The sequence below is a fragment of the Hylobates moloch genome, unplaced genomic scaffold (genome assembly GCF_009828535.3).
Source record: "Hylobates moloch isolate HMO894 unplaced genomic scaffold, HMol_V3 SCAFFOLD_13, whole genome shotgun sequence".
Classification (NCBI taxonomy): Eukaryota; Metazoa; Chordata; class Mammalia; order Primates; family Hylobatidae; genus Hylobates; species Hylobates moloch.
In genome coordinates, this window is record NW_026652288.1 from 62724165 (window position 1) to 62793706 (window position 69542).

At 34.8% G+C, this 69542-nt stretch overlaps 1 long non-coding RNA gene across 1 annotated transcript; it reads right to left on the reverse strand.

The window, feature by feature from the left end:
- Positions 1 to 44320: 44320 nt before the first annotated feature.
- On the reverse strand, positions 44321 to 60582 carry LOC131381004 (uncharacterized). The gene is made up of 4 exons (XR_009209395.1): positions 60541 to 60582; positions 50087 to 50122; positions 48857 to 48910; positions 44321 to 44459 (listed from the first exon to the last, which is right to left on the reverse strand). It is a non-coding gene; the product is annotated as an uncharacterized LOC131381004 (long non-coding RNA).
- Positions 60583 to 69542: the final 8960 nt, after the last annotated feature.

A 69542-nucleotide genomic window follows, 5' to 3' on the forward strand; every position in this document is an offset into this window, starting at 1 on the left:
ATAAGGACCTCATTCTTAACTTTATTTCTAACAACCATATTGATTCTTCTGTATTGTTATGCATGATAAAGTGACATTTTTTCCATGATCTAGAATAGACAAGTCTTAAGAAGTCTGGGTTCTGTATTTGTACACTGCAAATTAGTACAGTCACTATGGAGAACAGTACGGAGGTTCCTCAAAAAAACTAAAAATAGATTTACCACATGACCCAGCTACCTCTCTGCAGGGTATATATCCTAAAGAAAGAAAATCAGTATGTCAAAGAGATATATGCACTCCCACGCTTATTGCAGCAGTATTCACAATAGCTGAGTTGTAAAATAAACCTAAGTGTTCACAGACACATACACATACACACAGAGATTCTGGGATATTATTTAGCCACCAAAAGAAGGAAATCCTGTCATTTGCAGCAATATGGATAGAACTAGAAGTTATTATGTTAAGTGAAATAAGCCAGGCACATAGAGACAAATATCACATGTTCTCACTCATATGTGAGAGCTAAAAAAGTTGATCCCATGGATGTAAAAGTTAGAATGATGGCTACCAGAGGCTGGGAAAGATAAGGAGGAGGAGATGAAGAGTGGTTGGTTAATGGGTACAAAAATACAGTTAGAAAGATGAAATAAATTCTAGTGTTTGGTAGCACAGTGAGGTGACTGTAATAAACAATAACTTATTGCATATTTCCAAATAGCTAGAAGAGGAGATTTAGATATTTCTAACACAAAGAAATAATAAATGTTTGAGATGATGGATATGCTAATTACCCTGATTATGTTATTACCATTGTACAAATGTATCAAAATATCACATGTACCCCATAAACATGTCCAATTATTAGGTATCAATAAAAAAAGTCTGGGTTCTGGATCCAGTGCCTGAGTCCAAATTTTGTCTCCACCACTTTGTAGATGAGTCTCAGTTGATTTAACTCTATGTTGGGAACAATAATAGCAGTCATTCAATCGGGTTGTTGTAGAGTAATTGAGATAACAAATGCCTACAATATAGCACTTAGTATATTTGAGCTATTAGCACTACTCCAACTCCTATTACTCCTATGCTTTAGTTTTTGCTGTTATAAAGGATATTATTTATTTTTATATGCTGGTATTTAGATACTTTTGATTTTTATGATAAAAATCATAACATGCGTGAAGAATGATGGCTTCCTTTTTCTTTTTAAATTCCTATTCAGGTTATTTTTTTTCTTGGCTTATTGTGTTGGCTAAGACTTTTGATGTTGCATTTAAGTACATGACTACATCTTTATTTAAACAAGTCAGAGTTTCAGAGAACATTGTTGACAGTTTCTCCTTTGCCAGTGGTTAATTATCATAAAAGTTGTAATGTGCTCTTTTTGCTTATTTTAGATATTTTGCCAAAAAAGGGACTCATATATTAAGTTTTTTCTCCTCCTTCCTTCAATGTTATCCTTCTGTCACATTTACCTCTTCAATACCTACCTACTTTTTGAAGCCAGTTTAAATGCAACCTTTTCCATGAAACTTATGGCTTCTTTTAGCTGGAAGTAAAATCTGCAGTCTTTATCCTTTTACACTTCATCAGAATTTCTCTTATTTTTACTCCAAATTACAGTATGCATTTTATACATGTTTTGTCATCCCTACTCAGATCCTAAGACTCTACAGGTAAGGATTGGCATCTGTTTTATTTAGAATTTCCTTTCTTGATCTCAGCTACTAGCAAATTTGTACTCAACAAATAATAAATAAATAAATAAAAGAATAAATCATATCTGGAACTAAATGTCAAAAAGATCTAAAGTTTATTAGGAAGCCAGGTGTGGTGGCCCACGCCTGTAATCCCAGCACTTTGGGAAGCCAAGGCAGGTGGATCACGTGAGTTCAGGAGTTTGAGACTAGCTTAGTCAACATGGTGAAACCTTGTCTCTACTAAAAATATAAAAATTAGCCCAGCGCGATGGCGGGTGCCTGTAATCCCAGCTACTTGGGAGGCTGAGGCATGAGTATCGCTTGAACCAGGGAGGCAGAGGTTGCAGTGAGCCACAATCGTGCCACTGCACTCCAGTCTGGGAGTCTGGGTGACAGAGCGAGACTCCATCTCAAAAAAAAGTCTCTTAGACAAGAAGCATATAAAAGAAACATATTCTTATTACTTTGTGATAGCTTGTTATTATTCCTAAAAATGTGTTTGGCCATGAGTATACATATATATAAAATTAACCTTCTGCAACAAAATTTGACTACCACTGTGATTTTTGAATAATTAACTCTACTAGAACTTGTGGCAGAATAGAAAAACAGTACAAGAGAACTCTCATGAGGATAACCAGGATGCACAAATAAATGGCAAAAATGTCTATTTAACAGAAAACTTAATCATCTATTCAGCTTTATTCTCTCCAGCTTAATCCAGCCCATTTCAGGAGTGTTCTTTGGAGAAATGTTTTTCAAGAAGTAAGCTGACTCAGGTGTTTGTAAGTATGACATTTTGATATTTACTTCTGTTTTTTGGACAGTAACTTTTAAACTAAAGGAGGAAGTCCTTAATGAAAAATATGTTGTAATGGATTTCTATCATCATTCAGTCTTTCAGTTTTTCTTAGTTGCTTTATCCTAAACGAATTTGTCCTTTGGGGATCTCTATGTTTTCAGCATCTAAACCAGTTGTCATAGTACATAGAAAATATCTAGCAGACTGTTTCTTCTTTGAGAAGGAATAGAACCCACAGCTTTGTTCGTGCCTACACAGAGGCTTTATTTAAAAATGTTCAAAGGATGTAAACATAAAATGTTCTGTAAGTAAGTTCTTAATTTATGCCTCCTTTGTTTTTAGAATCTTGATTTCAACTTTATTTTTTAAAATATATCTGCAGAGGTCTGCAGGTTTCTGCAGGCTAGCATCTGCTCCTGGAGGTGAGGCTTCCAGCTTGCACTGACTTTCAGGATTTTCTTTCAGGTAAACACCTGGAGGCAATCATCTGCAGATGCCAGTCTGCAAGCAGATGTATATGGGTAGGACAGCAGCACTATATGCCATTAGAACAGCTGGGAGGAGAGGAAAATGAATGTGTTCTGCTTTCCTTTGTGTCATATAAAACTCCCTAAGAGCATTCTCACCTGGAACCCATTTTCCTTCTCTCCCGGTCTTGGCTTGTTTTGATGGAGAAAGCAACTTACTTCACTCATCCTTCCAGGCTAAGAGGAAGTTTGTCCTTCCTTGACATCAATCACCTTGGTTGAGAATGATGCTCAGCAAAAATTTGCCTAAAATGTTTTCCAGAAAGTGAGCTCCTTGAAGGGATTGCCTCTGACGCTATAATCATTCTACTGTACGGTGCTTAGTACAAGTCTAAGTACCCAGAGACACTCATAAATAATGATGGTTTCCAATTGACATCTCAAATATGGCTGATAACTTAATGTGGGTAATTTTATTTATCATTTAAAAATATATCCTCAGATCTGGTTTACTAATGAGATTCCATTTGGAAAAAATATTATTAAGTTTAATATAACATTTGAGAAACATTAAATTTTCTCGATTTTAACTGTTAAAGTAATATGTTGGCCCAGTGAAAACACCAAATAGTAAAGAACACACACACACACACACACACACACACACAATATGTTCTCTCTCCCATACTTTCCTTTCTTTGGTCTTAGTCCCTAGAGGCAAACTTTAAATTGCTTCTGTTTAAGTCTCTCTCTCGTTTAACTCCATTAACACCAGATGATATGCAGATACTTCAAATTTCTCAATTTATTAGGACAATATCAATTTTTATATGAGAGATGAGAATTAGCTGACACTAATCCTATCTTCGTTCTCTCCCTGATCCAATTTTATCGAATATTTTGTTTTTAATTCTCCTGTTGGATACGTTTTAGACCTAAGATAATATATTGATAGCTCCAGTTATTAATTATTCCATCGACGTTGGTATCTCAAATACCCTGTATGTAAAATAACACCAGTAACCATTCTCTTTTGTTTTTAAGTCCATTATCCCTCCTCAATTTTATCTTTCACATTCTCTTAGTCAAAGCTGTTAACATTTGCTTTTGCTTTTAACGTTTATTAACATTTACATTCTGTTTTGCCAAAGTTGTTCACATTTACTCTCTGTAATTATGAGTTAATATTCTGTGCTTTGACTATAAGCTCATCCTAAAAGTTGAAAGCCCAATAAATAAAACTTCCACCGTCATTATGTAAATAGAATTTACTATAGCTACATTTTGTGCTAAGATTACATATTTGTGCTAATAAGAGAATGCTATTGACGTAGAAAATGAATTATCTTCATTGCTTAATTTTGTTATGTAAAAAAAATTTATTTAGAGATTTTTTGAGGTAAAATTTACTTATAATAAAATATACACACTTGAAATGTACAATGTAGAGTTTGGACAAGTGCATATACCTAGGGAATGCATAACTCTATCAAATCAAGAATATTTTCAACACTCCAGAAAGTTCCCACATACACTTTATCAGCCTGTCCTCTCTCACCTGCCAAGGCAACAACTTTTCTGATCTTCTTAACTGTGGTTTAATTGTGCTTGTTCTAGAACTTTATATAAGTGGGATCATAGAGTAATTACCTAGAGGAATTCCATTCATATATATGGATTTTTTTTTTGTATCCTGATTCTTCCTCTCAGCATGATATCTGTGAGATGTATTCATATTGATTCATGTAGGGGTAGTTTAGTTTATTATTTTTTATGATGGTATTCGTTGTGTGACTATACCACTTTGTTTATATTCTCCTTTTGATGGACACCTAGGTTGTTTGTACTTTTTGCTATTTTGGATAAAACTGCTATGAATATTCTTATAATACTGTTTTGAGACATATATTTTTATATATTTTGGGCAAAACCAAAGAGTAGAATTGCTGGATCTTATGGAAAGCATATGCCTATTACTTTTATTATTTTTTGCTTTATTTAAATTTTTAAAACTAAAGACTACAGCAAAATTGGCTTTTGTTAGTGTACATTTCTGTGGGCATTAATAAAAGTATATGGTCATGTAACCATCATCACAATCAGATATTGTTTCCTCACCACCCCCCCACCCCACCCATGTTTTCTCATGCCAAATTGTCGTCAACCTTTTCCCCAACTCCAGCTCCTGGCAACTTCTTTTCTGGTTTCTATTCCCATTATACTGTCTTTTCCATAATGTCATATAAATACAGTTATATGATATGTATATAACTGTTTGATTTTGACCTCTTTCACAATGTGTAACGCCTTTGAGATTCATCCACATTGTTGTATGTATTAGCAGTTTATTCCTTTTCATTCTTGGGAAGTATTCTTTTACAGAAATATAGCATGGTTTATACATCCATCAGTTGAGGGATATTTGAGTTGTTTCCAGCTTTTGATGATTTTGAATACAGTTATTATTAACATTCATGTATGGGTTTTTATGTAAACATAAATTTTCATTTCACTTTGGTAAATACTTAGGAGTGAGATTGCTAGGTTGTGAGGTAAGCATACACTTAACTTTATAAGAAGTTGCCAAACTCTTTTCCAAAGTGAGTGTACCATTTGTTATTCCCATAGCAATATAGCAGAGTTCCAGTTGCTCCCCAATTGGAGTTTTAATTATTGAGTTAATCATAATACCTAATAGTTAATTGTATGTTCACTGCTTCATTTAGTATGGCAGTAACCCTCAATTCTTCCCTAGCTTCACAGTGTAAGTATTTCTATTTAGCAGAAAATCAGATGCCACTTGGATTTTCAATAATAAAAACCATATATTTAAATTAAACAATGGCTCTGCCATTTACTAGCTGTCTGATCTCGCCTAATGCTTTTGAAACTCAGTGTCATGAGTTTTATAATGAAGATAATAATATCCATTGACTCAACAAATTTTGCTGAGTATATGTCATGTTCCAACCCCTGCTCTGGCACTGTGGATACAACAGTGGATACAACATAGGCCCTGCCTATAGAAACCTAAAGGAAGGTACAGTGTGTTAAGTGCCATGATAAGGACAAGAACCAGTTACTATGGAAGCACACTGAAAGTTCAACTCATAGCATTGTGGGGAGAGTTAAATTAAATATGGCTTATTGAGCAACTGACATGATGCTTAACACATTGGATATACTACCAACTGGCTCTAGACAGTTTTAAAATTCTGCTTTGAAATTCCTTCGGAACCTCTGACATGTATATGAATGATTATTGATGCAGTTTTGTACTTTGAGTCTGGATTCAATTTTTAGAAATGTCAGAAATCATTTGTTGGCCTGATCCGGTGAAATGAGGAAGAGATCTGGAAATAAAATATCTCCAAGTCAATGCAACTGAGTTTTATTAAGTAACCCTCCTTAGACCTCAGATTTTAGGGAACAAACGCACATGAATACATATATTCTGGCATATCTGTCAAAATCAATCTTATTCTTTTAAAGTCACCTCTCATATGTAAATTGTTTGACTTTATAAAGTACAAACTTCTTGCCTTTTTAGATATTACAATTCATTTGGTGGACAATTAGTGGTGGATTATTGAATTTTCATATTCAATAACACCTAGGCTTATTATAAATTATCTATTGAGGATTTCCAACCTGTTGTAATTGTAAACTGTATAGTCCTCTTTTCTAAAGTTACTATTAAAAATATTTATTTGAGTTGACTAACATTTATAACAGAAAATAAAATGTCTACATCTTGAGCCTTTCTTGAGTACTAAAAGAGCATTCCAGAAGGATGTAGTTGCTCTTGAGATATTGACATATTATCAGCTTTTGAAAGAAAAACAACTCTTGAAAGCTACCAATAAGGGATCTAGAAGAACGCCTACCATATAACAAGAAGTTGTTTGATGAATTAATATGCTTTATGCTATAATTGAATGACTGAAATAACTAGTATATAACTATACTTTTATTAAGCAAAACCATCTGAAAGTAAAGCATATTGATAATTACCAAGTAGTATTTAAATGATTGCATATTGATAGTTGATTAATAGATACCATGGTCTTTTGATAAGATTAGTCTTAGATAATTTAGATTCTTTCTTTCTAGGAAGAAAAACAGTATTGGATGTCTTAAGTGCTTTTTAGTCTATCAGTGGTGCTAAATAAACCTTAGTGTGGTCTTTCAAATATCCAGTTTCCATGTGTAGATCAAAGGTACAAAATCTAGGAGGTTATTTGTGATGATGTCTATATGCTTCTCAATAGTGATTCAGATAAGATTCTATTGATCTAACTTTCTTTAAACTTAGTTGAGCCGCACATATGCACATTTTAATGTTTAGTAGTAGATGGTAAGAAAATTATTCTCTGGTGGTTAAACCTAGTTTTACTGCCTTATTCGTAATAAGAGCTCTGCCACCCCTCTGATTAGTCATGACTTTCTTGTTGGCCCCCACTAAAATTTGGAGTTCTTTACATGGCTTCTGATGTTCAAGAAAGTCACACAAAGGTCCCCAATTTTTGGGACTCCTTTTTTTGTTTTATATTCATGCCTTAGTGAAGCACACATGCAGTAGCTAGATCTGTATCTCTTAAAAACTCAATTCAGAAAGTCAGTGACAGACCTCAATTCAGAAAGTCAGAATTTGAATTCATCTGCCAAGAGACTGTTTTGTCCTGTTTGTTGAATAATGTGGTTCCTGAGTCTTTTTTCTCCAGGCAGAGGTCTTCGTCTGGAGTACCAAAATAGTGTCAAAAATTTTATTGCTTTAGTGTCTTTACTTTCTGCATCAGGTGTTTGCCCCCAAAAGATCACAAAGTTAAGCTTGCATCTGCCCTCTTCGTATATTGCTTCAACAGGAGATTTAATGGAAGTGTGGCAGAGGCAGAACTGGCTTTTAGATATGTGATTCAAAAGTCTCTTGCTTATCAACAAACTTATTGATTATGAAAATATTATCTGACATTGTAGCTTGCTTCTTTTTTTCTTATTGATTTAAAAAGTATAATAATGATTTGGCAATAATTTATTGGATATAATACCAAAAGCACAGGCAACGAAAGTAAAACTAGGTAAATTGGGTTACATAAAAATTAAAAACTTTACTTCAAGGGACACAATCAGCAAGTGAAAGGGCAATCTACATAATGGGAGAAAATATTTGCAAATCATAAATCTTGTAAAGGTTTAATATCCAGAATATTTAAAGCACTCAACTCAAAACATGCAAACAAACAAATAAAATAACATGATTAAAAAATGGGCTAAGGGCTTGACTGGACACTTTTCCAAAAAAGATGTGCAAATGGCCAATAAGCATAAGAAAAGATGATCAACATTCCTAATCATTAGGAAAATGCAAATCAAAGTACAATGAGATAACGTCCTTTGCAGTAACATGGGTGGAGCTGGAGGCCATTATCCTAAGCTAACTAATGCAGGAATAGGAAACCAAATACCAAATGGATGATCTCACTTATAAGTGAAAGCTAAACATTGTGTACACATGGACACAAAGAAGGGAACAACAGACACTAGGTACTACTTGAGGGTGGAGATTGAGAGGAGGGTGAAAACTAAAAATCTACCTATAGGGTACTATGCTTATTACCTGGGTGATGCAATAATCTGCACATCAAACCCCCACGACACACAATTTACCTATATAACAAACCTGCACTTGTACCCCTGAACCTCAAACAATGGCTAAAAAAAAAACTACAATGAGATATCAGTTCACACTCATTTGTTACTATAAAGAACAAAAACAAAAGTGAAAGCCAGAAAATAGGAAGTGTTGGTGAGGCTGTGAAGTTACAATATTTGTGCACTATTGGTGGAAACGTAAAATGGTGGTGCTGCTATGAAAAACAGTATGAAGATTAATCAAAATATTAAAAATAGAATTACCATTAAAAATAGAATACCACAATTCACAAAAGCATAATAGTGACATATTTGTTGTTTTAAAAAAGGGCAATTGTAGTGAAGTATATAAAGTATTAAGTTAAACTCTTCTCTGGTCCTACTCTTGAGAGGTATCCAGATTAAACAGTTTGAAAATTGTTTCTCTCATATCAAATGAATGAGGTATAAAAGGTTTCTCTAAAATATGCATAAAGCAAGCCAAATACACTTTATAATCATCTGTTCACAATCAATATATGATATGTAGTGTCATTTTTTCTGGGCAATGCTATATATGTAAAAAAAAAAAAAAGGTGAGGGGTCTTAAATTGGGTAGCGTGATGCCTCCAGGTTTGTTCTTTTTGCTTAGGATTGCCTTGGCTCTTTGGGCCCTTTTTGGTTCCATATAAGTTTTAAAATAGGTTTTTCTAGCTCTGTGAAAAATGTTGTTGGTAATTTGATAGGCATAGCATTGAATCTGTAAATTGTTTTGGGCAGTGTAATGGTTAATATTGAGTGTCAACTTGATTGGATTAAAGGATGCAAAGTATTGTTCCTGAGTGTGTCTGTGAGGGTGTTGCCAAAGGAGATTAACATTTGAGTCAGTGGACTGAGAGAGGCAGACCCACCCTCAATCTGGGTGGGCACCAACTAATCAGCTGCCAGAGAGGCTAGAATGAAGCAGGAAGAAATTGAAAGGATTTTACTTGCTGAGTCTTCAGGCCTCCATCTTTCTCCCATGCTGGATGCTTCCTGCCCTCAAACATCAAACTCCAAGTTCTTCAGCTTTTGGACTCTTGGACTTACACCAGTGATTTGCCAGGGGCTCTTGGGCCTTTGACCACAGACTGAAGTCTGCCCTGATTGCTCTGGCTAGGACTTCCAATACTGTGTTGAATAGAAGTGGTGAGAGAGGACATTCTTGTCTTGTGCTGGTTTTCAAGGGGAATGCTTCCAGCTTTTGCCCATTCAGTATAATGTTGGCTGTGGGTTTTTCATAGATGGCTCTTACTATTTTGAGGTATGATCCTTCAGTACCTAGTGTTCAATACATAGTCTTCAATTCAACACGAAGAACTACCTATCCTAAATATATATGCACCCAACACAGGAGCACCCAGATTCATAATGCAAGTTCTTAGAGACAGAACATTGAGGTAGAAAAGTTTTTAACATGAAGGGGTATTGAGAGTTTTTAACATGAAGGGGTATTGCACTTTATTGCAAGCCTTTTCTGAGTCTATTGAGATAATCATGTAGCATTTGTGTTTAGTTCTGTTTATGTGATGAATTACATTTATTGATTTGTATATGCTGAACCAACCTTGCATCCCAGGGGGAAGCCTACTTGATCGTGGTGGATTAGCTTTATGATGTGCTTCTGGATTCAGTTTGCAAGTATTTTGTTGAGGATTTTTGCATTGATGTTCATCAAAGATATATGGCCTGGAGTTTTCTTTTTTTGTTGTGTCTCTGCCAGGTTTTGGTACCAAGATGATGCTGGCCTCATACAGTGAGTTGGGAAGGAGACCCCCCTTCTCAATTTTTTGGAATAGTTTCAGTAGGAATAGTATCATTTCTTCTTTGTACATCTGGTAGATTTGGCTGTGAATCCATTAGGTCCCAGGCTTCTTTTTGTTGGTAGCTATTTATTAATGATTCGATTTTGGAGCTCATTATTGGTCTATTCAAGGAATCAATTTATTCCCGACTCAGTCTTGGGAGGGTGTATGTGTCCAGGAATATATTCCTTTTCTAGGTTTTCTAGTTTGTGTGCATAGAGGTGTTCATAGTAGTTTCTGATGGTTGTTTTTATCTCTGTGGTGTCAGTAGTAACATTCCCTTCATCATTTCTAATTGCGTTTATTTGGCTCTTCCCTCTTTTCTCTTCTATAAGTCTAGCTAGCGGCCTATCCTTTTTTTATATATAAAACACCAACTTCTGAATTCATGGATCTTTTAAATGGTTTTTCATGTCTTGATTTCCTTCAGTTCAGCTCTAATTTCTGTTATTTCTCATCTTCTGCTAGCTTTGGGGCTGATCTGTTCTTGCTTCTTTAATTCTTTCAGTTGTGAAGTTAGGTTGTTAATTTGAGATCTTCCTAACTTTTTGATGTGGACATTTCATGCTATGAGTTTTCCTCTTAACACTGCCTTAGCTGTGTCCCAGAGACTCTGGTACGTTGTATCTTTGTTCTCATTTTCAAAGAATTTCTTGATTTTTTATTTAATTTTACTATGTACCCAGAAATCACTCAGGAGTGTGTTGTTTAATTGTCATGTAATTGCATGGTTTTCAGCCATTTCTATTGTCTTGACTTCTATTTGTATTGCACTTGGTCCAAAATTGTGCTTGGTATGATTTTGGTTCTTTTACATTTGTTGAGGATTGCTTTATGTCCAATTATGTGGTCAATTTCAGAGTATATGCCATGTGGCAATGATAAGAATATATATTCTGCTGTTTTTTGGTGGAGAGTTTTGTTAAGGTCTATCAGATTCATTTGGCTCAATGTTGAGTTTAGGTCCTGAATATCTTTGTTAATTTTCTACCTCAATGTTCTGTCTAACACTGTCAGTGGAGGGTTGAAGTCTCCCACTATTATTATGTAGGAGCCTATGTCTCTTTGTAGGTCTCTAAGAACTTGCATTATGAATCTGGGTGCTCCTATGTTGGGTGCATATATATTTAGGATAGGTAGTTCTTCTTGTTGAATTGAAGACTTTACCATTATGTAATGCCATCTTTGTCTTTTTTGATTTTTGTTATTATGAAATCTGTTTTGCTTGAAATTAGAATTGCAACTCCTGCTTTTTTCTGTTTCCCATTTGCTTGGTAGATTTTCCTTCATCTCTTTGAGTCTATGAGTGTCATATGTGTGAGATTGGTGTCTTGAAGACAGCATATCATTAGGTCTTGCTTTTTTTTTCAGCTTGCCACTTTGTGCCATTTAGGTGGAGCATTTAGCCTGTTTACGTTCAAGTATTTATATGCATAGATTTGATCCTGTCATTGTGCTGTCAGCTGGCTATTACATTGGCTTGTTTGTGTTGTTGCTTTACAGTGACCCTGATCCATGTGTGTTTTTGTATTAGGTGATGTTGGTCTTTCCTTTCTATATTTAGTGATTCTTTTTTTTTTTTTAATTTTTTTATTATACTTTTAAGTTCTAGGGTACATGTGCACAACATGCAGGTTTGTTACATATGTATGCATGCACCATGTTGGTGTGCTGCACCCATTAACTTGTCATTTACATTAGGTATATCTCCTAATGCTATCCCTCCCCCCTCCCCCCACCCCATGACAGGCCCTGATGTGTGATGTTCCCCTTCCTGTGTCCAAGTGTTCTCATTGTTCAATTTCCACCTATGAGTGAGAACATGCGGTATTTGGTTTTTTGTTCTTGTGATAGTTTGCTGAGAATGATGGTTTCCAGCTTTATCCATGTCCCTACAAAGGACATGAACTCATCCTTTTTTATGGCTGCATAGTATTCCATGGTGTATATGTGCCACATTTTCTTTTTCTTTTTTTTTTTGTGTTAATCTTTTTTTTTTTTTTTTTTATACTTTAGGGTTTTAGGGTACATGTGCACAATGTGCAGGTTTGTTACATATATATCCATGTGCCATGTTGATTTCCTGCACCCATTAACTGGTCATTTAGCATTAGGTGTATCTCCTAATGCTGTCCCTCCCCCTCCCCCCACCCCACAACAGTCCCCAGAGTGTGATGTTCCCCTTCCTGTGTCCATGAGTTCTCATTGTTCAATTCCCACCTATGAGTGAGAACATGCAGTGTTTGGTTTTTTGTCCTTGCGATAGTTTACTGAGAATGATGTTTTCCAGTTTCTCTTGTCAGGCAGGTCTGGTGGTAATGAATTCCCTTAACATTTGCTTATCTGAAAAGGATCTTATTTCTCCTTCACTTAGCTTGGTTTGGCTGGATATGGAATTACGGTTGAAGATTTTTTTCTTTAAAAATGTTGAATATAGGCCCTCAATCTCTTCTGGCTTGTAAGGTTTCAGCTGAGAGGTATGCTGTTAGCCTGATGGGATTCCCTTTGTAGGTTACATGACCTTTCTAGCTGCCGTTAGCCTTCTTGTTTTCATTTCAACCTTGGACAATCTGATGACATGTGTTTTGGGGATGATCGTCTTGTATAGTATCTTGTAGGAGTTCGTTGTATTTCCTGAATTTGACTGTTGGCCTCTCTATCAACCACAGAATACTATTTAATCATAAAAAAAGAATCATACCATGTCATTCTGTCATGTAATTTGTGGGAACATGGATGAAACTGGAGGCTATTATCCTTAGCAAGCTAATGCAGGAACAGAAAACCAAATACTGCATGTTCTCACTTACATGTGGGAGCAAAATGATAGGAACTTTATGAACACAAAAAGGAAACAACAGGGGGTCTACTTGGGATGAGAGGGTGGGAAGAGGGAGAGGAGCAGAAAAGATAACTGTTGGGTTCTGGGCTCAATACCTGGGTGATGAAATAATCTGCACAATGAATCCCCTTGATATGTGTTTACCTGTGTAGCAAATGTTCACATGTACCCACAAACCTAAAATAAAAGTTTAAAAAAAAGAAATCATATTTGTTCATCCCACATCACACAGTGTTGCTAACATTCCTCATTTTCTAATGTGGAATAAACAAGCCATCTAAATAAATATTTATTTATCTAATAAATATTTATTAGAATAAATAATTATTCTAATGTGGAATAAACATGCCATTTGTTTGTAAACAAAAAGGGGGGTTGACTAATACTTCTCAGTATCTACAATGTGTTAAGCAATGTGTCAGTTGCTCTCCCTCTCCAGAATGCTAGGAGTTAATCCTTTTATATGCTTCCATAATAACTGGTTCTTGTCTTCATCATGGCACTTAACATACTGTACCTTCCTGTTGGTTCCTTGAGGCAGGGCCTATGTTGTATCCTCAGTGCCAGAGCAGAGGTTGAAACATGATGTATACTCAGCAATATTTGTTGCGTTGATGGATATTATTATCTTCATTTTAAAACTCATCACACTGAGTTTCAAAAGTGTTAGGCAAGATCAGACAGCTAGTAAATGGCAGAGCTATCATTTAATTAATTAATTTTTATTTATGTATTTATTTATTGAGATGGAGTCTCACTCTGTCACCCAAGCTGGACTGCAGTAGTGCCACTTCAGCTCACTGAAACCTCTGCCTCCCAGGTACAAGCAATTGTCTGCCACAGCCTCCCGTGTAGCTGGACTACAGGTACATGCCACCGCACCTGGCTAATTTTTGTATTTTTAGTAGAGACAGGGTTTCACCATCATGGCCGGGCTGGTCTCCAACTCCTGACTTCAAATGATCTGCCTGTCTTGGCTTCCCAAAATGCTAGGATTACAGGCATGAGCCATTGTGCCTGGCTTATCATTTAAATTGAATATATGGTTTTTGTTATTGAAAATCCAGGTGATGTCTCTGATTTTCTTCTAAATGGAAGATTCTCATACTGAGGAGCTAGGGAAGAACTAAGGGCCGCTGCCATACTAAATGAAGTAGTGAATTTAGAATTAGGTACCCAGCTCAGTGGAATCAGAGACAAAATTAAGTCTGACATGTATGATCATAACAGTTGGCATTTGCAAAAACTTTATGTGGCATTATATATTCATGGATTAGTCTACATAATACTTCATTATCTGAGTCTTCGTTACTGAATTTTAAGTACTTCAGAAACAACACTGAATTAGCAATTAAACCAAGCCACATGAATAAACAGACACAGTAAAGCATTCCAGGAAGTCAAAGTGAACATTCATGTTCTTGGGAATAAGAACTCAGAAATCAGGCTTTTCTTCATACTATAAAGAAAACTATTCTTCTTCTCTAGGGTATCATTTCCCATGAAGCAGTCAGACAATTTAATGGTGCATCCAAGTTAATGGAGTTTTATATTTCAGTTAAATAACCAAATTTTTTAAGTTTATTTCTGTTTTAACAGAAATTAGTTATTCAGAATTTTATTATCCAATGTATTTTTTGAAATGTAAAATTTTCGTTCTCTGGAAATGAAAAAAAGCAGAATAAATGTTTAATATATACATTCTTTAATTAGACTGAAACTTTCCAGGTTAAAAGTAAAATTAATTCGGCTCTGAAAAATATTTACCTCAATATAAAGAAATAGAGAAAAGGTGACGGGGGAAGCATAGAGAGTAGAAAGTGTGTTTTAAATACCGAGTTTTTAAAAAATGTATATACTATATAGTGACCCTTTTTCCCTCTTTTTTCATGGGAGATGTGAATGGGAGGTAAATGTTGGAATAGGTATTTGCTTCAGAAAGAGATGTCTGCAAAAACTGACATATTTCAGTTGAAATGGGATTTTGGAAAGGGAGAAGACTATTCCACAGGTTCTTTTTTCTATAACAAAGAAGCCCCAGGAGGTGATTAAGGCCACCCCTACACCCCTCCTGGACTCCTGCTAGAGCTTTAAGGTAATGACTCAAACAACAATGGTGGGCGAATGGGATTTTCCTCTGTGAATTCTTATGTTTTCAGAGCTTTCCAGAAGCAATATTTTTGGAAGCCTGGAGAAGAAGCCTTGTTGTTTCTTCTGTCTGGTGTGAGAAGGAGCCTAATAACAGAAATTGTGCAGTGCTCTGGCCCCATGAGGAGGCTCTAGTTTTGTTTCCTTCCTCAGACAAGGTGGAATTATTTTTAAATGGTTGAAATGAAAACAGATCAAGTTAGTAGTTCAAAAATCTAAACCATGAATTGTTGCTACCCTCTAAGAGGTGTAAAAATGCTAGGTCTTAGTTAAGCAAGAGGCATCTAGGAAATATTAGAACCTTGTCTGGAGTGTGGCTGGTACAGTGGGTATTTCAGGGCTTGAAGCCAGAAAGAACATCTGTAATGTGGAGGAAACAGGCAGGTTCACTAGCAGTCCCTAGAGGTACACATTGATGGGTGAGGTTTAGCAGTGCTACAGATCACTCAAATGACATGGAAATAAAATATCTATTCCTGATGTTTTTGACTCCAGATTGAGATGAATGAAAAGATGTCACTCTGTCTTTGAGGATGCTGTGTCAATTTGGTCATTAGTGTTACCCATGGAGTGGTAATCATACACAAGAGACAGGTATATGGCATCTAAGAGAAAAAAATGTAGTCAAAACTTCTTTAGAAATACTGAGGGGGATGCCTTCAATTGTAAAATAATTTTAAAAGTTGAAAATACAGTCATTCATTTCTTCTCCATAAAAATTGCCTGTCAAGTTAGGTGGTGAATATGAATGAAACAAGCTAATTTTTTTTTTTTTTGATTCTGGAAATATTTTAATTAGGTTCCACTTTAAAAAAAAAAGTAGTTTCCTTATTACCTCCACAGTGAGTACATTAACTACATTTTCACAAACAGAAAACTTACATACATTCAACTGTTTACAAGACGTCTCCATATAACACATGTGAAATATATGAACATCTTTAATTGTATATATTTATGACTCTTACATCTGGTACCTTTTAAAACAGCTACCACATAGTATGCTTCTTTCCTATAAGTTATTTAATATATGACTATTTAAGGTGAGAAGAGTCTCTTTTGAAGAATTACAATAGTTATATGCTCTTTATAAATGATTAGATTTTTGAAGGGATATTGAAATCATTGTGCTGTGATTTCATCTGTGATGTGAAAAATCAATTTATTATCCTTGGTGCTTTTCCCCCTCACCAATGCACAAATAATTGTCAACCACTTGAAATGACTTAAACTGTAATCCAAATGGGACAATCTGATAAGAATTTCATGCATTGGTAGTTAAATAACTTAAATTGCTAAAGCTTTAGCTTGAAACTTAGGTTTAGAAACAAGCTAATTTATAAGTAACTGATGTAAAACAGTTATAAGGCAATGGGATATAATGATGGCCTAGCCACAAGTTTCAGTTGCACAGGTTTATGTGTTTCTACTTAGGCCAGATTTGTTACCACTTATGTAGAAATTTTTTTTTACTAGATTTCAAAATTGCCTTGGTAAAACATGCATCAAAAATTTATTTTAAAATTTCATAAGAAGAATGCAGATGGGCTGTATTTTATGTATATATATATTATATATATATATGTGTACACACACAATATGAGAAGATATTCAGCCTTTCTACAAAAGCACGAATTAGTAAAAAATATGTTGTTAGTTTAGTTTAGTAAAAATTAACATGATATTTTAAAAATATGGTAATTAGCAAAGGTAAGTGTGTATTCTCCTGAGCTGCTATGATTATATAAATTGGTACAATATTTTTGATACTGTATGTCAAAATTTAACTTTCATACACACTCTGATTCAGCAAATTTAATTGTCAAAATTTATTCTCAGGAAATCACTGGAAATGTGTTCAAAGATGACTTAAATACTGCAATAGCAACATCATAATACCAGTCAACCAAAATATCTGTGAATTAGTCAAATAAATTATGGTATATTCATATAATAGAAAACTCTGATTATCAAAAATATTGTATTTTTATATTTATTGACAAGAAAAGTTTGCTATGAAATGTTTTTGAATGAACTATGTTGATTAAAATATAGCATTTAGATTAAACCCATTAAAAATTACATATGTATGTAATGCAAGATGTTAGGAATTATGTTTCCCAACATGTTGAGTAAATCTTCCTTGGTAGCAGAATTACAAGTAATGTTTAATGTTAATATTTTTTGCCATATTCTTTTTTTGAATTTTGTACAATGAATATGTGTACAAAAACTCTGAAAACCTGTATCTATTTTAATTTTGTAAAACAAACTCTTCTTAAATGTTGTAACAATACATGCTTTGTTTTCATTATTAAAGAAAAGGAAATTTCACCATAATTAAGGTACTGTTGATCATTTGCTATACTCAATCCTTATTTCCATGGGAATGTTGATTAGGCATGCTATTTTATTTGTGTAACTTCTGTAGGGTTTAAAAAAATAAATCTCCCCCATAATTATACAAAAGTCAAACTGAATTGCAAAGATTGCTGCTTTGATATTTGTTCAGGTAACCATTTAAACATAGGTAATATTTTACAGAAGTAAGACTACAACCATGTTTTTTGTTTGTTTTGCTTTAGTTCTGAAAAATTTATTTTACTGTTTTATACTATTTCCTAAAATAACATTGATACATTATTCTTTTAATTGCTGCAATGTCCCCAGTGAACGTCCTATCCAAAGCAAAGTCCTATATTTCATTTTCAAATTTGTTAACTCTTGGGAATTTATTTTTGATAAGCAAAATGGTAAATATTTTAGGTTGTTAATGTGTTAAATTTCTGCTTCTGAAGGAAGCTAGAATGTGCTAATAAAGTTAGAAATAGAGCTGGTTTTCCACCCGTTGGTCTTGATAAAAGTCTGGTTTTAATAACAGAGGTGCTAGTAACAAATTCCAACAATGTATTTACAACTTGCAGCAAATGGAAGTTGTAGTGGATTTCTCTAGTTTTGAGCTCAGAATCTTTCAGCTATCATAGTTCTACAGGCTTCAAGATTAAACACATTATTTTGTAGAAAAAAACTGGAATGCATAAAACAGTAGAAAGAATGATAATTTTAAAAAACATTCTTAAAGAATTTTACATTATGAATAAATGAAACCTACAATGCAACACAACAGTATCACTCAACATGAATGGAATTCACTTCTATAATGCAAATTATGAAAGTATTGTGAATGCCAGGTGTGGTGGCTCACGCCTGTAATCCCAGCAATTTGGAAGGCCGAGGCGGGTGGATCACCTGAGGTCAGGAGTTCGAGACCAGCCTGACCAACATGGTGAAATTCCATCTCTACTAAAAAATATGAAAAAATTAGCCAGGCATAGTGGTGAGCACCTGTAATCCCAGCTACTTGGGAGGCTGAGGCAGGAGAATCATTTGAATCCAGGAGGCAGAGGTTGCAGAGAGCCGAGATCGCGCCATTGCACTCTAGCCTGTGAGACAAGAGTGAAACTCCATCTCTAAATAAATAAATAAATAAATAGATAAATGAAAGTATTGTGAAAATCATGTCTTTTAAAGCAGCAACATGAATGCCACTAGAGGCCATTATCCTAAGCAAATTGACATAGTAACATAAAACCAAATACTGTATGTTCTCACCTGTAAATAGGGGCTAAACATCGGGTACTCATGAACACAAAGAGGGCAATAATAGATACTGGGGACTACTGTGAGGGGAAAGGAGGGAGGGAGGCAAGGGTTGAAAAACTGTTGGGTTCTATTCTCAGTACCTGAGTGACAGGATCATTTGTATCCCAAACCTCAGCATCACACAATATACCCAGGTAACAAACTCACACATTCACCCCCAAATCTAAAAGATGAAAAAGTAATAAAAAATGTCTTGAATTCTGTCCCTAACTTTGCTAGGCAAAATAAGTACCATATAATTTTTCGGGAAAAATAAAAACACTTAGTATTCTGTAAATTTGAATATTATCTTGTTTTATGTCAACTTCTTTGGAGAGAAATTCTACTTCAGCATGAAAATAATCAATTTTAGGTAAATAGTTACTCATGAAGTAATAACAATATTGATTAATTTATGCTTTGGTATTTCTGGGCTGTATAAAAAATTTCTCATGTTTTGTTGACAAAATTTCTCCAAATTCTTTTCACTAAGAGTTTTTACTAATTATTTCTGTTTTGATAATGTACCTTTTTCCATTTATACCATAGTCACTTCCTTCTAAATAGGTTTACCATTTATAGTGTGTCCTTGATGAAAAGATTGACAACGTGCTTTGAATGAAAATAGGACAACATAGAGGCTTTGATACCGGGATTGAAACAACAGGTGTTTATAAATAAGAGATCCTTGAGTTGAAAGAAAGTTAATCGTTGGCTGGTCGTGGTGGCTCACGCCTATAATCCCAGCACTTTGGGAGGCCAAGGAGGGTGGATCACTTGAAGTCAGGAGTTCGAGACCAGCTTGGCCAACATGGCGAAATCCCGTCTCCACTAGTAATACAAAAATCAGCCGGGCATGGTGGCATGCGATGGTAATCCCAACTACGTGGGAGGCAGAGGCAAGAGAATCGCTTGAACCCGGGAGGCAGAGGTTGCAGTGAGCTGAGATCACACCATTGCACTCCAGCCTGGTGACAGAGTGAGACTGCATCTTAAAAATAATAATAAAAATAAAAAAGAAACTTAATTGTAATGTGGTTGGAATGATATAGAAATTTAAGGACTTAAGGACTCTATAAATCAGTGATTCTTCAGATTGGCATTTGTTAGTTAACTAGCAAAAGAAATCAATTATTTGTAAAAACTCAGTTGATTAATTGACATGTAATTTGAATGAGCTGAAATAACACAAGGTTAATTAACCTGAATTAACAGAAGATGAAATTGTTTGGGTCATTCTCTTGTCTGACTAATGGGTAGCTTTTATTTCTTAGTCACTTAGAAAATAAACTATCCAGGATTTTCCTCTTGCTTTTTCTTTTTGTTTAAAAAATAGTGTACCATGGAAACTTATGAGTGATTTCACTTCATATTATATTGGCTTCAATATGCTATTTCTATAGATCAAAGATAAGTGAAGTTACTTATAATAGAAAACAAAATAAATTTCCATTATTATTTAGCAAAAGTTGGATATAATATTAATCACAAAATCTTCATCACAAAGAAATTCCATGCTAAGTATCTATTTTATCTCATACAGTGAGTGGAAGAATAGAGTTCTCTAAAACTTTTATCATGTATCCACTGATTACATCCTTATATGGAATGCTTATGTAAACTTTGATTTCTTTGTAGTTTCTTTGGAATGTAAGGGAAATCTTCATACTTCATTTGGAAAACTGTACATTTTTAACTGAAACATTATTTTACTTGGAGACAGAGACTGTTTTTATGATAGAAATATAATGATAATAACATATTTCAGGACTCTTTAGTGGTGATATATAACCAAGAAACTTACATTATTATGCTTACTGTTTAAAGCTATTAGGTATTCTGTCTGGAGGACTGGGATAATATGCTTTGTGCATTTTTTTTTGCCAGTAATAATTAAATTTTTCAGTATAAATCCAATTACCAGTAAAACTTATGATTTACTTTTGTGGTCTTTTTTTTCCATTGAGTCTTCCTTCTGGTTTTAGAAATGACAAGAGTTGTAGTTATACCAGTTTTATGTCTTTACCTGTGTCTTGCAATCTTCTATTTTATGTTGGTCATTGCATTTGAAAAACTATTTGTGGCAAAAGTTTGTGGTTGATATGTTCTTTTAAAAAGGATTTTCTTTACTTTGTCCTGGCACATGGGAATGCTGGCAATCCATGACCATCTCAATCCAAATTCAGAGCTTCATATATTCTGAGATGCAGAAATGACTTGAAGCCAGGCATCAGTTAGTTGCAAAAGTGGCTCACTTCAGGTGCAAAGTAACTCCTAGAATGCAACTCTTGAGTAGAAGCTTAGTGGGCATTAGTTTATCCGAGTATACTTATGATATGGTTAGGATATTTGTCCCTTCCAAATCTCATGTTGAAATGTAATTCCCAATTTTGTAGGTGGGGCCTTGTGGGAGAAGTTTGGATCATGAGCGTGGGTCGCTCATGAATAGCTTGGTACTGTCCTCATGATGGTGAGTGAGTTCTTGTGAGACCTGGTTGTTTAAAAGTGTGTGACATCTCCCCACTCTCTCTCTGCCTCTGCTCTTGCCATGTGATGTGCCTGCTCCCTCTTCACCTTCCACCATAATCGTTAAGTGTCCTGAGGCCTCACGAGAAGCAGATGCCAGCATCACACTTCCTGCACACCCTGCAGAACCATGAGCTAATTAAAACTCTTTCTTTATAAGTTATCCAGTCTCGGATATTTCTTTACAGCAATACAAAAAAAAGTCCTAATACATCATCCTTCATTAGTTCTGGACTTTAACTTTTGTCTGTAGTCCTGAGTGTTCACAAAAAGAACTGCTCAATTTACTACTTACCTCTTCAGGTTTGGCAAATATAGGGTGAAGAGAATCCAAGGGCCATACTAACATCTCTGAATCTTGGAATGGTGGTTACTTCTTATATTTAAAACTTTAAAAGAAGATATATGAAATAAAAATATTTCATCTGATTTTTTTTTAGTTATCTTCAGTGGAAAAGTATGTCTAAATTACGCTGCCATTAACAGAAATGGAAGTTGCATATGTGTTTTCATTGTAAATATTCCCTCATGTAATTTTTCCTCAAGTGTTCTTGCTTGTGAAATTATTATTGTCAATAATTATTACATTATCTCATATATATACATATATGTATATATGTACATATACAACTTTCTGCCAATTGTCATCTAGCCTTAGTAGGATAAAAATTTTTGAGCTGCTAGCTATGCAGTTTCATTTACATGAATGTGCCTATGTGCATAAACTTCGGTGTTAGACTTGCACTTAACTCTTGTTAAGCATTTATTAGCTTTTGACTTGTGCTTCATAGCATAATAAATTCTCTGAGCTTAGGTTTTCTTATATATAAAATAGAATTGCCTTACAGTTAATGAGATCTTGAATGTTTCATGGATAAAATAATATCTTCACATGATAAGAGTATGGGAAATTTCCTATCTCTATCTCTCATATTTAATCTGTCAAAATTAAAGAGATAGATCTTTAAGAAACGGGTCCTTAATAGGCATATTTTCCCTCCACAACCCCTTGACTTATTATCAATGATCCAATAACTTCCCCCTTTCAAAATTTAGTATTATTATTGTTATTATTTTACTTGCCTGTTTTGTCCAATAGACTGTAAAGTTCTCAAGGACAGAGTCTATTCTTTGCCTGTCTGTATTCCTAGAATCTAGCAGCCTCACACAGTGTAGTACTCAACAACTATTTGTATCAATAAATATTTATATTTGGTTCTTTCAGAGATTCAGCACATACTTTTCAGATTTTACTTCAGCTTGAATGGCAAAAGAAAACTAAATATTTTTCTGTAAATAGTGTATCCAGCTCCTAAAATTGCATTTTGAACTATGTCTTACCTTTATAAGGATACTGAAATATTTTCCTATGCACCCTAAAACGTGTATATAATTATAGTAACATAGGAATTATTAAAACTGATTTCCTCATTTCTTCACTGTTTTCTATTATTGAATAGATGTTTTAACCATAGGTATTTTTACCTTTTTCCTCATTTCAAAGGGAAAGCTTTCAAAGTTTTACCATGTAATACAATGTTTGCTATAGATGTTTTTTGTAAGATAACCCTCGTCAGGTTAAGAAAGCTCATTTCTGTTTCCAGCATGGTGCAAATGTTTATCATCAATGAATTTTAAATTTTATCAGTGCTTTCTCTATTTACAGTAAGTTGATATTATGTTTATTTCCTTTTTTCTGTTGATGTTGCAGTGAATTACATTAATTGATTTTTTGAAATGTTAAGCCTACATTTAGTTTTGAGATAAAATCAAGGTGGTCATAATATATTATGTTCTTTATATATGATTTGTTAACTTTTTCAAACTTTTATATTCTGAGTGAGACTGTGAAACTAGCTTTTAATTTTCCGTCCCCATGCTGTCTTTCATATTTAGTATCAAGTTTATTTTAAAATGACTTGAGAAGTATAACATGTTTATTTTCCGAAAGAATGTATATAAATCTGTCTTCATCTGTTTTAGCTTCTGTAACAAAATACCATAGACTGGGTGGTTTAAGCAACAGAAATTTATTTTCTTGGAATTCTCAAAGCTGGAAATCCTAAATTAGGGTGCCCGTATTGTTGGGTTCTGGTGAAGGCTCTCTTCCAAACTGGCAGATGGGAGCCACTTTCTCTCTGTGTCCTCACACATGCGGAGAGAACAGGGGCGGGGGCGGGGTAGAGAGAGAGTAGGCACAAGCATAAGAGCAAGGCAGTAAGAGAGGGAGCACAGACTCTGGTGAGCAAACTCATCATAATCTTTAGTATATAATACCACCATGAGGACCCTACTTTCATGATCTCATCTAAGCCTAATACTGTACTTCTCAAAGATCCAATCTCCAAATACCATCACACTTGGGGCTAGTGCTTCAACAGAGGAATTTGTAGTAGTGGTGTTGCTGGGGGTGTGTGTGTGTGTGTGCAAAATTCACTCCAAAGCAATATAGAATTTTTCTTGGTAAACATTCATAAAGCTATCTGGGCCTGTAGTTTTCCTTACAGGAGAATTTTTTAACACCTGATTCAATTTTTTAAAGGTTTATTTGTGTTTTCCACTTCTTTTTGAGTCAAATTTTGTTAGAGACATACTCTTCTAGGAATTTATATATAAATTTATTTGTAATATCTCTTTTTGTCTGTTTTATGTCTGCAGCATCTGCAGTGATTTTTCCTGTTCATCCCCCAAATTCTCTTTCCCTCCCTTCCTGTTTCCATCACTTTCTGTCTCCTTGATCAATCTTACCACAGGATTTGTCATTTCAAACACACAACCTTGGCTCTGTTGGTCTTCTCTATTTTACAGTCTTAAACAATTTATTAATCTCTGCATTTGTCTCCATTTTCTTACTCCACATGTCTTTGGCTTTATTTTGTGATTATTTTTCTAACTACTTTAGATAGGTGTTTAGTATACTTACAACATTTCTCTTTTCTAATACATGCATTTCATGCTAATATTATTTTACATGCTTCTTTAAATTTATTATATATATTTTGCTTTATAGCATGTGTTATTATACCATTCAAAATATTTTGTAATTACTTTTATAATATTTCTTTCACCCACGTGATATTTAAAAATATGTAAGTTCTGAAGATATGGGAAATTTTCTAGGTTTGACTTTTTACATTAATTCATTGTAATCAGAGGGCTTAGTTGTGTGGTTCATATTTATTCTAAAAATATTGTGAAACACAAATTATATACAAAAATGTGCACAAAATGTAGCTATATAACAACAAATTAACATAAAAATTTCATGTTACTACCATCTAGAGTAAGCTACAAAATAATGCTTAAACTCCAGAAGCTTCCTTGTGCCCCTTTCCTATTTTCTGTGTGATTTCAATCCCTTGATATTTGTTGACATGCACTTTATGGCACAATATACAGTAAATTTTCTAAGTGTCCCATGTGTGTTTGAAAAAATATTATTCTGCAATTGCAGTGTAATGTCCATACATCAAGTTTGTTAATCATATTTTTAAATCATCTGTACCTTACTTATTTTTTCTATTTATTTTGCCAACGAAGAGAGATATGCTACAACCTTCCACTCTAACTATAAATTTGCCCCTCCTTTTGATACTGTCAATATTTGCCTTTTTTTTGAGGCCTTGTGATTAGATATGTAAAATATTAGAAACACTGTCACATCCTCCTGGGACTTTTTCCTACACCCTTCTTGTCTCTTACCTTCTCTTCTGTGTTTACCATGGTTTTTATCTCAATTTGTAGCACTGTGGATATTTTCTTCAGATTGGTCTTCCAGTTTACTATTTTTTGCTACTTTAATACTATGCCTGGTTTGCTGCCAAATGTGTCCACTGAGAATTTTTAAATTTTATTTTGTATACTTTATTGTATTGAATTTTATAATATTTTGTATTTGATTCGTTTTATTTCATTATATTTTATTGTAATTTTTATTTCTTCAAACTATATTTGATTGTTTTTTAAATTTATGTCACTTTTTCTAGCTTTCCATATGCTCCTGGTATTTTTGAGCTTGTATCTGTTTCTTCACAGTAACATAGCCATTTTGTAATCTGTGATAATGTCAATACATGAAGTAGTCTTTTTTATTCATAATTTTTTCTTTTTCTTTTCTCATGTTTGATTATCTTTGATTTTCATTGCCCTTGAAAAATCATTTTTGGATATTACCCAAAGTTTAAAGTCTAGACATCTCTTTTTGTGAGACAATTTGCTTATACATCTGTGGGTAGTTGCAATCTAAGGCCACCTTAAACTAAATTTGAAGCTTAAAGTTACAAATCTGTATAAAAGCCAGGGATGAGATTTTAGAAAAGCAGATATCTTAACTACTATGACATCGTGCCTCCTTAAAAAATAATTTTGACAAATGAAATAATTAATTGACAGAAATTTCACCCTAACAGGGATGGCCTCATACCCCACCAGGCAAATAATTTCTAAACATATTAATAGAAATATTAATAACAGTAAAGTTCTATGTATTGAACACTTACTCTATGCCAGGCACTGGTAAACACAATATATTCTTTCATCCTTAATATAATCCTGTGTGGTATTTACTATTATTCTCATTTTGCTGTTGAAGAAACAGGCCTTTTGTGGTACAGCATCTTGCCCAAGGTCACAACCAGCTAAGAGTAGAGCTGAAATTCATCCTCAGGTTCCTAACATACCTACAGTATCACACTGTATGACTGATCTATCCCTTTTCTTATGAGGGAAAAAGAGACTTAGTCTATATATTCATAGTATAATATTTTTAGAAACATATGAGCAGAGAGAAAGAAAAAACAAAGATCTATAGTATCATCTTTGGCATTTTTCCAAAAAGTACATTAGCATGTTAGCTTAGAAACAGTTGTTGGCAAAGGAAATACCTAAGCTCTACCTTGTCTTCTGTCTTATTTAGACAGTTAATTCATTTTATCCAGTCCTGAGTAAATTCTCATGGTATATTAAGCTGTTTTTATGAGTGAAGGTAATAAAATACATTAAAATTCTTCTGGATTAAAAAATAGTGAAATACTTTTTCACATTTGATTAATATTGCTTCTGCCTAAAGTATTGCTCATGGCGTTTAAAATGGATACAAGTGCAATTTTTACATTCTTTATGGAAGAAATAAAGAGCAATTGAGAAAGAAAAATATAAACTTTTTTGGTCAATGTGTAAATAGTAAACAGTTAACTCTCAATTTTAATGGAGGAGCATAAGGACAAATAAATAGGACAATAGTAACAAAAATAAAAATCAGGAAATATATGTGACTTGTCAACAGATCCTGGCATTTTGTGAATTGTAGTCTCTTCTTTCTTTTCTGAGGGGCAAGAAGACAGTTGTTTCAAAATCCTGAAAAATTTTATTTATGTTTCTGTATTTAATTGTATTGCTAACACCTAAGTGCATTTTTAAAAATACAAAACAGGTTCAGAATTATGTGTCTCTGTGGTTGGAAACTCAGCACTACTTTGCTCTGCTATGTATAAGATACATTCTTATAATTTTTTTCTTGATAATTTGTGACACCGCATATAATTTTTTCTTGATAATTTGTGACACTGCATTTAGAATTATCTTTCCAGATTGTAAATCTGAGGTCTCTTGCTTAAAATTCTTTTTAAGCACTCTTCTTTGCTTGCGAGGTAAAAGAGAAATGCTGTAGCTAGTGTACAATGTCTTTTGTTTTCTGGCCTCTAGCTAACTCCAGAGTTTGGTATAACTCCTTCAGTTACACCAAATTATTTGTTATTCCTCAAATGGGCCATGCTGTCTTAGGTCTATGTGCTGTACACATGCTGTTTGGTCTGTCTGCAATGCCCTTTCTTTCTGACTTTCAGATACTTTTTTTTCTTTACAACTCCATTCACTTATCACTCTCTCCTTGGAGCTCTTAGGCCCGCCCCATCAGAAAGCTGCTCAATGTTCTCAGTCAGTTAAGCCTTCTGGAGCCTTATCCTGGCTTCTATGTTAGTACTTCTCCATGGTATTGTAATAATTTAGAGGCTTAGTGCTACTCCCCTAGTGAGCCTTAAGCCTAGCTCATATTTTATTGCATAAAAATTGCATGAGTGATGTCTAATTCACAAACTTGTTGTAAAACTATGTAAAATGATGGACATAAAACTCTTTGTAAGCTATCAGATACTATAGAATTGACATTTATATATTTATACATTTTCTACCTAAATGCTCAGCAAATCAGGCCAGACCACTCTAAAGACACTTGGGAGAGAATTAAAAATTACACATTTTTTATGATTAAGTTTGTAAGATGTGTAAAAACTATAAACATAATTAGGAATTTAAAGATCACTCTCTGACATCAGAAAGCCTATCATCTATATTGTGAGACAAGACATAAAAATCTTGGAATAACAAATGATGTAGGATTGCCTATGAGTGAGTGGGCCTTTTGTCCTGCAGTAGTTACTAGCAAGCATACTAAAGTGGGCAGACTCCAAAGCTGGATTTGAACCAGGCCTTAGATAGGGGGGATTTATATATGAAGGGTCATAATCTTTTAATTGAGTGGGTGTGTGCAGAGGCTCAGGAAGAAGTGGCCATGCTCTTTTCCAATAAATTTCATATACTGTGTATATAATTTCCTTTTTGGAATCTTCTCCTTAATGAATTTCTGTAGTATGACCAGATGATAAAATCCTGTTTTATCTTCTAGGTTTAGCTCAAATGCTACTAAAAACACCTAATGGAAGTATTCCTTTTTTTTCCTCTTTTTAAAAAAAAATTCCAAGAGTATCATATTGTTTAGGATCAGGTTCAACTTTTTATGACAGAATTGCTTCTCCTTGCCTCCCCTTCCTAATATTCTAAGATATGTATATAGACTCCACAATCATAAAGGACTTAGGCCCCTTTTACTTTTCTGCTCCTTCCTGGATTTCATTTTAGATTATTTCACTATCCAAGGTGGTTTGCTGGTGCTCTAACCACCTGGTTCAAGTTTCAGACAGCAGGAGATAGGAAGGAAAGAACAAAAGGGATGCGCTTCTATAAAGAGCTTTCCAAGGAATTCAGCCCAACAGCTTTGGCTTTTATTTCCTTAACCAGAGCATCACATGGCGACATCAGCAGCAAGTGAACTTGATAGCAAATAACAAAGCCATACCTAGCTACAAAGATGGTTGAGAACTTTGCAGGCTATCATACAACTGGGGTCTGGTATTAAAAGGAAGAGAAGCATTGATATTGTGTGGGTAACTGTCAGTCTTGATCACAAGTGCATTCTTTGCATGTTTCTTGGGACATTTATCATTATCTTCTTTTCATACTTGTTACTTGTGACAATGTTTTTTCTTCATGCCAGTTTCTAATTTCTTGAGAGAATGGCCAAAGTCTATAAATGTTTAAAGGGTATTAAGTATATAAGCATAGAGAACTAGATGGGATCAGAGGATGTGTGCTGTGGGGTACTGGGAAGTATAAAGATAATATAGATTATAAAAGTAAAGAAGAAGTAAATATACCATTGTTAAAACTTATAAGCATTTACTTCAATTTCTGTGAAAGACGTTACCTGTTTAGAAATTACTTCTCAATTTCCTTTGAAATTTGTATGTTAATACAGTAACAACTAACAGTCTCACTTTTCCCAAAATGGAGTAAGTAGATATAACATTGAATTAACCCAGGCTAATATGGAAAATAATGAAAGTTAGCTGGTAGAACTCTGGTTATCAGGAAGTCTTCACGAAGAAATGGCCCTTCCACATGGGACATTTCCTTCAATAATATAAAATGGAGAGCAACACATTTGACATTTTATACAAAGTCTCTCTTCTTTGATAGAGATCTGTTTGGATTTTTGTTTGCTTCATTAAATGGTTTATGTTTGTCTGGGGTTTGTGTGTGTGTGTGTGTGTGTGTGTGTGTGTGTGTGTGTGTGTAATATCAGAGTCCTCACACTAAAAAAGCTTTTCAAAAGCTTTTTGGTCAGCACTTTATCCATTGTAGACAAAGTAATCTAGTTTCTAAAATCAGTAGTCTCCAAGTTTCAAAATTATGAGACCTAGGAGTAAAATATTTTTGACTTCCTTCAATACGTTTAATTCTTATTTCTAAATTTATTATGTATGTTATAAAACTACATTAATATAGAAATTAAATAAAGGATGATATAAAATATACATTACTGAAATTTTATTATTTTCATCTTACCATACAATGGATCATCTTGCACACCTTTACATGCTGATGTATCATAGAATAAACGTTATTCAGCACTCATGGCCACCTCCCCTGACCTTTGACCTCGTTCCACATCTCCTCAGAGATTTAGGAGGACTACTGAGGTTAAACAGTGGTTTTCAAGCTTCTTGTGCTCAGGAACCCTTTGAACTCTTCAAAATTTTGAGGACTTCAGTCTTTTCATGTACATGAATCATATCAATAGATATTAGAAATCAACACTGAAAAGTTTGAAACGTACATATGTGTTAATCCACTTAAAAATAAAATTAATAAACTACTAAATATTGAAATAAATACCATCTTTAAGAAAGTAACTCTCTTTCTAAGGTTAAAATAATGAATGAGAAGAGTGGCATCATTTTACATTTTTGTAATTTTTTTAATGTCTGTCAAAACTGAAGAACTAGTTAACATATCTGCTTCTGCATTCAATCTTTTGGTACATTTTGTTTAGACTGAAGTATACGAAGAAAATCTTGCCTCACATAGAAATGTTATTGAAACGAGAGGACCTCATGGACCTATTGAAAGGATCTCAGGGATGCTTATGGGTCTACATGTTGAAAATTGTTGAGTTAAGTTAATATGTAGCTACAAAGTGTTAAAAATCAATAAAGAAAACCAATTAGGATTTCCTTTGTTGTAAATGTAAAAAACTTTGAATCAATAAATATGTTATTATTTGTTTAAAAGATTCAATTTCATCAGTTTTTAAAGCATGGTTTGTTATACTGGCACCTGTTTTCTTCTTTTTAAAGTGACGTTCCAGAATGCAAATTTTGCTTATAATGTTCTGAGAAAGCAGAGAGTTCTGTCAGATATTATTCATAAAATATGTTAAACACCCATTGCCTGCTTAATTTTAGAAAATAAAATGTCTTTACTTAAAAGCCGTTTTATATTTAAACGTAATAATGATGTGAAACTGTTTAATCTTTCCTCCTCTCCCTTTCCTAACAGCTACTCGAGAAGAAAGATCCTTCAGAAAAGAAAAAAAAATTGTTATTTCGAGGAAAAGTTTTTTCTGTTATTAAAAATATATGTAAATATATACACACCCAAAACCCATCTTAGGAAAAATAAATGTTCTGTTTAACTGACTGAGTAGGCTCTTTGAGAAATATATGCATGCTTGGGCTTGTTTTCACACTGAATTATAATTCAGTGTAGCTTATGAGTTGAAGGAAGACTAATGTGGTATTAACAGAGTTTGGCAGGGGACATAAAGTCTCAGGAATCTCTTGGAGTACTCCTAGAGTCTTGAGTGCTGATGGTAACTTGCTAATACTTTGGCTGGGCCCACCACTGCTTTGAAGGGATGTGTGCTTTACTCAGATGTGTCAAGTTACGCTTTTTGCAGTAGGGCTGAGGCAGTGTGGGGCTCTTCTTTTCCTTTCCTTTAATTGGTTCCTGTCATTCTTTATGAAGTCACACCAATGTCATACCTAGGTTATATGTTTCCTATTGCTGCTATAAAACCTATGATATGGTTTGGCTCAGTGTCTTCATCCAAATCTCATGTAGAATTGTGATCCCCAGTGTTGGAGGAGGGGCCTGGTGGGAGGTGATTGGATCATGGGGGCAGACATTCCTCCTGCTGTTCTTGTGATCGTGAATGAGTTCTCATGAGATCCTGGTTGTTTAAAAGTGTGTAGACCCCGCTTCTCTCTCCTCTTCCTCCTTCTCTGGCCATGTAAGAGGTGCCTGCTTCCCTGTCACCTTCCACCATGATTTTAAGTCTCCTGAAGCCTCCCAGTCGTGCTTCCTGTATAGCCTGTGGAACTGTGAGTCAATTAAACCTCTATTTTTTATAAATTATCCTGTCTCAGGTAGTTCTTCATAGCAATGTGAGAATAGATTTGTACAATGTACCACAAACTCAGTGACTTAACCAATACTACTTTGTTATATTTCAGTTCTGTTGATCAGAAGTCTGACACAAGACTCACTAGGCTAAAATCAAGGTGCTAGTAGGACTTTGTTTCTTTATGGAGAATCTAAGAGAGAATCAATTTTCTTATATCATCTGGCTTCTAAAGGCCACCTGAATTCCTTTGCTTGTGTCCCCTTCCTCCACCTTCAAATCCAACAATGTAACATCTTAGAGACTTCTATCATCATCTCTCCTTCTGACCTCAGCTGGGAAAGGATTTCTGCTTTTAAGGACTCATGTACAGTTATTGCCACATAACATTACAGCCAATGACAGACCACATATATATGCCAGTGGTCCCATAAGATTATAATACCATACTTTTACTGCACCTTTTCTATGTTGAGATATGTTTAGATACACAAATACTTACCACTGTGTTACAACTGCCTACAGAATTCAGTACAGCAACATGCTGTTCAGATTTGTAACCTAGGAGCAATAGGCTTTACCAAATGGCCTAGTTGTGTAGTGGGCTATGCCATCTAAGTTTGTGTAGGTACATGCTGTGATGTTAGCACAATGATGAAATTGTGTAATGACACATTTCTCAGCATGTACTCCAATTGCTGAGAAACACACGATTGTAATTCCATTGTGCCCACCCAAATAATCCAGGATAATTTCTCTATCTTAATGTCTGTACATTAAGATGTACAGACTTTGTCACATCTGCAAGGTCTCTTTGGCCAGGTAAGATAAAACATCTTTACAGGTTCCAGAGAGTAGTGTGTGGGCTTCTTTTGGAGCCATTATTCTGCCTCACACATCCAACTTAAGAAAATCTCATTGGCTTTATTTTTGTTAATCTTCATTTTAAAATTACCAAACTAAAGTGTCAGGCTAGAAGAGGAAAAGAAATATATGAAAAAATAACATTGACATTATCAACTGTAGTCTGGAAAATGCATGTTTAATACTCTATCATTCCACATATATTAAGGATAAAACAATAGAATTCCATTATTGATTGTAGTTATTATATAATCAATTTTAGTGTAAGAAATACAAACATCCACACTTCACACTCAGCTCATGTGTCATTTGATCCACTGGTTGCCATGGAGATTGTTCACTTTAAGTAAATATTAGATAGCATATAGATCTGCATAAGATGATATGATGTGAATGGGCATGCATTCTGAAGTCTATTTTTTATTTATTAAAGAGATGTTTTTTTATTTCTTTTTAAATCTGTCCTATTACTATTCATATTTTACTTTATTCATATTTACTATTCATGTTTTGCTTTACTGAACTTTTAAAATGTTGCAATGATGTATATATTTTATTTACACATTAAAATATATGTACTAAGAAAGGAAACCTCTATTTCCTGCTTTTGATAAAATGGTTGAAATTAATATAAAGGCAAACAACCTTAGGCAATTTTTAGATAGATTATCTTAAGTGAATTAACATTATTTAGGGCCTGTAATCAAACTGAAACATGTATTTTAAATATTACATGCTTAATTGAATAGGTCCAAGCATTATATGTAGTTTTTCAATCTAAAACATTCAATGTTAATTTGATGGATGTATCAGAACTGTGTATAAATTATAAAACAATCATTGTTATATAGGTACATTATAGTAATTTATTGTCACTGCAGGTATCTCTTGGTCATTGCCATATACCTTGAAGAGTGTACATTAGACCAGGTTAACTAGATCCTCTAAGCAGAGTTTTATTTGTTATTTAAAAATGCAAGTTAAATTAGCTTGAGTAGAAAGATCACTCAAAGATCTCTGTAAAGGGAAAGGAAGAAGCTGGATCTTACAGACAGCTAGACTATAGGACTTGACTGTTGTAGGATTCTATTTTGCTATCTGTTATGGCTTCTTTTCTCTCTCCTTTTTTTTGAGACGGAGTCTCACTCTGTCATCCAGTCTGGAGTGCAGGGGGGCGATCTCAGCTCACTGCAACCTCTGCTTGCTGGGTTCAAGCGATTCTCCTGCTTCAGTTTTCCAAATAGCTGGGGCTACAGGTATGCACCACCATGCCCGGCTAATTTTTGTCTTTAGTAGAGATGGGGTTTCACCATGTTGGCCAGGCCAGTCTGGAACACTTGACCTCAGGTGATCTGCCCGCCTCGACCTCCCAAAGTTCTGGGATCACAGGTGTGAGCCACAGTGCCCTGCCTTCTTTTCTCTTTATGTTAGCTTAGCTCTCTTGTCCTGCAGACTGGCTTCCTCTAAGACAGGATACATAGTTACTGAGCATACCTAAATTTTACCACCCTTGACACCCACCCATCTAAAAGATCTAATCTTCCTGTCTTAGTCCTAATTCATAAATATCCCAGGGAAAGAATCTGATTGGCTCTGCTTAGATCAGGTTCTTTATTAACCAAGAGCATATAAAGGTAGGTTTAGGGAGAAGTGATTGAATTGTTTTGAAATTTTGCTTTTGGAGATCATCTAAAAGGTGATATTCAGTAAGAGGGTGGAAGGTAGATAGAAAGATAGATAGATAGATAGATAGATAGATAGATAGATAGATAGATAGACACTGATAGATAAAAAGACAGTTTTCTCTAAGAAAAGACAACTATAGAAGTGGTGATGATTGAATAAAAGGGAGGAGATGAATAGTTCAGATAATGCAGGACAATTGCAGTGAATAAGACCTTTTCTAAGTCCTAGAAGGCAGGTTAGTAAGGAAAATTTTGTCTAGAGTGCTTTTCCCATATAGGTCTGCATAACTGTAAAGTACAACGTATACTGAAAGTACATAACAAATGAAGGAATAAATTAAAAAGATGCATTAATGTAACCACCACTAACGTACAAAATTGAAATTTTAGGCATCCAAAGCTTCTTTGGTGTTCTTTTCTTGATCATACTCTGCACTAGAAGTAACCGTTATTTTGATTTCTATTGTAATCACCATTCTAAACCTTCTTTCTGAAAGATTCAAGATTTATATGTGAATCTTAATATATTCTAGTTTTTCTCCTGTTTTCAAACTCTGTGTAAATGGAGTCATGATGTAAGTATTCTTTGTGTTTTACATTTTTATCTAGCATTACATAAGATGTGCTGTGAATAAATTTAACTTGTTACTTTTCATTGCTCTATAGTGTCCAATTGCATGAATATACCAAAATTTGTTTATTCATGCTACTGTTAATGGACTTGAATTACTCTGTTTACATACATTTCTTCAGAGTGAACACTAGAACTGGAATAGCTGTGTTACAATATATAGAAAGGGGTTCTTTCACTTGACTTCATAGTGCCACACTATATAAGTAGCTATACTTATAGAAGATAAAAGACTTTAAATCCAAGGTGTTTGTGTCAAATACACTCTTACCAGGTACACATGACAGTTCCTGTTGCTCCACATCTTTGCCAACATTTGATATGCTTGGGCTTTCGATTGTTTTTATCTGGTGGATGTGTAACATGTTTCATTATAATTTTAATTAACATTTCACTGATTTCAGATTAAATTGAGCAGCTTTTCTTTTGTTTATGGGCCAATTGTATAAATTATTTTATGAAATGCAACATTGAAGTATTTTGCCCATCTTTCTATCTCATTTTCTGTTTTCTTCCTTTGGTTTGCAATTATTTATATATTATCCATACAAGTCTTTTGCATTTGCATTTGTTGCAAATGTTTTCTTCACTTTACTCTCTTAAAAATGTTTTTGAAAACAGGATTTATTTATTTTAATAAATTATAATTTATCAAATTTGTTTTTTGTTTATTTTTATTTTGGGTTAGTTAGTGTACACACATGGGTGAGTGTGTTTTTAAAAAATCTTTCCCTATCCTAAGGTCAAGAAGATACCTTTCACTATTTGTATATTGGCATTTGCTATGGTTTGAATGTATGTGTTTGTCCAAAATCCCTATGTTGAAATTTAATCACCACGATGATGATAATAGAAAGTGGGGCCTGTGAGAGATGATTAGGTGGCAAGATTCCTGTCTGCATGAATGGTATTAGTGCTCTTATAAACTAGCTGGGTCCTCTTGCCATTTTATACTATCATCATACAAAGACACAGTGTTTGAGCCCTCTGAAAGATGCAGAAACAAGGCTCCATCTTAGAAGCAGAGAGTTAACCCTTATCAGACAACATATTTGCTGGCACTTTGATCTTGGACTTCTTACCATCCAAAACTATGAGAAATAAATGTCTATTATTTATACATTACCCAGTCTAAAATATTTTGTTATAGCAGCACAGAAGGTTGAAGACAGTTCTATAGCTAGAAAAAGGGAACCATAAAGTTTCCAGGAGATAATTAAAAAGGAATATTTTTATAACCGTGAAGTAGAAGAATAAAAATATCTGCAACCTAAGTTGATTTTTATTTTGTGTATAATGTAATGTTGGAATCAAATTCTTTTTGTTACATATAGATATCAAATTTTCATAATATAACTTATTAAAGACAATTCTTTTTCTACTGCTCTGCATACTGTCTCTGTCACAGGAATTCTGTTCTCTTCTATTGGTATATTTATCTAATTTGTGATGATTGTACACTCATTAAATTGAGAGCTGTTTGAGCAAGTGCTTCCATCTTGTTCTTCTTCTTTGTGTCTCAGTTAAGCTAGAAAAACCTCCATAAATGAAGGAGACATAAAGTCTTTCCTAGGTAAGCAAATGATGACAGAATTTATCACTAATAGACTTGTCCTACAAGAAATGCTTAAAACAGTCTTAAACATGGAAATGAAAGGTCAATATTAGCCAACATAAAAACCCATAAAAGTATAAATCTCACAGGTCTTATAAAACACAAAAGAGAAAGTGAAAGGAATCAAATGGCAACATAACAGAATTCCACCAGACCCAAACAACAAACAGGAAAAGAAAGAAACAAAGAATTTATGAAACAATCAGATAATAATTAACAATAGACAGGAACAAATCCTCACATATCAACATTAACCTTGAACATAAATGCAGTAAATGCTCTACTTAGAAGAAATGGAATGGCAGAATAAATTTAAGAAGTATCGTCCAACTTTATTCTGCTTATAAGAAACTCACCAGACCTGGAAAACACCCACGGACTGAAAATAAAAAGGCAGAAAAAGATATTCCTTGCAAATGGAAATCAAAAGCATGTAAGAGTAGCTATACTTATAGCAGATAAAAGACTTTAAATCAAAAACAGAAAAAAGACAAGGTCATTGTCTAATGATAAAAAAATCAATTCATTAAGAGAACATAGCAATCCTAAATATATTTATACTCCAAACTGGAACACCCAAATACATAAGACAAATATTACTAGACCCAAACAAAGGGATAGACAGCAATAAACGAATACTGGGAGGCTTTAACACCCCACTTACAGCATTAGACATAATATTGAGACATAAAATCAACAAAGAAACATTGGACTTAAATTTAACTTTAGATCAAATGGACCCAACCAGACACAGAACATTCTTTCCAACAACTTCATATTATATATTCTTCTCATCCACACATAGAACATTCTCCAAGACAGACCATATGTTAGGCCATAAAACAAGGCTTAATACGGTTTAAAAAATCAAAATCATACCAAGTATCTTTTCGTACTAGGTATAATCAAACTAGAAATCAGTACCAAGAGGACTTTTGGAAAACATGCAAATACATGGAAATTAGACATCATGCTCTTGGACAATTTTTGGGTCGATGATAACATTAAGACAGAAATTAAAATTTTTTTTTAACGAATGAAAATGCAAACACAACATACTCAAACCTCTGAGATACAGCAAAACCAGTGCTAAAAGGCAATTTTAAAGCATTAAATGGCTACATCAAAAAAGTGGAAAGATTACAAATTAACAACCTAACATCACATCTCAAGAAACTAGAAAAACAAGAACAAACCAAATCCCAAGTTAGTAGAAGAAAATAAATAACAGTGATTAGAGCAGAACTAAATAACATTGAGGCAAAAAATACAAAGAATCACTGAAACAAAATGTTGGTTTTTTGAAAAGATAAACAAAATTGATAAATTGCTAGCTAAACTAACCAAGAAAAGAGGAAAGAAGATCCAAATTTTAAAAATTTAGAAATAAAAAAATACATTACAACTGATACTATAGAACACAAAAGAACATCAGAGACTACTATGAGCATCTCTATACACAACACCTAGGAAACCTAGAGGAAATTGATCAATGTATGGATACATAAAACCTTCCATGATTGAACCAGGAAGAGAAACAAATCCTGAACAGTGCAATAACAAGTAGCGAGATTAAATTACTAATAAAAACTCTCCCAATGATAAAAAAAGCCTAAGACCAGATGCATTCACAGCTAAATTCTACCTGATATACAAAGAAAAACTAATACCAACCTTCCTGTTCTAAAAAATTAACGAACAGGAAATTCTTCCTAACTCCATCTATAAGGGCAATTTTATCTGATACCAGAACCAGACAAGGACACCACAAAAAAGAAAACTACAGACTAATATTTCTAATAAACATAGATGCAAAAATCCTCAACAAAATACTTGCAAACCAAATCAAACAGCACATCAAAAAGAAAATACACCATGCGGGTTTTACACCAGGGATGCAAGGATGGTTCACCATTTTCAAATCAATAAATGTGATACATTACAAAAAACAGAATTAAGGCTAAAACCCATTTGATTATCCTAATAGATGCAGGAAAAGCATTTATTAAAATTCAGCATCCCTCTATTACAAAAACCCTCAACCAACTAAGCATAGAAGGAATATACCTCAAAATAATAAAGGCCATCTATGAAAAACCCACAGCCGACATCATACTGAGTGGGGAAAAGTTGAAAGCTTTCCCTCTAAAAACTGGAAGAAGACAAGGATATTCACTTTCACCACTCCTTTTCAACATAGTACTGGGAGTCCTAGCCAAAGAAATAAGGCAAGAGAAAGAAACAAAGCAAAAAACCATCCAAACTGGAAAAGAGGAAGTCAAATTATCCTCATTTGCTGAGATGTTGTATGTAGAAAATGCTAATGCTTCCACAGATTTGACAAATGAATTCAGCAAAGTTTCCAGAATACAAAATCAACACACAAAAACAAGTAGTCTTTCTGCACATCAATAATGATCAAGCTGAGAACCAAATTAGGAAGGCAATGCCATTAACAATAGCTAAAAAGAAAAAATATCTTCAAATATATTTAGCCAAAATGGTGAAAGATTGCTGTAAGAAAAACTATGAAACACTGATGAAATTGTAGATGACACAAATAGAAACTCATCTAACACTCATAGATCAGAAGAATTAATATTAAAATGACCATATTGCCCAAAGCAATCTACATATTTAATGCAATCCCTATCAAAATACCAATGTCCTTTTTCACAGAATTAGAAAAGAAATTCTGAAATTAATATGGAACCAAGAAAGAGCCTGAACTGCCAAAGTAATCTTAAGCAAAAAGAACAAAGGCAGAGGCGTCACATTATCTGACTTTAAATTATACAACAAGGCTACAATAACCAAAACAGCATGGTGCTGGTGTAAAAATAGACACACAGATCAATAGAACAGAAAAGGGAACCCAGAAATGGAGCCACGTACTTATAGCCGACTAATCTTTTATGATGTCAACAAAAACACACTGGAGAAAGGACACCATTTTCAATAAATAGTTTTGGAAAAATTGGATTGCCATCTGGAGAAGAAGGAAATTAGGCCCCTATCTTCCACCACATACAAAAATCAACTAACATGGATTACTAACTAAAATGTAAGTCCTGAAACTATAAAATACTGAAAGAAAACATAGGGAAAATTCTTCTGGACACTAGTCTAGGCAAATAACTCATGACTAAGCCTCAAAAGCATAAGCAAAAAAAAAAAAAAAATAGACAAATGGGACTTAAGCTAAAAAGTTTCTTCAGAGCAAACAAACAAACAAACAAAACAAAACAAAAATCCCAATCAGCATACTTAACAGACAACATGCAGAATGGGGGAAAATATTTGCAAACTATGCATCCAACAGTAGACTAAACTGCTCAAAGGACATGAATGGATATTTTTCAAAGGAAGACATATGAATGGCCAACAAGCATATGAAAAATGCAAATTAAAAGCACAACAAAATGTCTTGTAACACCAGTCAAAATCGCCATTACTAAAAAGAGAAAAAATAACACATGTTGGAGCAGATTCAGAGAAATTGGGAATGCTTTTCCACTGTTGGTAGGAATGTAAATTAGTACAACCTCTATGGAAAATGATGTTGAGATTTCTTAAAGAACAAAGAATAGAACTACCATTTGATCCAGAACCCCACTACTGGGTATCTACCCCATCCCCCCCCAAAAAATCCTTACATTGAAAAGATACCTGCATCCATATGTTTATCACAGCACTCTTCACAATAGCAAAGATACGGAATCAACCTAAGTATCCATCATCCAATGATTGGATAAAAAAAGTTGTAAATATACACCATGAAATATTATTCAGCCATAAAAATTCAAGTATTTTGCAGCAACATTGGTGGCACTGAAGACCATTATCTTACGTGAAACATCTCAGAAACAGAAATACCGCATGTTCTCACTTATAAGTGGGAGCTAAATAATGTGTACACATGGACACAGAATATGGAATGCTAGACACTGAGACTCAAAAGAGTGGGAATGGGGAATGGAAATAGGGAGGATGATAAGAAAATACTTAATGAGTACCATGTACATTATTTGGGTGATGGATACACTGAAAGCTGACTTTACCACTAGGCAATATATCCAGTAACAAAATTGCACTTGTACCCCTTAAATTTATACAAATAAAATAAAGCATGCGCACAAAAAAAAGTGTGTTGGCTATGCATGGACTTTTGCATTTCCATATACTATTTTATATTTTATTTTATTTTATTTTATTTTATTTTATTTTATTTTATTTTATTTTATTTTATTTTATTATTTATTATTTTGAGACCGAGTCTGGTTCTGTCACCCAGGCTGAAGTGCAGTGGTGGGTTCTCGGCTCACTGCAAGCTCCGCCTCTCGGGTTCAAGTGATTCTCCGCCTCAGCCTCTTGAGTAGCTAGGATTACAGGCGCCTGTCACTAGGCCTGGCTAATTTTTGTGTTTTTAGTAGAGACCGGGTTTCACTATGTTGGCCAGGATGGTCTGGATCTCCTGACCTCAAGTGATCCGCCCGCCTCAGCCTCCAAAAGTGCTGGGATTATAGGCGTGAGCCACCACGCCTGGCCGCATTTCTATATAAATTTTAGAATTAGCTTGTCACATTACACATAACTCCTTGTTATTTAACTGGGCTTGTATTGAATCTGTAAAACCACATGTGAAGAATTAACATAGTTTTCAACATTGAGTTAATAATGTATATAAATGGCCTATCAACAATAGATACATGTCCATTTTCTCTTAAAATTCCATTTTCTGTTTGTCGCTAGCGTATAAAAAGCATTATGTCTATTTATTACTTTTTTGTTTGGCAAATTTCTTAAATCTCTTACCAATTTTAGTAGCCTATGTACAGACTTTATTGGATTTCCTACGTAAAAAATAAGAACTAAAAATAGAACTGTTTCTATAAAAATAAACTATAAAATGAGTCTCCATAAAAAATAAAAATTAGCTGGGCAGGTGCTGTGCTCCTATAATCCTAGCTCCTTGGGAGCCTGAGACAGGAGAATCCTTTGAGCCCAGCAGTTCCAGGCTGCAGCAGGTTATGATTGCACCACTGCATTCAAGCCTGAGCAACAGAAAAAAACCCTGTCTCTGAAAAAATAAAATATAATCATGTTAGCTGAGAATAATGACAATCTTGTTTGTTTCTCTCAATTCTTATGCCAATTATTTATTTGTCTTCTCTTACTGCACTGGTTATGATATAATTAAAATATTGAATAGAAGTGAGAATGGAGAATGTCTTTCTTCTACTTCTAACCTTAAAGAAAATTTGCATTGTTTCATTACTTATTATGATGTTTGCTGTAGGTTTTTTTAGATACTCACCCCCCACTAGTGTTTTGAAGGTCTCTTCTATTTTAGCCTAAAAAAAAATTTTTTTTAAACCACAAACGGTGAATTTTACCAAGGCATTTTCTGTATCTATTAAAATGATTGTACGATTTTATTCTTTACTCTGTTTATGTGATAAATTACATTGAATATCTAATGTTAAATCAGTTGTGCATTCTTGATATAAAACCTATTTGGTCATGATGAATTGTCATTTTTATATAATTGTAGATTCAGATTGTTAATATTTTATTTAGATTTTTTTTGCCAATTACGTATATAAGTGAGATTAGCCTTTACTTTTTCTTTCATGCCCTGTCCTTGTCAAGGTTAGCTGGTCTCATAAAATGAATTGAGGTGTATAAGTGTTTTTCTATTCTCTGGAGAAGTTTTATAGTTTGAATTACTGCCTTGAGTGTATGATATAATTTGTCAATGAAGCTGTATAGATCTGAGTTTTGCTTGGTGGGAAAATCAGTGATCACAGATTTCATATCTTAAATAAATTGGCTTCTTCCCAAATTTTCATAATTACTTAATTTCTGAATAAGTTCATTTCATTGGCATTCTCAAATTTATTGACATTAAGCTACTTGTAATATCTTTCTACAATCATTTTAGTTATTCATAGAAATATTCCTTGGCCTCAGATTTTAGAGTTTTCCTGAAGAGAGAACTATCATTTTTTTTGACTTACTTCTCTAGGTTTTTGGGGTCTTCTATATTTTGGCCTGGTATTTCCTCATTCTTTTATTGATACTTTTAAGGGCATTTCAAAAAATTCTATTCCTCCTTTCTTTCAGTTGTCCCCAGCAAGAAGCTTGGCCTGAGTTATTTCATCCACCTTTACTGAAATTATCTATTCCTGTCCTTCAGGTATCTTCTGAAAAGTCATCAGCCACTCTGTCTGCATTTTCAACCCTTATCAATTTCATGTTCCCCTTCCATCCTTAATTTTTTTAACAGTTATTACTATCACACAAAGAATATATTTTACTTATTATGCTATTTATCGCTTATCTTCTTTGTTCCACACTTCAGACATTTTTTTTTTTCTTTTTCTGAGGCAGATTCTTGTTCTGTCACCCAGATGGGAGTGCAGTGGCACAATCACACAATCACGGCTTCCTGCAGCCTCCCACCTACTTGGATATAGTGACACTCCCAGCTCAGCCTCCCAGACAGTTGGGACTACAGATGTGTGCCGTCACACCTGGCTTATGCTTTATTTTTTATAGAGATGGGGGTTTCATTATGTTGTCCTGGTGGATCTTGAACTCTTGGGCTCAAGTGGTCCTCCCAACTGGACCTCCCAAAGCTCTAGGATTACAGGTGTGCCACTGTGCCAGGCCTACTTTTAAAAAATTTATATCAAATCAATACCCTTCACCCTGAGGATCAGAAAACAGAGGCCCATTTATGGGAAAAATGTTATCCAGATGAAGTTCTTTGTGTATTCTGTATCTTTGCTCTTCCCTCACTCTTCTCTTTTGGGGAAAAATGTACTCTTCAAACTGGACTTCTAGGATTCCAAAATTTAGAGTCTGTGGATGGAGCAGGAAGAGCTTTTTCACAATCAATATTAAATGTGAAATGCCTGGAAACTTGATCTTGTTACTGATCAGGGCTAGTGGTTTGGGTAAGAAGCCTATTGTCTTCGCTAACTTTCAAATATAATAGGTGAACAAGAGCTCCAGATTCTAATTTCAAAAAATTCTCTGACTGTCTATCTCTGAAGTTTTTCTTCTTCTTGTATGGGTGACAAACATTTTTCAAATGTATTTGTACTAGATCTTTCAAATACAATTATAATATCTTGTCAAATATGTACCTTTAGACATACCACTTTAATACAGGACATTCTAAGGCACACATTTGCAACAGTAACTTAAAATTTCACTAGAAATGCATGATCCACATTTATGTTTAGGGGCACTTACGATACACTTATCAAAATAAACCACTCCAGGATAACGATAAAACAAACAGCAAGGCATGTGTGAGGGATAAGTATTTTCTAAGATCTTTTTTTTTTAATGACAGTAATACATTAAATATCAGACACGATTTAATCCAACCCATTCATTTCTTTCTTTTTAAAATAATATTCTCATTTAAAAAACTGCTATGAGTTCATCATTCCTACGATGCAGTAAACCCTTTCACTTTTTTGTTTGTTTGTTTGTTTTGTTTTGTTTTGTTTTGTTTTGTTTTGAGGCAAGGTCTTACTCTGTCACCCAGGCTGGAGTGCAGTGGCACAGTCACAGTTCACTGCATCCTCCACATCCCGGGCTCAAGAGATCCTCCCACCTCACCCTTGTGTAGCTGAGACTACAGGTGTGGCCCACTAGGCCCGGTTTATTTTTTAATTTTTTAGAGATGGGAGTTTTACCACGTTGCCCAGGCTGGTCTCAAACTCCTGGGCTCAAGCCATTCTCCCACCTCAGCCTTCCAAACTGCTGGGAACACAGGCATGAGCCACTGCGCCTGGTCCCCTTTCACCTTTTGAAAGAGCACACTGCACTGGGTCTTCTGAGCAGTAGACTTATTCTAAGCTTTGGTTGTCCTTTAGTTATTACCTCATCTTCCGTGACCTGTCCCACATAGCTCCCAGCTCCTGATGACTCTGCACTCATGGTGTTTCTTGGGTGCTGCTGGCAAGACTGGGGCTCACTTTCACAATGACTTTTTATACCAGCATTACATTCCATCCATTTTGAGATAAGGGAGGTAGACCTAGGCAAATTGCAATTGGTTCAAAGTTATCTTCTGGATGTTTTATGCCTTTTAGGCAAAGAATATTTAATTTTGTTTTATTCTTTCATTGTTTGTTTAACATATGTGATATCCCAGGTGATATATTAGATATTGACAATATAAAGATGAAAAACCTTGTTCCAGCCCAGTGTGTTCCTGTTCCAGTTGAGGACACAGATACAGAATGACACATGCTATGACACATCAAAAGGGGATTTTACTCCAGGGTATGGACTGGGTCAGAGATGGCAGCTGGAGGAGGAGCCATTTCAAGATGGATTTTGAAGGCTGAGAAGGCATTTACAAGGCAAAAGAGGGTAAAGTTCTTCTAGAAAGATGAAATGGCATGTGTAAAGATGAAATGGCAGGAAAGAGTAAGGACTTCAGTGGAGTGGGAAAGGACAGTAGGCAACAGATTTAAAAGAGAGTTTTGGAGGTATATTTGGTAAAACTTGCTGTCATTTGAATGTAAGGGTTGCCAGAAAGATATTGCCAGAGATGACCTTGAGGTTTGAGATTCCAAGTTAATCAAGTCTGGACATATTTAGTTCTGAACACACTGAGCTCTTGTGGTGAGTATTTGAAACGTACCTGAAGGTATTGGCTGGACTGCTTAAATTCCTGTCAGTTTCAGGAATTATGAGTGGGACTAATGGAGATTGGACTGCTTTAGGTGGCTAGGGGACATACCCTGGTACTTGGCGTCATAGACAGAACATCTAAGCATACTCTGGGGGGTCAAGGAGCAACACAGAACACATTTACTGTACTTTAATTTTATGTTTTTAAAAACAATTTTATTTTGCTCTGGGAATGATCATATGAAGGAGAAATCTGAGAGACAGAAAAAAACATAGTATATGTATTCTCCCCTGTTAAGTATAATTTAAATTTGAAAAAATAGAGGGATTTACATTGAAGTTCTTTAGTAAGAAGGAAGAAAAATAGGAGTAATTAAAACAACTCATGGCAGAGATGATATGCACACCTGGATTTTTTCTACCTGTATATTTTTATAAAATGTCAATGGAGTTAAGAAAAAAAACACTGGGGTGATTTGGGGGTAAAAGTAATGGTGATTTCCCTGATTGTTGAAAATTAAAAAATAGTCACTTGCAGATGCGCAGAAGACACCCAAAAAGAGATAGTCCAATTAACTACAGAGACCTTTATGTATTCATACTCTTCACCAGAACTTTATTTGCTTGATATTATTTAAATGAAGTTTTCTCATTTGTTAAAGATTTTATGTCAAATTTAAAAGCAATTGTATATGTTTTAGAAAGGTGTAATGAAGGATTCTGTGTGCTAATAATGTTGTGGTACTTGATTACGAGTGTATTCACTCAGTTTACAAAATTTGCCAAGGTATATAAATAGGTTTCTGAGTGTTTTGGTATGTACTTTATGTCAATAAATCGTTTAATTAAAAAAGTTACCCATTTCAAACATATCTAATGTGCTTATTTTTTATACTTTTTAAAATAACAGATTACGCAATGGAATAATTTGATTAGAAATACTATATAATATTATTCATTTTTATCTGTTGTATTTGCATGTTTTTAGGTAGTCACATAAAAATTGCATTACATTGAGAAAACTTGCTTAAAAATACAGAATGTGCTCTTTGTGTGTGAAATGATTTAAGATTTTCCAAACAGTGTTCAGAGATTCCATTTATGCACTCAAATTGCAAACTAAAACTTAGAAAAATGCTTCCCTGAGGTGAAGTTAACTTGCCCGGGACAGAAGACGTTTTTTAGGATGCCAGTTTGCCCACTGTATGGCCCAAGTGTTTATTCAGCTGAGGCTTGGATGAAAGCCACCACATCAATGTCACAGTCTCTCAGCACATGTGAGGAAAATACATGTGCTACATAGCAAATTAAGTGTCATGCTCTCAGAAGGGCGGAATGGGATTGATTTGCCACTTTTAGCAATGCACTTTTACTGTCAGCTGTGGCTTTCAGAAAAGCATTAGAGATTCTCGTCACAGATGTTTCTTTCATAAAACTGTTGTAGGAGAATGGCATTCTGCAAAAATGGTTTACTACTCTTCTTTCTTCTCTTGGGGAAACAAAGTACGCTCACGATCATAGCCAAATGGACGCAAGGAATGCTCTCCCTTTATGCCACAACAGCATTAAGGATCATGACATTCACAAAGTTCATTTTAGAACTTTGTTGCAAATGTAGTATATTGAGGTATTTATTCAACATATGTGCCATTGACAAGGTTTTATAAGACCTGTTATAGGAGAGAGTAGAACCAGCCTATATTTAAAACTGAAATTTAAAAATATGCATATGAATTTAATGGTTCACAATTGTAATTAATCATTTTAGCATATTATATTCCATGCAAATGAACAAATAATGAGAGGTTAAAAATTCTTTCTAGATCAGCCATTTTTGTTTATGAGATATTGAAGTTTATGAACAACAATGATATTTCTTTGAAAGAATGCTTGATAGAATTATATTATTGTAGTTTTAACATTAAGGGACAAGAATTGCTTATCCACTGAGAATTTTTTTATTTATCACTTCTATTTGGCAAATAAAATCACTTCTATTCACAGATTCACTGAGAATTTGTGAATAAATGTAAGCATTCTGTACCTACGTATTTTCCTGATGAACAAACATACAGTTACTATAGCAACTGCAACATCACATGGGCTCTAAGAGTTAGAAAGTATATTTTACAAAATGCATGTTTTCCAAGTGTCATATTAATTTTTCTACTTTATACTATGTAGGTGTCAGAATACTTTTTTCTGATGCTACGCAGATATCCAATGTTTATTCATTAAAGGTTACTTTTACCCACTGAATGTTCAAATTTGCCTACAGAAGTTTTTCTGTTTTCTGAATACAAGTGCCTACATAAGGGTACATAAAACGTCATCTGCCAACTTAGATTGAAAGTTAAAATATGGCAATTGCCTATTTTTAAAATGAGTTGGCTATTTAAAAAATGTATATGAAAACATATTGGGCCGTGTTGTTTTGAAGAGAAAAAAACCCACAAAACTATGTTAGGGCAGCTCATGCCTGCTGATTGAAACACTTTAGCCCTCTTCCGCTAGGCTGCAAAAAAAGTCTTACATGTTTATTTTCAAAGACTTCCATCCTCTTTGCTTTAATTTTTTTTTAATTAATTGAGTGTAAATGAATGAAAAACAGATGGTGAAATTTTATTTTTGATGCAGATGATTTAAAAAGTTACATCTTTCTATATTGGTTTAAAAATACACACACACAAACACCTAGTAATTTGCTCATTCTAAGGTCTCGCCTAAATCCTGTATGAGGCAAAAGCATGTCATGGAGTTTTCTGTGTAACTATATAATAGTATGTTTCACAGTATCAGTTCTTAAGCATTTTGGAGTCTGCTTCTGCAGGGGTAGAAGGGTTAAGAGTATTTTCCCCCAAATCATTTTCTGCAAACTGCTACTTTTGTGAAATAGGTTGAGCTCTATGGAAGTTTTTGCTAGATAACAGGCTCACTGCACTAGTGTGGAAGTAGCTTCAAAACCCTTTTTCTTTTCATGTCTTTACTTTGTGAATTCTAGATTCACATGGTTTAAGATCGTGGTTTTAAAACTGAAGGTCACTGAGGAGAGGTTGGGAGAAGTGTTTGGTTTGGCTCTTCTCTCTTCCAACCTTTAAAAAATACAGTAATATTTACTCAATGGAGATTCAAACTGGACTTGTTGGAGACACAGAAGGCTTCTTGGGGGAAGGCAATGCCTGCAACTTGAAATGAGGGATTTTTTTTTTTTTTTTTTTTTAACGGAGTCTCGCTCTATTGCCAGGCTGGAGTGCAGTGCAATGGCGCGATCTTGGCTCACTGCAACCTCCACCTCCCGGGTTCAAGTGATTTTCCTGCCTCAGCCTCCCGAGTAGCTGGGACTTCAGGCACGTGCCACCACACCCAGCTAATTTTTGTATTTTTAGTAGACATGGGGTTTCATCAGGTTGGCCAGGATGGTCTCCAACTCTTGACCTCGTGATCTGCCTGCCTCAGCCTCTCAAAGTGCTGGGGTTACAGGCATGAGCCACCACACCTGGCCATGCGGGCTATTTTTTAATGGAAAGTGTCTCAAGAAATTGGAAAAAATTCAAAAAATTCAAAAATAAAAAAGCTTGGGTGGCTATAAAATATTTGTTGAATTTCATTTGTGTGCTTGTTGACACATAACCCTAAACTGTAAGATTTTAGTTTACGAGATTGTTCCCAGTTCTGCACCAACAGTGATTCACAACAGATAACTTGCTTTCCGGAGTAGCAACACCCATATCATAACTACCTTCTTCCCTAGTACCAAAAAGGGACTTGTTTTATTTGGTAGTATCGGTACCTGACCTCTTTGCTTAGAGATTGCTTGATTGTTGTAAGAATCTACTTGCTTCTACCTACCTTAAAGAAAAAACAAATTAACACAATATATTCATGTCTAAATCCTCTTCCTTTATTTTTTGTTAAATAGTTTTGGCTATTTGTAATAAAACTTGGGTATGATTTCCACGTGAAATAGTGATAAAATAGTAAGAAATTTGCACAAGCTCACTCTTCCCTAACACATCATCCCATCAGGTTGATCAAAATTGGGTTGAATTGATCAGGCAGCTTTGAGTATCTGTGATAGATCTTATGTACAATTTCCATTTCAAAAAGCGATAAAATAACAAGAACTTCACACAGCCTTTTCTCCCTCACCATGTGGCATACATAACGTTGATAAAAATTTTACTGAATTAGCCAGACAAGCTGGTTTGGGGCTTCTCAGGTTTTAAAAGGCTAATCTTAATTTTCTCAAAGACTTGGTCACAATTATTTTTTCTTGCTCTCTCTTCTCCCTCTCTCTGAGAGAAAAACTGTGTGTGTGTATATGTCTGTGTCTGTGTCTGTGCATGTATGTTAACAGCAAAGCTAATGAATGGTGTCAAGGTGTGTGCTGGCTGCAAAGGTACCAAACAAAAGGGGGAAATGACCCTGATCGGATGCTGAGCTTACTACTTCACTGCTGGAAGTTACTAAGACCAAGAATGGATGGTGGTGCCATAGCAGCCATATGGTAATCACGTGAAAGACTAAGTGTATGGATCTTCAAGACTAGGGCTGGTCTTGATAGTTTTGTTTTTTTTCTCTAAATGCTTTGCCTGGAGGTTAAGACAATGACTCCAACATAATGGTGGTGCCATGTTATGGTGCATATCTTTGTAATTTAGTTCTTCCTCAAACAGAAGGAGAAAACGCAGAAATGGACTGATAAAAAGGCCATGCTTGCTCTTTTTGATATAAAAATCATTAATTAAATAACTACTTAATAATGAGTGGTTGATTGTAAGAAAATACGAGATGGAGAAATAAGAAACCCAGACACCATTAACTTTTTTTTCTTTTGAATCCCACCCGGGATGGCAAATATACTCAAAGCTAGAGCCAGCTCATGTCACTACTCTTTATGGTGGTTCTCCAGGATTTTCTCTGTGATAGGCGAAAGGACTTGTTAACTCTCAATGATCTCATTAAAAACCTGCCTCATCTTTTGTTTTGCCCTGTACTTACTGTGATGAGGCAGTCATTACTTACCTTTCTTGGTTTGAGGCCAACACTGCTACTCTTAAACTACAAACAAAAAAGAAGACTGTGTTCATGCCACCAGCATCTCTACAGTCAGGACTTTTTCCTTTATTAAAAATTATATCTGCTCCTCTCTACCTTTATTAACTCAACAACTTAAGTCAATTAATATGCAATGAGGATTGGACCTAGACTGACTACCAGGAAGTTTTCATCCCCCTCTCCCAAATTTCAGTGATACCTTTCGTACTATTTCTCCTTCCCCTCTTCACATCCTTCTTCCAACACTTATGTCCTGGATTCTCAAGAGCCCAGTTTTGAAAAAGAAGTTTTGTATATTTAGAAGAGTTGGTTAACTGTTTTAAGAAGTGACTTTCCAGCATATACTTACCTTTTTAAAATGTATACAGATTTTTTCCGTTAACCTGAGCCCACATTAATCACTACTGTACATTTCTGAATTCAATTCATATTGAAAATTTTCCCTTAGAAACAGAGAATTCGAAAATTTTCAAGTGACAAGACGGAAAATTTGCTTTAAAATTCTTTCAAGCTTTTTATGAATTATTTTAAATATTTTCTCACCAATTCTATTTTAAGGTGTTGAGGACATAAACGGTCTTAGTCTGCCAACAGTAGGCTGAAACTTAGTTTGCAAATTAAAAGACTTCTTCCAAATTAAATATTTTAAGTTTGTTTATAATATATGACACAATGAATATATGCTTTTTGTAAAATTGTCAAACAATACACAAATATTAAAGTAAAAATAAGTCATGTTTTACCATCTGTCTCAATCCTAATCTCCTCCCCACAGAAAAGCAATGTGATAACAGATTGGTAAGTGTCCTACAGGCCTTTTCTGTGCATATGTACACAAACACATAGTTCTGTAAAAGATGCATATTTGTCTATGTCTTGGAGATCTTCCCATGTCAGTACATAGATTGATCTCATTCTTTTTAACATGCATACAACATAATAATGTAACTATTTTTAATGTTAAACACTTGTTTTAAAAAAACTATACATTTAAAAATAATATAAAAATGTCATATTTTTGTCCATATATGAAGATTTTTTGTAGGAAACATTCTTAGGAGTTGAAATGCAAGTGCAGTTTTAAAAAATAGCAAGTAATATAGTTTTATAATGATTCTTATATTTATAGTGGGCTCAGAGGCTCTTATTAGAATTTTAATATGCTATATTCAGCCATTGGATTTTAAGAGAGATATAAGGGCATTTAAGAAAGTGGTTTAGGGAAGATGACATCAGTATTAAATAAATACAGAATACGATTTCTTGGGATAAATTGGGAGTAAGGGCAGTGTAGCCACAGAAGAGAAGGCTGTTCAGGGTGCTGCTCAGTTGTTTTTCACTTTTGCAGAGATTCTGTTGTAGCTTTACATTCTAGCAACTGAATTCAGCCGAAACACATATTGTGAAGACCTCATAGTTATACATTTTCTTATACACTAGGATTAAGTATAAATGGAAGTTATACAATCTCTGATCCTGGAAGACTGAAAATTGAGTACACATCTGCATTTCCTACATTTTTTGTTGAAAATCCTTCAAAATTAGTGCTAGGAAGAGAACCTTCAGGTTTTTTTCCATTTATATTACCATTGCCTAATTGGTTAAATAATTGTGCTAATCTTGAACATAAATCTCATTCCTATAGGAATTTACAAATAAAAATATGACTTGTTATTCTCTTCCAAAACCAGGGATAGTAATCCTCTGAACTCCTTTGACTCTGGTTTGTCCCACACACACGACATTTATCACAAATCGCCTTGTCTGGAATGTATTTGGTCACTGTTTCATTTTCCATAAGACATTTTAGGTTTCTTTGTGGCAGGGAGAATGTTTTGTTTATTTTTGTGTCTCGTCCAACATTCAGCACAGTTTCTTATGCATAAACAATGTTCAATAAATATTCCAAAGAATAATGAGTATATAAAAGGCATGTTTACTACTAGGCACAAAGTCGTTCAGAAAACCTCACACTGCTATGAGAAATGTAATTTAAGGAATGGCCTGAATGACAAGGAATCTGAACAGGAAAGGCAATATCTTCCTATGAAAATAATTTTTAGTGTGAGAAGAGAAATTGATATAAAATCACAAAGAACATTGAAAACAATCTCCTGAAATACTATTGATTCTATATACGTAATATATATTTGTTATAGAATGCTATGGTCAAAATTCTATAGTTCTATTAGCCTATACTTTGTAGTGTGAATTTTTGATATTTACCAAATTATTTTTCTATTTTTAGAGACAGAGTCTTGCTCTGTTGCCTGGGCTGGAGTGCAGTGGCATGATCATAGCTCACTGCAACCTCCAACTCCTGGCCTCAAGCAATCTTTCTGCCTCAGCCTCCCAAAGTTCTGGAATTACATGCATCAGCCACCATGCCTGGCTGCCAAAATATTTTCAATAAGTGACAATGTAGGAAAAATTTTTGAGTCACTATTCTCTAAAGAAGGAACATAGCGTACTTTGAAGCTGAATGAAAGCATCAGCACAGGGGGATGATATAACATAGAGACCGCCCCTTACATTATCTAACAGGTGCCACCAAAAGTAAAATAGTAGCATCAGTGTTAGCAGAATACAGTAGGAATGTAGAGACAGGAATAGCATTCAATGAACATTTATTGTAACACATTGTTTCTCCTCTTATGGTATGTTACTACTATCAATTATTGGGCTAATTCAAGACAGCTGTGCTTTGAAAGGGTTTTGAAGATATCGCAGCATTTTGTAGGATACGATTCGAAAGTCTTTTTTTTTTTTTTTTTTTTTTTTGAGATGGAGTCTCGCTCTGTCGCCCAGGCCGGAGTGCAGTAGCGCAATCTCGGCTCACTGCAAGCTCCGCCTCCCGGGTTCCCGCCATTCTCCTGCCTCAGCCTCTCCGAGTAGCTGGGACTACAGGCGCCCGCCATCACGCCTGGCTAATTTTTTTGTATTTTTAGTAGAGACGGGGTTTTACCGTGGTCTCGATCTCCTGACCTCGTGATCCACCCGCCTCGGCCTCCCAAAGTGCTGGGATTACAAGCATGAGCCACCGTGCCCGGCCACTATTCGAAAGTCTTAAAGGTAAAGTGTTCTCTTCTACTTGCCTCCAAAGTGAGGTAAATATTATTTTGACAGACCTCAAGGAAATAATTGATTAAATAAATCTTGTGATGTTTAAAAAATATAATAATGTGATTTAAAAACATTCCAGATAAGGACTACTACTCTTTCAATAGCAGATACAGTCTGATTGTAATTTGCTTGTTCGGTGTGAATTAGTCTAGGTCAACATTTGCTGTTATTCCTCATGTTCTTTGGTAAATTAAACAGGGATAATTTTCAATAGTAAAAATTTATATACCAGGATGCCTGTCAGAGAGGGGGTCAAAGGCAGGAGTGTTGACTGTCAGACAAATCTGTGTAGTCAGTTACTGGGAAAATGTTAAGGGGAATTATGCCTGTAGTGTACCATCTTGGTGCATCTACAAACTTCTCTAGAAATGGATGATGCAGAAAAGGTGGGATTTCGAGGAACCTCACTGGTCTTTTTACTCTGTGACTTTTATAAAATTATGGTCCCAGAAGAGACTGGGGACTGAGATTAGCCAGATTAGTTTTCAAATCTGATTGGTGAATTGTTACAAATTTGTTGGAAATTCTTGATACAAATGACAAAATGAATTGATTAGCTATTAGGCATTAAATTCTGAGAGGAGCGTTCTGTTTTTTATTTCCTCATATATCCACATTGTTAATATTTTTGCTTTTGGTATACCCATGTGAAGATAGAGTAGATCATCAAAATACAGAAACAGTTATTCTTAAACCACAGCTGTAGTAAAGTAAGTCCTACTGAAAGCAACCATTTGTCATTATCTAGGGGCAGGACCATTTTTGAAAATCTGAATGAGTATCCATAATAAAATATTTAATTAAACAAATTTCTTAGAGAGAGAAACCAGATATTATGATTTAAAATGGATAAGAGTAAAGTTATTCTCTGACTAGTGTAGACTTTCTTTTGGTTATTCTAGAAAAATGCAATAAAATTACATTTGATGTACAAATAGTTTTGAGAAGATTTAAAATCAGAAATGAAGAATATAAATGACATTAAACTCAGTTTTTTACTAATCTGGTTTTCAATCCAGAGATAGCAGAGGTGTAAGCCATTCCATGTTAGGTGAAAGTGTTTTCCAGCATGTTATTTTTCTATTTAATATAAGCTATCCAACACATATTTTTGGATATGGGAGAAGTGGAGTACATAGATAATAATTTTATTCTTTGTAATCTTTGTTTCTTTTCAAAGGAAAGGTCCACATTGCATTCAACAAAAGCTTTCTGCTTAGCCAAAATTTGGTCAGATTTTGGTGGACAAGATTTTCCTGGAGTATGAATATTAGCACTCAAATTATAGTAATTTATTAGAATTTGATTCTGTGAGACACATATGACTGTTTCTCAATGCTACACTTATTTCCATCACCTTGTTATTTGCCAATTATGAATCATTTAAGTTTACAAAGCATAAATAGAATTCTGCCTAGAAATAGTTAGATGGCTACATCAAATGGTTCTGTATTTTTAGAACCATTATGACATCACTTTGGAAGACAATTTTCTTGCCTTACTCTGGGTAACTGGACTAATGCTCACTGAAAGAACAAACCACGATATTTACATAATATAACAATATATTCATTATGCAAAGGGAACTAGTAGAAATGTCAATGATAAAATTATCTTCTGCTATTTTTCAGTGACATTCAAAATAATGAACTTTGGCTTTTTCTTACAGTACAAACTTTCCACTCTGCATTAGGAGAATTTCAAATTGTTTAATTCTTTCCCTCCAAATATATAGGTAAATAAATATATCATATCTATTTAAGCTGTCAATGAAATTTGCAGTAATCTCACTTTTTAAGTGAGACCAGGTTTTGGTTGTTTTCTTGTTTTATCCATTCACATTTGACTTGTTCCCATTTTTCCCTATTGTGAATAATGTTACTTTTAATATTAGATTGTGATGATGGTTGTAGAACTCTGTACATTGACTAAGTATCATTGGATTGTACACTTAAAATGGATAAATTTAATGGTATGTAAATAAAAGATCAATGAAACTTTTCAAAAAATGTCTGGTTTTAAGTATAGCTAAATTATACAGCTCTAGCTGAGAACTTAATGAGATGTTAAGAAGACTCTCTTGTCCCCAGAACAGTGTATCTTGCTCATTTACTTTTATCAGTATCTGACATTTCACCACCAGAGACTTATTATTTGGGTTATGAACTTGACCATACTTAAAATGCCACTGGGAGGAATAACATATGAAGGCTGATTGCTTTGCTGTGGGAGGCACAAATTAATGATTTGTCAATGAATTAAAAATATATAGTTGGATGTAGTTCAGGAAATACCTTTGCAGGGTGTTGATTGGAATCAAACATAAACAAGATGGAATAAAGTGCTGCTCGGGGAATTTCTCGGAATGAGAAGATGTAGATTGCCTATCACTGAGGAGGTCTTGAGAAAGCAGAAAGACACAGGAAGCCCTGGGAAGGGTGCATTAAGCTTATGGAGAAAAGATTCAAGAATGATGGTGATAGCTTAATATATAAGTATTTACCAAAGTGCTTATACACAGGTATTACAGTGCTTACATATATAGGTGCTTATTAAAAATATAAAAGGCTCACAATGAAGCACTTGGTGTTGTCGACCTAGTGGTGGATGGTCAGCACCAAAGAGATGCAAACTGCTTAGAGTAGCATTGTGGTGAAAGCTAGCTCCTGGGTAATCTTAGAAAAAGAGGGTACAGAATGTCTCAATGCAAAGAACATCTTGGTTCATTTTAAAGTTTCATGCTGCATGCCTGAATTCCTAAGGCTTTCCTTTGATTGGGGATGGGATTAATACTCCAAAAAAGTAATTATTGTAACTGTGTAATGAATTATGTTCCAAATAATAGTGTTTCTGATCCTATCTGGCAGTGCTTATTGTTTTTTTTTGTTTTGTTTTGTTTTTGTTTTGCCAAAATTTCGACGTAGGCTAGTTTTTTACTGATGAAGTTACCTTCTCGTGGCTACCTGTTTTGTAATAGACTATTTGCTTGCAGCAGAAAGACAGTGATCTCTAAATACTGAGCTGCAAGCCTGAAGGCACTAGGCAACTGTTTCTCATCTTTTATATTCAATATCTCTGGATTTTGGTGAATAATTCTAAAATATGCATGAGAGATTGTGGTGGGTTTTTAAAAAATCACTTTTATACAAGTTTCCTCATTATTATTTCATTGGAGCTAAATGAGGATAGGGCCAGTCAATGAGTTATTCATCTAATGCAAGGAAGTAATTTCACTTGACTCCCTGGATTCCTGCAGAGTTCCAGAGATTTTTACCAAAATATTTTTGCAGATTTCTATTTTTTTAAGTTAAAAATATGGAAGACCTAAATGAAATGGATAGGTCCCTTTCAAGAGTCAAAAATAAAATTCAATTTTATCACTCAGCATGCAACATTTTCCTCTGTGTTTCAAATTATATTGTGAAAGTAGATCTCCATGTCTTTTTAATACAGAAAATTAGTGTTGTACATTGAAAAAGATCATACAGTAGAAGAGTTCAACCTTCTGTTATTATGCTTTAATATTAAAAAAATCAGAGTTCTATTAGTAATACATTTTTCATTTATTTTATAAAGAAAACAACATTTAAGCTAATTTTTCTCATTGACTATGCAGGAAGAATATATGCACATAGAAGAAATTATATAACAGCCTTTTTGGTCTCATGAACCTAAATAATTTTTTGCAAAGAAGGCTTTCCAGACAACTCTTAAAGGCTAAGTGTGGCTTACGAAAATATTTATAGATAGGAACCCTGTTGGAAACAGTGGCATGCCAGGAAGAAGCCTCATAAAGATACCAATTTTCTTTAAAGAAAATTTCCAGTAAAACACAAATCATTGTATTTTATATATAACAAATTAAAATGTTTTTATCTTTTTGCATTTGATGGTAGATAATATTCAATAAATATATTTATGCCAGTTTGTTGGTGCTAGAACATTTAATCAGTTGCTATGTCCATATGTATGTAGAAGGTGCTTTCAAGTCCACATTACCAAAATCTACCAATAGAAAGACTAATAGACAAGTATGATACCTGTAATTATAATTTTTAAAATGAAACTGACTTTCAATAATTTTTAAAGGCCAAAGCAGTTCAGGTGTCCGTTCAGGAAAATGAAAGGCTAAAGTAGCAGGGTTTTTATATAAATAATTTTACTAATAGCTAACATTATTGAACCTTTGTTATATGGTAGGCACTGTGGTAAATATTTTGTATTTATTTTCACAGGAAATCCTAATATCGACTTTGAGATAGATAAAACTTTGAGAGGAGCACCTCATTTTTTTAGAGATGGGGCAATAAACAAAGAATATTCTCCAAAACACACAGTGTGGCAGACACTGAGATTTGTTTTGCCTACCCAATATTTATTTCTGCCACCAGAACCCCTAGTGCAGTGATGTACACAGCTGCATGTGATGGATCATTATTGGTCTAAACTATGGTCACAAAACTTTCTATAATAGATAAGATAGTAAATATTTTAGGTTTTGTGGGCCAGGAGGTCTATCATGCAGTTACTCAATTTTGCTGATTTAGCATGAAAAAAACTCATAGATAAAAAATTTTTTACAAAGATATGTGTGGCTGTGTTCAAATAAAACTTTATTTACAAAAAAACAGAGAACAGGCAGCATTTTGCCCATGGGATGTAATTTGCTAACTCCTGGTCTAAAGCAGTCATGGCCATCCTGTTTCTCGATTTTTCAGCCTCTTATGGCGTGATTTTGAGATACTGCTCAGATGAATGCAACTTAACTAGACATCTGCTGGGAGGGTGTTTGGACCTATGACATTGTCTGTCTCCGTTTTCTCATTTTCTGCTTTAAATGCTTTGCTGGAGAAAAAGCTGTCATTTTGTGACCATGAAGCAACAAAGTGGTGTGGTAAGAACAGAATGGAAGATGGAAGAACAAAAAAACAGGGAACTCAATTTACCCCATGTCTGCAGAGTTGAGCAGCTGGGCCATTACCTGCAACTGCCTATTTCTGGACCTATTATTTTAAGAGAAAAATAAGCTATGTTGCCTAAAGCATTTTGTATTTTTTGTTTGTTTGTTTTTTGAGATGGAGTCTCGCTCTGTTGCTCAGGCTGGAGTGCAGTGGTGTGATCTTGGCTCACTGCAACTTCTGCCTTCTAGGTTTAAGTGATTCTCCTGCCTCAGCCTCCCAAATGACTGAGATTACAGGCACATACCACCATGCCCGGCTAATTTTTTTGTATTTTTAGTAGAGATGGTGTTTCACCATGTTGGCCAGGCTGGTCTTGAACTCCTGACCTCAAGTGATCCACCCGCTTCAGCCTCTCAGAGTGCTGGGGACTACAAGCATAAGCCACTGTGCCTGGCCAACACTTCAGTTTTATTGTTGTAATTTTCCAAATAAGATAATTCTGATATATTTCTCTAGAAATTTAAATATAAATGCATAATATTAAAGGGCTAAATTATTTACTGTAATTTTGAATAATGCCATTTTTGTATTAAAAAATATAATGATCTACATTCAGAGCACATTTGAACCTACAATGTCTAATTTTAGAAATAGTGAATTTATCCTTTAGTATGAATTACTTTTTTATAGACCTCAACATTTTCTGGGAAGTCATTTAAGTCTCCTTTCTCATTTTTCCCTTACTAGTGATTCTCAAACTTCAGAAAGTATGAAAAATATTAAAAGCTTGTTGTACCTTCAAATCCCTAAATCCCATTGCAAAATTTTCTGATAGGGTTGTAAATAAGTTTACATTTCAACTAATTACTCCAGGTGAATATAAAATGGATCGCCTTGAAAAAAACACTGCTCCAGAGTCTAGACTAATTTGACTGGGTAACCAGGGAAAGAGTGGCGGTAACTTTTATGAATTGATGTGTAACAGAAATCATTTCTGTAAGACTGTTCTCTTATTTCCTGCCAACAACCAATTATTTATCTTACAGTACTAGCTAATAAATGAAATTTCTGTTTTGTTGACTGGTAATTTGATTCAGTGGAATGTGTGATTCTGTTTCGTTTTTGACTGAATAGTATTGAGTGACACCCAGTAGATTAGTCAAAGGACAGCCATGGATAGGTGCAAGCATATGGGTATGTGTTCCTGGCTTTGGTCAGGAAGGCTGTATGGGTGGTACCCAGTACTTTGAAAATATAGGTGCACAATAAGTATTTGTTGAACAGGTTGTAACTTTTGGTGATAAAATTGCCTGAAATACAGATTTTACCAACATTTGCTTCTAAATTTCTTATGGTTGTAAGAAGAAAAACATTTAGCATGAAAAGCACTCTATGAGATCCAGGCATACACTGAGGTGCTTATGAGACACAGGAGCCTTCAAAATTTGACTGAAGCCAGAAGTTCTGGGTTCAAATTTTGGCTCTACCACTGAGTGGCCTTGAATAAGTTAATTAACTTCTCTGTATCCCCATTTTTTTAACCTGTAAAATGAGAATGCTTCTCATTTTCTTCATAGGGCTGTTGTGAGGATTAAATGAATTAATATGTTTGAAACAGTTAAAATAATGTATAATATACTCTTATTACATGGCAACTACCACATTTACCAAAAGTTTGAATTTGATTGCCTTAGATGGAAAACGTATTGTCTAGTTTGCTTAGTCTCTACCACTCTTTGTTAGTTGCCTCTGTACCTTTCATACATTTATATTAACTGTCTTGCCACTGATGACTAACATTTGGGAAATTTGCTCATAACTTATTATTATGCTGTAATTAATTTTCAAAATATAATGGAAAAAGTTGATTGACCTGCACACAGAAAGGAAGTTAATGGTGGTAAGGAATAAGATAAAATATCCAAGATTCAGAGTACAAGCAGCCCATGGATTATTAATTAGCTAAGTCCCACCTAAATTGCAACAGAGGAAGTATAAGGCCAAAATGTTAACCATGGTTCCAGTTTCTAGAGTCTTATATATTTCCAGTATAACTTTTCAGCTTCTCTCTCTAGCACACAGCAATTAGTTCAGTCAAACTGGGCACTTTGCTGTTTCTGGCATTGGTATCTTTTCTCATAAATATTCTTCCTACAATGGTCCTTGCTGTCCTCCTCAATGACTCTGTCAGAAGAACTCTTCCTCTTCTACTAAAATCTACAGCCTGAACCTGTAGATGTAAGTGTTCCTTACTGCTTCCTGCTATAAAATCACACAGTACACTGAAAAGAACGTGGGCTTTCAAGACTGAAAGAACAAAGTTAGTATTATCTCATGTTTGTTGGATGACCTATGAAACTTAATTACCTCATGTATAATGGAGAAAATACTACCCACCTCTCAGAGTTGTAGCAAGCTTTGGAGACAATCTGTAGTACTAGAAAGAGGCTCTCTTCCTAGAGACCCTGGTTTTGCTGCAATTCTACAGTCACAGCTCAGGTTGATCAAGGCACTACAAAGGCATGAATCTGCAAAATGAGACACAGGAGCCTTCAAAATTTGACTTATTTCAGTACTTGCTTTAGTCTTACACTACAGTGTTGGTTTGAGGTAGGACACTTATAGATTACATGGGAATCTATAGTTCTCATAAAAAATGAAATTCAGTGAGTTACATTAAATGTATTTTTTAAATGTCCTTCAGAATGACTCCTCTGTGGTCTCCTTCCAAGCAGATGTCTTGGCAGGGCAAGGAGTGTGGCCTGAGCTACAAATGACTTTTAATACATTCCTTTCTATTTCGTCTTTTTCTGTATTGGGTCACCCTCAAATGAAGTTACCAGTAGGCAATGGAGGAAGTGACAAGTCCAAGATATTGTGGTTGCTGAGGGTTTGGCCTTTAATTTCCTGCTCGCCTCACCAGCAAGTGTTATACTTCACATCTGGTCTTAGCTTTATGCATATATCATGAAGAGCAATGCTGGTCACACAATAAATATGTAATAGTTACACCCAATTATGATGTCATCCTTGTCTCCTGAGGAAATGTCTAGCATAATGCCTTGAGTGTAGCAGGGACTTACCATATTTGTTAACCAAATAAAAATCTTGTAAGGGCTTGGTTATAAAGGAAGGGACTGATTATGTGAATGGCAGAAGATACAAATGGAAAGAAGGGAGGGAAACAAGTAGATGGAAAGGCAAATTTCATTAATGTATTATAATTTTGATGCAGAATGTACCTTGACTTTATGTGTTTGGCCTCAAAGAAGCTGAGAACAAAGATATTTTATGTTTTCATTTCTTTTCATTTTTCTTTGCAGCCTGAGTTTTTCACATAGTGTTATATTGTAAACATTTGAAAGGCTGGTATAATGTTTATCATTATACCTTTGTTTGCTTCAAAACATTTCAGTGAGCTTGTATTTTCTTCAACCACTTTTCTACTGTAGATACTATTTTTTCAGGTTTTGTCAATAATAGATAATATCACATTAGTGGAGGTATTTTGAGCTATTTCTTAAGATTAAATACCCAATATTATGCTTACAAATGGTAAAAATTATAATGACTTGTGTGTTTTTTGGATATAAGATAATTGTATTGCTGTAGAGAGTTACTGATGTATAAATACACCATATCAATACTTTGCACTTGTATAACATGCTTCACGTGGCTGTGTGTTCACTGGAAACAATAATAGCACCATGATGAAGGTAGTTCTGGAATCAGCCTATAGGGGTGAAAAAAAATCTCATTTTCTCCACTAATGTTTGACTTTGAGCAATTACTTAACCCCTATTAGTGTCCATTTTCTTATCTCTAAAAGTGGGAATAATAATAGTACCTTTCCTTAGCATTTCTGTGATAAGTAAATCATGAGAAATACAAATTTACTTAATTCAATAGAAATACAAATTTCAAATGGACCAACTTAATACAATAGAAATACCAGACTTGATACAATAGAAGTTTGTTTCCCTCATATGTAACAGTCTAGACTTAGAAGGGTACCTGAAATAGGCTGGTGGCTTTGCCCTATGGAATCATCTAGGAATCCATGTTTCTTCTGTATTATTAACCTGCTATTTCAAGGGATTTTGTCCTAGTCTGCCTGGTCAGAGCTTGCCAGTACCATGGAAAGGGTATAGAAGAATGAAGTAAGAGTGGAAGATTGTCAGCTTTCTTTTTATGGATGGGACTCCAAAGTCAAACACAATATTCATATTCATAGTTGAGAATTTACCTTATTTTGTTAAGCCTAATATGTCATCCATTGTAAGACAAAAACATTATTTTATGTTTATTACAATTAAACTATGACTCTGATTTATTAGTCCTTGTATACTTTATTTTATATTTGTATAAAGAGCTCTTAGATCTACTCATTTTTTTAAATTAAAATATTGAGTTTATTTCACATGTATATTTTTGTCTCCCCACAATATCCGTGTTTGACTGCCACTACTACTATGTCCTGTCTTAACATTCTATACATATTTGAAACCAAGCAAAGGGCAAAGTTCCATCTTTACAAAACTAAACAGGCATTTTGGACAACATATTCTTGGCAATGGAATCTGAAGAACATTTATCAAACACAGCAGGGGAATATAAAGGACAGCCAGATATCAACTGTTAAAGAAATGAAATAAGATGAAAAGTTTTGCCAAACTGTTTAAATTATATTCTTAAAGCGACTTCCTCCACTGCAAGAGATCTTGAATAGCCTACTAGTCAGTCATCCAAAAGCAATTCTTCACATAATTAATGAACTTGACTTCCAATTTGGAAAGAGAACTATCTTTGTCTATACTTGCATGCATTTTTGTTTTCATATCTTTTGTAGATTTGTAAGTCCTTTGGGCGTTTTAGGAGTTTTTTTTTTTTTTTTTTTTTTTTTCTGTTTTTTGAAGGATTCTTGACCTTTTGATCTTGGTGTTGACCGTTTCGAATCTTTTCTATACTGCTTTGATTTTTTTGCACCTTTGGCTGGCACATCTCATGTAGATTTCTTCACTGGAGCTTTTTCTTCAGTTTCCTCATCATCAAAATCATCATCGTTTTCATCAGCAGTAAGTTTTACTTTATCCTGTGGAACCTTGCTACCACCTCCAGGGGCCGATTGCCTTCCAGACATGCCTAAGAGTTTCACATCCTCCTCTTTTTCATCTTCTGACTGTGTGTCTTTCTCCCCAGCTACAAAGTGCTGTCTACTAGTATGCACTGGCTCTGAACCATGCTTCAACTCTAAGAACACAGGTGGTGTTATTTCAAAGCCCCAAAGGAAACCGTTGGCTATACAGACATTTTCAAAGTCACTGGTGCTACTTTAATTGGACTGCCTTCATAATTCATCACCTCTGCCTCAACAATGTGTAATTCATCCTTTGCACGAGCCCCTAAACTCACCATTCTTAAGGATATCTGGCGCTCACTTTCGTCATCATCCACATCAAAGTGATCATCTTTGTTGGCCTTTAGTTCAGAATTGAAAAGATAGTTTAGGGTCTCAAGGGACTCATGTCTATGTCCATTGAATCTTCAATGGGTGGTGGCACACACATAGGTGGGAGAGAAGGCAGACAGAGATAAAAGACTACTGCTCCAGAAAACAGCCGCACAGGATGGAATCACAAGAAGGAACATAGTTTTATTTTATTTTTATTTATTTATTTTTTTTGAGATGGAGTCTCGCTCTGTCATCCAGGCTGGAGTGCAGTGGCGCAATCTCGGCTCACTGCAAGCTCTGCCTCCCGGGTTCACGGCGTTCTCCTGCCTCAGCCTCTCCGAGTAGCTGGGACTGCAGGCGCCCGCCACCACGCGTGGCTAATTTTTTGTATTTTTAGTAGAGACAGGGTTTCACCGTGGTCTCAATCTCCTGACCTCGTGATCCACCCGCCTCGGCCTCCCAAAGTGCTGGGATTACAAGCGTGAGCCACCGCACCTGGCATAGTTTTAAAGATACCATGTATCATTTTGGGCACTTATAAACAGAAAAATAAAAGAGCAATAAATTAATTAAGATATTATTAAAGCTTCTTTACATCTGAATTCAGATTAGTGAATCACTATTTGGTTCAGAATTGTTGATGTCCATGTTAATTCGCACAATATTGTTCTTTGTGCCGTGAAGATCATTTGTGATATGGCCTTTCTTAAAAGTGTGCTCCACTATTATCTCTGATTTTGCTTCAAGCCACTAACACCCATTTTCCCATGTCAACAGTTTCTTATTTGGTAAAACTCATAAATTCATTTTTCCTGAACTGAATTACATGTCATTGAACACTAAGCAGTTTCTTTTCAAATCAGTAGCAAGTTCATACAAATAAATGATTAATACCTCAGTGACAGTCTGTGCAATGTATACATCTTTCACACAATCTATTAGTAGCTTTTAATTTTCTACTTTTATTTTTGTGGAATTTAGCAGTATCTAATGCCCTAATTGCATTGCTTGGAGTGTAGAATCAGCAACCACATATATAAGTTAAATTAAATGATGATGATATTGATAATTATGGCAAGTAGCTTTTTTCAAACTAATAGAAATTTCAGCTGGGCATATATGTGCCCAAAATAAAAACTACGTTTTCCAGCTTCCTTTGCAGTTGAGGGTCAGGTATGGGATTTAATTTTATTTTACTAAGAAGCCAGTAAGTTGCCCTGTTTATGGATTCTGGCAAAAGATATGAGGCTCTTGGGTGTCATGCCCTAAGTTTCATGATGGCAAGACAGAGGAGCCTAGATAGATGCTCATATATAGTGGGTTCACATCACAGTTGAGGAATTTCAAGTATAGCAAATAATAAGCAAGCCTGCTCTTTGTCTCATGCCCAGATATTACCTCATCCTTCAGATTTTCTCACTGTAAGCTCAATCCTAAATAATGGCCAAGTTCAGAGTGCCCAGGGCCTTTAATTCTTGGCATACTCCCAAAGATGCATAGGACCATGCAGGAACTGTGGTAGATCATATGCTAGTACTATGTATTATGAAGCTTATAGACCCGGATGAAAGATTCTCTGGGACAGATATATTTGTAAGAGCAAAATTGATTGGTAATAGAGTATGAGTAAACATTATACTCTATTACTTTTGTCAGTCTTCTTTTCTCAGTCCACAAAATGGATGTGTTGCCCCCTCTCTTGTGAGGCTGATTTGATTGTAGTGGTCTAATGCAGGTAATCCACTTGTTCTGGTGACTGACAAAAAGAAGAGATACCTAGTGAATGGTAGATGTAGCTGCTGCTACATCAAGTAAACTGGCTTACAGGGTAAGAACTTTAGTATGTGTGTAGTACGTGTGCATCTTCTATAGTACTTAATATTGTAGTATAAAAGTTATCTATGTTCTTCAAAACAAAACAAAACAAAACAAAACAACAACAACAACAACAAAAACCTCTGCCTTGAAACAATCCAAAGTGGTTTGGCAAAGGAAATAAAAGAAGTCAGTAAGTTTTTAATTTGTTGGGTACTCTGTTACCTTTTAACTAAAATGAAGTTTTGAAATTAATTTTAGATTTTTACCATTTTATTTAAGCATTGAACAAAGACAATGGGAGTTTAATTGCCGCATGAGAGATTTAAGCTAAAGAGACGGCTAAATAAAGAATATATCTATTATTGATCACTTTAAACCAACACTGGGCTAAATGCCTTATGTAACTCATACAAGTCAGTGAGGGCTGCATTGGAAAATAAATCATATTATTTAGAAATCATTTATTGATTATTGTGAATAAACATATACATAGGTTAACATGGATCATCTTTTTTGAAAGAGAATGATTTGATTTATGTTCCAATTCACTTCTGATTCTATAATTTCTATGTAAGGGCTTTTTAAATTTTTTTGTTGTGATTTTAAAAAAATTATTATTATACTTTAAGTTCTAGGGTACATGTGCACAATGTGCAATTTTGTTACATATGTATACATGTTCCATGTTGGTGTGCTGCACCCATTAACTCGTCATTTATATTAGGTATATCTTCTAATGCTATCCCTCCCCCATCCCCCCACCCCACGACAGACCATGGTGTGTGATGTTCCCTTTCCTGTGTCCAAGAGTTCTCATTGTTCAGTTCCCACCTATGAATGAGAACATGCAGTGTTTGGTTTTCTGTCCTTGTGATAGTTTGCTGAGAATGATGGTTTCCAGCTTCATCCATGTCCCTACAAAGGACATGAACTCATCCTTTTTTATGGCTGCATAGTACTCCATGGTGTATATGTGCCATATTTTCTTAATCCAGTCTATCATTGATGGATATTTGGGTTGGTTCCGAGTCTTTGCTATTGTGAATAGTGCCTCATTAAACATGCATGTGCATGTGTCTTTATAGCAGCATGATTTATATTCCTTTGGGTATATACCCAGTAATGGGATGGCTGGGTCAAATGGTATTTCTAGTTCTAGATCCCTGAGGAATCACCACACTGTCTTCCACAATGGTTGAACTAATTTACACTCCCACCAACAGTGTAAAAGCGTTCCTATTTCTCCGCATTCTCTCCAGCACCTGTTGTTTCCTGACTTTTTAATGATCACCATTCTAACTGGTGTGAGATGGTATCTCACTGTGGTTTTGGTTTGCATTTCTATGATGGCCAGTGATAATGAGCATTGTTTTATGTGTCTGTTGGCTGCATAAATGTCTCTTTTCAGAAGTATCTGTTCATAGCCTTTGCCCACTTGTTGATGGGGTTGATTTTTTCTTGCAAATTTGTTTAAGTTCTTTGTAGATTCTGGATATTTGCCCTTTGTCAGATGGGTAGATTGTAAAAATTTTCTCCCATTCTGTAGGTTGTCTGTTCATTCTGATGGTAGTTTCTTTTGCTGTGCAGAAGATCTTTAGTTTAATTAGATCCCATTTGTCAATTTTGGCTTATGTTGCCATTGCTTTTGGTGTTTTAGTCATGAAGTCCTTGTCCATGCCTATGTCCTAAATGGTATTGCCTAGGTTTTCTTCTAGGGTTTTTATGGTTTTTGGTCTAACATTTAAGTCTTTATTCCATCTTGAATTAATTTTTGTATAAGGTGTAAGGAAGGGATCCAGTTTCAGCTTTCTACATATGGCTAGCCAGTTTTCCCAGCACCATTTATTAAATAGGGAATCCTTTCCCCATTTCTTGTTTTTGTCAGGTTTGTCAAAGATCAGATGGTTGTTGATGTGTGGTATTATTTCCAAGGGCTTTATTCTGTTCCATTGGTCTACATTTCTGTTTTGGTACCAGTACCATGCTGTTTTGGTTACTGTAGCCTTGTAGTATAGTTTGAATCAGGTAGCGTGATGCCTCCAACTTTGTTCTTTTGGCTTAGGGTTGTCTTGGCAATGCAGCCTCTTTTTGGTTCCATATGAACTTTAAGGTAGTTTTTTCCAATTCTGTGAAGAAAGTAATTGGTAGCTTGATGGGAATGGCATTGAATCTATAAATTACCCTGGGCAGTATGGCCATTTTCACAATATTGATTCTTCCTATCCATGAGCATGGAATGTTCTTCCATTTGTTTGTGTCCTCTTTTATTTCACTGAGCAGTGGTTTGTAGTTCTCCTGGAAGAGTTCCTTCACATTCCTTGTAAGTTGGATTCCTAGGTATTTTATTCTCTTTGGAGCAATTGTGAATGGGAGTTCACTCATGATTTGGCTCTCTGTTTGTCTGTTATTGGTGTATAGGAATGCTTGTGATTTTTGCACATTGGTTTTGTATGCTCAGACTTTGCTGAAGTTGCTTATCAGCTTAAGGAGATTTGAGGTTGAAATGATGGGGTTTTCTAAATATACAATCATGTCATCTGCAAACAGGGACAATTTGACTTCCTCTTTTCCTAATTGAATACCTTTTATTTCTTTCTCTTGCCTGATTGCCCTGGCCAGAGCTTCCAACACTATGTTGAATAAGAGTGGTGAGAGAGGGCATCCCTGTCTTGTGCCAGTTTTCAAAGGGAATGCTTCCAGTTTTTGCCCATTCAGTATGATATTGGCTGTGGGTTTGTCATAAATAGCTCTTATTATTTTGAGATATGTCCCATCAATACTTAATTTATTGAGAGGTTTTAGCATGAAGGGCTGTTGAATTTTGTCAAAGGACTTTTCTGCATCTATTGAGATAATCAGGTGGTTTTTGAATTTGGTCTGTTTATATGATGGATTACGTTTATTGATTTGCCTATGTTGAACCAGCCTTGCATCCCAGGGATGAAGCCTACTTGATCGTGGTGGATAAGCTTTTTGATGTGCTGCTGGATTCAGTTTGCCAGTATTAATGAGGATTTTTGCATTGATGTTCATCAGGGATATCGGTCTAAAATTCTGTTTTTGTTGTGTCTCTGCCAGGCTTTGGTATCCGGATGATGTTGGCCTCATAAAATGAATTAGGGAGGATTCCCTCTTTTTCTATTGATTGGAATAGTTTCAGAAGGAATGATACCAACTCCTCATTGTACCTCTGATAGAATTTGGCCGTGACTCCATCTGGTCCCAGACTCTTTTTGGTTGGTAAGCTATTGATTATTGCCTCAATTTCAGAACCTATTATTGGTCTATTCAGGGATTCAACTTCTTCCTGGTTTAGTCTTGGGAGGGTGTATGTGTCCAGGAACTTATCCATTTCTTCTAGATTTTCTAGTTTATTTGTGCAGAGGTGTTCATAGTATTCTCTGATGGTAGTTTGTATTTCTGTGGGATCGGTGGTGATATCCCCTTTATCATTTTTTATTGCATCTATTTGATTCTTCTCTCTTTTCTTCTTTATTAGTCTTGCTAGTGGTCTATCAATTTTGTTGATCTTTTCACAAAACCAGCTCCTGGATTCATTGATTTTTTGAAAGGTTTTTGGTGTCTCTGTGTCCTTCAGTTCTGCTCTGATCTCAGTTATTTATTGCCTTCTGCTAGCTTTTGAATGTGTTTGCTCTTGCTTCTCTAGTTCTTTTAATTGTGATGTTAGGGTGTCAATTTTAGATCTTTCCTGCTTTCTCTTGTGGGCATTTAGTGCTATAAATTTCCTTCTACACAATGCTTTAAATGTGTCCTAGAGAATCTGGTATGTTGTGTCTTTGTTCTCATTGGTTTCAAAGAACATCTTTATTAGTGCCTTCATTTCATTACGTCTCCAGTAGTCATTCAGGAGCAGGTTGTTCAGTTTCCATGTAGTTGAGAGGTTTTGAGTGAGTTTCTTACTCCTGAGTTCTCGTTTGATTGCACTGTGGTCTGAGAGACAGTTTGTTATAATTTCTGTTCTTTTACATTTGCTGAGGAGTGCTTTACTTCCAACTATGTGGTCAATTTTGGAATAAGTGTGATGTGGCACTGAGAAGAATGTATATTCTGTTGATTTGGGGTGGAGAGTTCTGTAGATGTCTATTAGGTCTGCTTGGTGCAGAGTTGA